This window comes from Lolium rigidum, chromosome 2, assembly GCF_022539505.1.
Source record: "Lolium rigidum isolate FL_2022 chromosome 2, APGP_CSIRO_Lrig_0.1, whole genome shotgun sequence".
In the NCBI taxonomy this organism is placed as follows: Eukaryota; Viridiplantae; Streptophyta; class Magnoliopsida; order Poales; family Poaceae; genus Lolium; species Lolium rigidum.
This window is the reverse complement of record NC_061509.1, coordinates 255,738,003-255,798,950: the sequence shown is the minus strand read 5'-3', so window position 1 is coordinate 255,798,950 and position 60,948 is coordinate 255,738,003. Positions and strand designations below refer to the sequence as shown.

At 44.4% G+C, this 60,948-nt stretch overlaps 1 protein-coding gene, 2 long non-coding RNA genes and 1 pseudogene across 3 annotated transcripts; 2 read left to right on the top strand and 2 right to left on the bottom strand.

The window, feature by feature from the left end:
- The first annotated feature begins 5,881 nt into the window (after nucleotides 1-5,881).
- LOC124693299 lies at nucleotides 5,882-10,697 on the top strand (annotated as a pseudogene).
- A 406-nt stretch (nucleotides 10,698-11,103) lies between these two features.
- Nucleotides 11,104-14,866, bottom strand: LOC124693297. The gene is made up of 7 exons (XM_047226773.1): nucleotides 14,540-14,866; nucleotides 13,861-14,058; nucleotides 13,468-13,740; nucleotides 13,234-13,336; nucleotides 12,585-12,703; nucleotides 12,216-12,392; nucleotides 11,104-12,102 (listed from the first exon to the last, which is right to left on the bottom strand). The coding sequence occupies exons 1-7, from the start codon at nucleotides 14,864-14,866 to the stop codon at nucleotides 11,281-11,283; spliced, it is 2,019 nt and encodes a 672-aa protein (XP_047082729.1). The 3' UTR covers nucleotides 11,104-11,280.
- A 24,553-nt stretch (nucleotides 14,867-39,419) lies between these two features.
- On the bottom strand, nucleotides 39,420-40,907 carry LOC124688601. Its single transcript, XR_006998578.1, has 2 exons — nucleotides 39,858-40,907; nucleotides 39,420-39,770 (listed from the first exon to the last, which is right to left on the bottom strand). It is a non-coding gene; the product is annotated as an uncharacterized LOC124688601 (long non-coding RNA).
- A 2,092-nt stretch (nucleotides 40,908-42,999) lies between these two features.
- On the top strand, nucleotides 43,000-46,568 carry LOC124693296. Its single transcript, XR_006999953.1, has 2 exons — nucleotides 43,000-46,169; nucleotides 46,293-46,568. It is a non-coding gene; the product is annotated as an uncharacterized LOC124693296 (long non-coding RNA).
- The last annotated feature ends 14,380 nt before the right edge of the window (nucleotides 46,569-60,948 follow it).

The following is a 60,948-nucleotide window of genomic DNA, read 5'->3' as shown; positions in this document are numbered from 1 at the left end:
GCGTGCTAGAGATTAGAGAACATACATGTGGCCGTGACGAACACACATACGATGGACTTACACAATTCCATGAAGATGTATAAACTGCTTAAAATCATTTACGAACAATGGAAAGCAAATGGAAACCATACATGAAGGAGCGACATCAGACAGCTAGCAAAGGCCTCCGAATAATGTGATTTGAGTTAAGGACCATAATGCACCGCAAAAGGGGAAAACAGGCATTATCTGATACGGGGCCTGGGGGCCATATCGTTGAGAAAAGACACGAGAGAGAAAAGCCACACTCCTCGTCTTCCTCTTGTTGAAGTGTCAGATGTTAGCTGGCTAGATGACTAGATCGATCACTGCCCTCTCGTGTGCAGATAGAGCCGCCTAATGGTTAGGACATCTGTAGCGGGAGACTTAAAACGGAGATCTAAATAGTTCACTTTGAAATGTTTGGATCAGTCTGCGGATAAATTGTGAATAACGGTCCGGCCAGCTAGGCTAGTGTGCACATCGCGTGATTCATTGTAACCGCGCAGGCCATGGTCAAGCTTAGCCAGTTGGCCATTGCCATTCGAATTTAGTGATCATATATTTTATTTACTTCCTCCGATTCATATTACTTTACGCTAATATAGATGTATGTTGAAATATTGGGCCTACACTTAGTGGCCCATACTAGATTTCAGATTTTCCTATAAATCTCAAAGCCCACATAGTGGAAGCCTTGTGAGTTTGAGCCCAAGTTGGTAGGAGCTCACTAGGGAGTGGCAAGAGGTGGGAAGTTTAGTCTCACATGGAAAGTTGGGAGGAAGTTAGACCACCTTATAAGGTAGGTTGTTCCACCACTAGTAAGTGAGTGAGAATAGGAGTGTTACACGCGCGCGCTCCTCCTCCTCCTCGCTCGTCTCGACGCGTCACGACGCGTCACGACGCGAGCACGTCGCGCTCGTGGTGAGTGGATTGCCTCGAGCCGAGACTTTCCTTACTTTTTGCAGCTCAGGAAAACGAACAGAGTCCTAGACGGACGCGTCGCAGGGCTATCTGTAACCGACTCAAAACGTTCGTGCGACGTGGGCGTGGCCCACGTTGCCTAGGGTTTCCCGAGCCTATATAATCTCTTGCCCGGCTACCGCAGAATCATATTGAATACACGAGTTAGGGTTTCCACCTCTCTCTGCTTGCGCCGCCATCGTAGCCTACTCCATCCCGCTCGCCGACGTGCATCGGCGAACGGGAGAGCGAGTCTCCGGAACCACTCGTCCTTGCGATCCCGTACGGGAGAGGGCGAATTAGGTTTTTGGGAAGCGCTCGCGCGACCGCTCAAGCTCTTCATCACGGGTCGCCTTCCGTCTAAGTCGGGCGGTGCTGCCTACCGTCGTCTTCAACGCCGTCTACTTCGACCCGTCGTCCCCGTCGTCAACAACATTGTCATCAACAACGTTATTGCCGCGACATCATCTGCTACACCTCCACCGCCACCTCCACCAGATCGGTACGTGCGACATATCTCGATCTGTTTAGCGATGGATGTTGTACCGTTTGCGCTGCTGCTACTCATGTTGATTAATGCATCTAGTATGTTTGAGTTTCACATGTTACTAGTTGCTGCCATCATGTTTTATATTCTGGAATTAATCATGGAAATTGTGCCTAATTATCCAACAATGTATATAGATACATTTTAGTTGTAGATACATCTATTTTAACATCAAGTAATATATATCGAAGCGAGTACCATAAAGTGACAGAGATTACTAAATATTGTTCGTAAATATGAATAGTTCATAATCACACAACCACATAGTTTCACAAACAAGAGAACTTAAATCAAATATCAAATGAGACTAGCTAGGTTGGTTTCCTACATGACTCGACATATGCACGACTCGCTCAGAACTGGTGACGGTAACAGCGACCCAGAGTGCAGACGGAGCGCTGCTTGGGGGTGGCGGCGGAGATGGCAGACGAGGGATTTGGGCAGAGGAGTTGCTTTTGTATGTCTTCTATACCACTGGCGGGAAGGTCTAAGGTGATCAAAATGAGGACACGGGAGGACACGTGTAGTTCAACTCGACGCATCAGTTGTCTAAATTTGATGAACAGATGGATCAGTCTGCACAATTCGGCTTACGTTGTTTGTCCGGCTGTCCGGCGAACTGATTCGAACCGCATAGGATAGAACGGATCGCCCCAATGAAGATGTTCTTAGAGCTTGGCTACAAGGTGCATAATATTATGTGTAGGTGTGTGCGTGTCACGATTAGTTGGAGTTGGGACCTGACGTCGCAGCGACTCCTCGACTCGCCGGCCGCTGCGTTTGGTGAGACGTGTGCGTGTGACCCCGTCTTTGTTAGGCGGGTAAAGCTGACGGACACAACGGACACTGCTAGCTAGATACAGTAGATCGAGTACATGGATGGACGCCTCAGCTTTGGGTGATGTGATCATCGATCGAGATGTGCCTGCCTACCTATGCTGCGATCGGTGCATACGTGCGCGCGTGTATGCGTATTTTGGCTCGTTTAGCTAGTGGAAGCGCATTTATAATTGAAGGTGCTTAGCGAGATATTTTAGTGAAATAAATTAGTTTTTGTCTAAACACACTAGTGCTTATTTACACTAGACATACATCTAACTGAGCCTCTCTATTATATAAATAAACGCTAGTGCTTAACAAAAAAAATTATAAGCATCTTATGTTGTACATACTCTTACGGACGTATGGTAAGCTCTGAACTATTGTTTCCTGAACTAGGTTGAGCCTATGTGTTGTTGTTGAGCGCGGTGAAATTAAAGAATTGGAACAAAATGGTACGTAATATCAACCATCACCCTGGTCTTAATTTTCGGCTTAGTAGATGACATAATTTGTGTTACCAACCGAATGGATAAGAATGATTTGGATCGAGTGTCACGGTCAATCAGCTAAGCAGTTAGTTTCAGTGTTATTAGCATTACTTCTTGTGAATTATACCAAATTTGTGTCAACTAAAGATGAGGCTTTTTTGGTGTGCCTGTGTGTGTTAATTAGTTGGCGATATAGCAATCGGACTAGAAATATGTTGAATGGAACGCAAAATTAATTATGAAGGAACTAATTGTGGTTTGCAGCAGCTGCGCTAACGTATACGTAGTATATGGTAACGAAACCAACCTACAGTGGTATTCGGGTGTAATGGGTTTTTTTTCTTTTTTTTGTTGGTTCGTGAGCCGGCGGTAGGAAAATAAGACGAGGGGGTCGGGGCAAGGAGAATTCAATCAATCCATGGAGCCTTATGTCGGGAGGGCCATTGCCCCCCTTCCCCACCCTCCTCAATACAATTCCTTAAAAATATCTGTAATATTTATGCTGAAATTTTAACATTACTAAAAGTTTTAGCTAGGTATCCTTCACGCCTATGAATCTTCATCCGTTCTGTTGCAGGCACCTACAAGATCGAACATCGCATGATTTTTTGAAAGCGAAAGAGCACCTTTTACATATCTCATAATTGCAATGATCTTGAATCATGTTTTAGCTCGTTTGGCGCGCATAGCCTAATCGGTTGTTGATCCAATACATTGATATGTCATTTTCAACCTAGATCCATGTTTGCATATCTCTCTATGTACCGGTTAACCCATCATGCCTAAATCAAAGTTACACGTTAGAATTTGTTGGAGAGAACTCATTTGCCGAGTCAAATGAAGAAATAAGACGCGAAACAAAGTTGGCTATTAAGAGAGAGGATATACGGAGAAAGATTTGATGATTGACCCGACGCGCTCCGATGAAACCCGAGATATGAAGAAAAATATTTGGTGCAAATTACTATGCATGCCACTTGGTGCACAACATTTACAAGTAACAACTCTAGTACTTGTGCTTCAGATTGAGAAAGTGACAAGATAGTCATGGCTAGTCCACACATTTTGGGGGGCGTACAGTGACAAGACACCAAGAGCTTCTTGTTCACAGTAGCGGAGCTTCCTATAGCCAGGAGCCCCCACCACCACCACTCAATAAAATTTGTTAAATATATCTATAATATTTATGCTAAAATTTTAAAATTACTCAGCACGATTTGTGTTATTGGATCCCACAACAATCTCTATCAAACTTCGTCACTTGGTCTGACATAAAAGATTTAAAAAATACTAGTATTTCGTATGAAGAATATTACACCAATGCAATAGAAATTTAATAATCTGTACATTTAACAGACCCATGGTATTCGGAATCTCGATAAAGACATTTAAACTACTTATTTTTATTGAACTTGTGAACTATATACGATGATACTTACTTGTAACAATAGTTCATTTATACAATGATAGTCACTTGTATAAATGAGAGTATCTTAATAATCACATGATAAAACTATGGGAATAATTTATCTGTATGTCCATGCAAAAACTAAGTAGAAGAGTAGATATAATTTCTGCTGAATTAATAAGAGGATATATAGCGCTAGTGAAAAAATATGTGATTTGCATATGGAGATTCACCACAAAGTTGGCAATAATCACTTTTACATGGAAATATAATGTTACAATTCAATTCGGGAAACCTTTTGTTTCTATTTTGCTACTATACGCCATCCACATGAGTATTCGGAATGGCATTCTTCTCTGGAAATGCAATTTTGATGCAATGTGCATATGCTCGCCACCGAAAAATATTTTAAAATGTCAAAAATCTAAACAAAAATTCCACATGTACATATTGATATTCGATGCATGCACACCAATTTCCGTGGAAAATCGATTTTTTGTGTGTCCCGTGTAAAAAAGATAATGAAATATACGGTGAAGAGCTTCTTTTTTGCATCGAATTTTGTCTACATATGACACAAAAAATTAGATTTTGGTAAAACAACTTTGCGAGCACATAGAACAACGATATGTAGGTGCCACATTTTTTCCAGAATTTTTTGATATCTTAAAATCTGTTTATATGTGTTTCAAAAATTAGGAGCATAGCACCTAGTTTCAAAAACACCTTGTCCATTCTTCTCTATCTTACCAACAAAACTCCGTCACGACAAAACTTTTGGGATACTATGAAATTAGTACTTTCTTTGTTTTAAAATATAAGATGCTTTTATAGGCCATTTCAGTCTACGAAAATATTCATCCCATGTCGTCCCTTGCGGCGAATCCCACTGGTTACAAACAATGTTTAATTGTGTGTAACAACATATCCGTGTTTTTTTTGTCACGCAATTAACAAATACCGGTGGTTATCTGCAAAAAAGAATTGTAAACGGTGATATTTTTTTGTTAGAATGTCATGAATTGTGGTAGTTTTTTTTTTTCAATTTTCCCAAACAAACTGGATTTTCAGAGATTCGAATCCAAATCCATTGTTCAAGGTCGTGAACACGTACGGTACGGTCCAGGGAAGTAGTGTGCTCTGCAAGCCGCCCCGCCGCTCTGAAAGGCTCAGGTCAGGCGGGAGCCACGCCGCCGCGCTCGCTCCCCGCCCGTGCCGGCGCCGCTCCGTCGCGTCGCCGCCTCTTCCCCACCGGAGGTACATCTCTCGCCATCTCCGCCTCCATTCCCCGAACCCTAAGACCTCGTTTCCAGCCGCGCTTGGGGAAACCATCCGGGCCGGGCTTTGCTTATCGATTCCTCCCCCATTCATCTCGGTTCCGATTGGGTTGGCAGTGGCGCAACTCGCGCGGATTGATTAGGTAGAAGCTTAGTTTTCACCTTACTTTTGCGCGATTTGTCTTTGTGGATTGGCGAGTGAGCCCTGGGTTGATATATAATAGGTGGCGGTATGGTTGTGATCATCAATCGCGAAAATAAAAATGAAATAGTAGTCATATCGATTCTACCACAATTGCAGTAATCCAGATGGTTATGCCACACTCGTGTACCAGTTCTAATGCTTTGAGTGCTGCAGCCAAAAATGAAGAAGGCACTCCCCCTGAAAGGCGGGTCGGCAGGCTCGAGGCACGGGCCGAAATCTCCAAAGGACCTGGAGAACGTATTGAAGCAATATTTTGGGTATTCAGAGTTTCGTGGAAGGCAACTGGAGGCTATAGAGGCTGTTCTTTCAGGTCCTCTCCCTGTCCCTGTCCCTGTCCCTGATTCTGCTTTTGTGTTTACCACTTGGAATGTCGATAAGTTCGTGGTCTTCATTGTCTGCTGCTGATTCCTTTGTGCCGTTATGAAATCTGTTTAATATGTGCAACAACTAATTTGCAGGGAGGGATTGCTTCTGTTTGATGCCGACTGGAGGTGGCAAGTCCATGTGCTACCAGATCCCTGCTCTAGTGAAGGCAGGCATTGTTCTTGTTATCTCACCCTTAATAGGTAAATTCAGCCAAATTCTGTACTTCCACGAAATCTACTGTACTTGGAATGAATGTATGTACATAATTTTTGAGCTATACTAACAGTTTGTTGATTTGTTGTAAAATATACTGGTCAGCTCTGATGGTATGTTGTATTATCCTGCCTCCTCTTTTTTCTGTTATTATCCCTGAATCTTGTGATGCCTTTGAACATCTGGTGGTCTGCTTATTAAATTTACAGGAGAATCAGGTTACCAGCTTGAAAAGTAAAGGGATTCCAGCTGAATTTCTCTCTTCGACACAAACAACCCAAAATAAAAACAAGGTAACGTAGAGAAATGCTCAGTTCTTTTAAATGTGGCGACTGACGTCTTGACCCTATAAATTCATACTGGCTGAGGTGGTGCACTCGATATTCAGGCCGTATTAATCCCCTAGAAATGGAGTTCATATTTTTAATAATGAACTTGATCTCCATCTCTAGGATCTACAAAATGAACATCGTCTGCATGCTAGCTCTTTGTTTTTTTACTTCGCAATTTGAAATATATGCTGTTTCGTCAGATACATGAAGATCTCGATTCTGGCAATCCTTCTATAAAGTTGCTGTATGTTACTCCTGAGTTAGTTGCAACATATGGGTTCAAGGAAAAGCTAACAAAGCTCTATAACAGAGGCCTTCTTGGCCTTGTTGCTATTGATGAGGTCTAAATTAAACAACACTTCTACTCCTTCAGTAACATCATGTTGTTCCTAGATCTCTTCTAAAAACTTGTGGTGCTTTTTTTCCATTTTTTCTCCCTCTCCACAGGCTCATTGTATTTCAAGTTGGGGCCATGATTTCAGGTGTGCATTGGTTCCTGTGTTTGATCTGACTATTTGCCTTTAGCCTGTTGAACTTTTCATTGTTTTATTGGTAAAATGAATTGCAGCATTCCTCCTTTCTATGTAATATTTAATCTGTTGTTTCTATGAAATGCAGACCTAGCTACCGCAAAATTTCATCATTGAGGAAGCAGTTCCCAGATATCCCTATATTGGCTTTGACTGCAACTGCTGTTCCAAAGTAATACATTACCCTGTTAATGATCAGTACCTGCATTCCTCAGTACAGTTCTGCATAATAAGTGCTCTCCCTTGATCATAATATTTAGTATGGTCTCATTTGTTCAGCTTTTTTTTCTCCAGAGTCCAGAACGATGTGATATCATCATTGTGCTTGCAAAACCCAGTAATTCTTAAAGCCTCTTTTAATCGACCTAATATATTCTATGAAGGTATTATTTTCGACTTCCTTGATCATTTTCAAAGACTGAAATCCTTGTTTTCTTGGCATCCCCACTGTTATTTTCCTTTGCACTTTCAACGTCTTTCTTTTGCCCTTTCCATGAAACTATGATTGCCATTGCTCCAAGACTATGCATTATTCTTCAGTTTATTTGTTTCCTAGTGACTAGAACACATGGCTCTTGTTATTGATTGATCGCTATACCTATTTTACCTGGTTGTCTGCCTCTATGCTCTGTTCGCTGAGGTGTTAACTGTTAATCATGAACCAATTTTGCAGTTCGTTACAAGGATCTTCTTGACAATGTTTATGCTGATATATCAAATTTACTGAAGTCCAGTGGAAATGTTTGCTCAATTATATATTGTCTTGAGCGTGCTGCTTGTGATGATCTAACTATGCATTTGTCAGAGCAGGGTATCTCTTGTGCTGGTAAGTTAATCTTAATGACAAGTCCAAGACCTATTAGGACTGTTGTGCAGAAGCACTCATGAGTTATTTGTTGCTCCTTATCAGCTTATCATGCTGGCTTGAATAGCAAGGTGCGAAGTGCTGTTCTTGATGACTGGCTTTCATCAAGAACTCAAGTTGTTGTTGCAACTGTGGCATTTGGGTATAGCTTCTTTCTGCATCTTTGTAAATGTAAAGGTCATTTCTGGCATATGACATGCTGATTCCATGTCCATGAATTCGAGAGTAGATCTTTATCTTTATCTATGCACCTTCCTGTTTGTAGTATAGTTTATCTTTGCTTACACCAATATTATACTTTAATTTTAACTCTAGATTCATACTTTGTTTTCTGGTGTATTGCCTTTTCGGGTTTGGGGCTTCGTTTGGATTGTTATGTGTATACTGTTCCACAGAATGGTATGTAATACTCTACTTGCATTATGTTTCGCAACTCTTTCTGCAGTGGTGCTTTGCTAATAGATTGCCGCTATTCATCTTTTTTCAGGGTATTGATAGACAAGATGTCCGCATTGTATGCCATTTCAACTTGCCTAAGTCGATGGAATCTTTCTACCAGGAGTCTGGACGAGCTGGCCGTGACCAACAGCCTTCCAAGAGTGTTTTATATTATGGATTAGAGGACCGAAGGAGAATGGTAATTAAGTGTACATGATACAGTATGCCATTCTGGACGTCAAAACTGAGGCTTCTGTGGTTTAACAGGAATTTATTTTGAGAAACAGCAGCAGTAAAAAACAACAGCCGTCTTCCTCTTCGACTGAGCTTTCACAGAAGGCCCTAGCCGACTTTAGTCAGGTTATAACCATACATTGTATTGGTATATTGGACCATGCAGTATATTTCATTCAATTATATTTTGCCTCTCCTTGCACAGATAGTTGAATATTGTGAAAGTCCTAGCTGTCGACGAAAAAGATCATTGAGAGCTTTGGAGAAAAGGTACAACATTAATTCCAAACTGGCTAGTGTTTCTGCTGTGTTATTGCATGTTAATCTTTTAAAATGGAGCAGGTACAGCCAACTTTATGCCAACGCTCATGTGATGCTTGCAAGCACCCAAATCAAGTGTCCTCGTGTTTGGAGGAACTTCGTCGTGTGCCCAATTGCCGCTTTAACAAGATCTCTCCAGTATTCAAAAGGTATGTGGGGGTCACTGTGCATTTATTCTTTTTTTTGTTTTTCTCAACAATTTACTTATGAAGTAAAACTTCTCATCTTCATAACAGCTCATCAGCTAATCCGAAACACTTGGACACAGAATTTTGGAATCGTGAAGATGATGTAAGCGCATCAGCTGAAGAAATATCAGATTCTGATGGTAGAATAATCACTCTCTTTTCCTCTTCGCATCAATAATATTACGCAGTTAGATTTGCATAGAGTGGAGTGCATTATAGCGGCTGGTATTGATGAATCGCAGATGATGATGAGGTAGTGAGCGACATTGCCATGTCAAAGTTTTCATCGGAAAGAGGTTTGGAAGCAAAACTTGATGCCTTGGAGCGTGCTGAAAATGCTTATTTTCAAGCCAAAGGCCCGCCTAAACAGCAGGTGCTTCAGCCGCTACCTTTTTTTATGGTTCTTGCGAATTTGGTAAACCTGTTTTCACGTTGTAAACATACCCCTTGATCAAGCTTTATAAGTAGTGAGAAACTTCAACTGGTGATATAATAGGGTGACAAGCTTAGTGACAAGAAGAGCATATCTCAGGCTCTAAGAGATGCAAGCAGGAAAAGATTGTTGGGTTCCCTTGGACAAGCAAAGCTGCGCCTTGGCAATCTACGGTAGGTCTGTCTGCTCCCAGCTTCCTACAGTTAGAAATATAGTTTCACAATTGGGCATTTCAAAACTTATCCCTTCATAGTTCATACTGTGACAGATATTTTTTTTAAAATTTACTTACTACATTGTGCACACTTTCAGGATCACCGAAGAGGCTTCTGCCACACACCTTGAAGCAGAGTCCTTCAAGAAGTATCAGAAAGTGGGGAAAACGTTCTACAACTCTCAGATAGCCGCCACGGTTCGGTGGCTGGCATCTTCAAGTTCTGACCAGATTCATGATCGCCTCAAAGCCCTAACTGGCCAGACCAGCGATCAGGATGCAGCCTCCAGCTCCCCTTGCGTCGCCCCAGATGGCTTGGGTAAAAATGCAGGAGAACCCCAGCCTTCTAATGAGTCTGCGAAGACTGCAGCTTCGACTGAAAATATGGAGCGCTCCAGGATGTCATCATCTGGACAATTCGTCAGTGAAGCAAGAAGGGATAGTGCAATCGGTCCCATGGAACTTCCCAAGATACCATCATTCAGAGAATTCATGAGCCAAAAAGGAAGGGACCGTGCAACCAGCTCTTCCAGAGAAGAGAGCCAGACTCGCGGCATTCCTAGAAAAGCTAGCTCTGTGATCAGCAAGGATGGAACGACAGCAACATTCAAGAAGATGAAATCATGAGTGATGATTTCTCTGTAGTACATGCTAACTTGCTCTTAATTCACTGTAGGAATGCGAATGCAATTTTGTAATGCAGCAATCAAACACTGCACTTCTGCTTTTCGGTGATTCGTTTCCTCTCAAATGGAGAACATGACACTGTTCTGCAACACGTATCTCTGGGCATTGCAACAGTGTAGAATCTGTTCTCCTCTCTTTGTTCAAGATACACCAACCGACTCAAGCTAACTCTTGGTGGGCCCTGGCCTGCCAGAAGTAGTGGGAATTCTCAAGTTCCCTGGTAAAGAAGAGGGGTTGGTTTGATGCTGAGGTCTACTCCACGATCATCATAACTTCTCTAGTTCTCTTTGCATACCGCTAGGGATGCTTAACGCCATGTAGATCATGAACGCGAGGATTAGGATACCAGACCAAGAAACCTAGGCAAGGAATGCTTAACGCCATGTAGATATCATGAACGCGAGGATTAGGATACCAGGCCAAGAAACCTAGGCAAGTACAGAAGTACTCCCCTAATGTACCGATCACTAGCGCATCCAGGGCCTGCTGCCTGGAAGAGGCGTCACTGATCTGAAAAGTGCCTCTGGTGTGGTTCACATCAGTGGGGTCTCAAGTTGTGATAAAGAATTTTCTTTTCAGAGATTGAAGTTGTGATAAACACTTTGATATTATTCCAGTAATGTTAGATACACATACGGAACTAATACCCTATGTCATCAGCTTTTACAACAGTTGAAACTAAGTGTGAGTATCAGGTTTGGGCTAGCAAGCCGTATTGTCAGGGCTATAACCTACAGAGCCAAGTCCTTCTCAAGCTCGGCAACCAACTGCTCGATGTTTCTTCTATATATCGGCATATAATGATCATTGATCATCATCTTCGAAAGCCTCAGCTTGCCATACAAAGATCTCGGTGTCAAGTAGATCCCTATGCTCGTCTCTGACTCCCCGGTCGTATCATCTGGAAGAATAATAGGCTCTTCATCATGATGAATGGCATTCTCCTCTTCATCTATGACTGCTTCTATCTCCTCATCTACGACTGCTAATTTCCTGGAGGTTACTATGTGCATAATTTTTCCGGGAGGGTAAAATCTGTGCACCTCCTTCTCATTGGTTTCACTGAGGACATCTTGAGCTGTGCCACCCACCTCTTCAGCAATATTATTTTCAGTCATATCTTCAACTATGTTATTCTCCTCTTCCCTTTTTCGGTACAACTCATTTTCAAGTTGTTGCCACAGCTCTACATCGCTGATCCTGTCCTCATCCACATGGTGATCGATGATGTCCTCACCGTCACTATCTACCTTGTCATCCAAGGTGCTAACAGCATCAGATGCTGTAATGGAACTCTGAACCTCTTCTGATGCAGCATACTGTGAAGTTTCAGATGTAACTATCTGTGTGGTTTCCACAGTGGTCTCAGACAAAAGTGAAGTGGCTTCAGAGCGACCACTTGTAGTGGAAGTTGTTATTTCTTCTGACGTCACAATTGAGGTAGATGAAGTAGTATTTCGACGCCTTGGCCCAATACACGCCCATGAGGATAGTTGTAGCCCTGGTCTTGTCCATGCTGCCTGTGCTACACTGCGAGCTCGCCTCATTACAACCTGAGCACATTAATATATTGCCAATATTTTTAGTCATGCATAGTGCTCGTGGATTCATCAAATGACAGATTGAAGTTGTGGGGGCAAACAAAAGATGAAGCTGCAAAGGTAACCTGTGTCCCAGTAGATACAGGTCTTAGGATGGCACCAGCACCAGCTACTCTTGCTTTAGCATTTGCCATAGAAGGAAGCCGTGAACCCAGAGCAGATGCAGACCGATAGAAAGTGCTCAGGATTCTAGTTTGCTCGATTTGGTGTCGGAGATCATTCAGCCAAGCAGATGCTGTCACCTGTTACACAAGGAAGTTGATTTTAATTACAAATCAAGCAAGGAACAAATGTGTTGCTACACTCACATGCATTCATGTTGTTTCCAGAATGGAACTCACTATACTTGTAAAGATCTCGTTCATGTAGATGAGTTGGTGTCCTATTGAATTAGCAGCTATGGCATTACAAAAAAAGAAGTAAAAGTAAGGAACCTCTGAACGAAGATCATCTACTGCTGCAGCTGAAAATGTTGGCACCAGATCAGCTCCATTGATGACTGTAGTGATAAAATGCTCCCCTGACTCAGCCAGCTCCCATGTCATACAAGCAGCTGTAAATAGAGCATCCAACAAGAACTAAATCACTTCCTTATTCAAAGGACAAGAGCCAGGTCTGAAACAGATATCTACTGTATTGGAGAGGTCTAGCTTCATGAAGCAAAGGTTTGTATGGAATCTAGGGTAGAAAGCTCAATTCTCATAGTAAGGTATATCCGAGAGTCTAGTGTAACAGTACCATGTTCAGGATAGCTTAAGCATATGTCTTACTAATCAATGAATTGTTCTGTCACTATCATAATAGGTGGTCAATGAATGGCACCATGGGTAGTACTAAAAAATAGTTCACTGGCTACTTTTGTTGCCCCCCAAAAAATCTGGTATTCATTCAATCCAGGACCCAGCATTGAAAGATAATAAACATAACTGTAGAAAATATGAGAAGTTCACTGTCCTGTAGGGGTAAGGATTAAGGACTAAATTACATATGCAAGTAATGCTTGACAAAGCAGGTGGCCAATGAAGTGGAAAAGGATGCACATGTCTCTAACATTCAGAGAGAAGAACATCATAACATGCACACCTGGAGCAAATGCCACGCAAGTAGCAGAGGCAAACTCCTGCTGCTCCCTGAGGACATAAGTCAAGAGAGCTGCTGTTCCACCTCCAAGTGAATGTCCAACAACCTTGATTTGCCACAAACAACATCAATCATGATGCTTTAAAAACCATGATAGAAGAACCCAACTACTAGCACCGAATACAGGGAAAAGGAGCTGCGAAATAAAGACACTGTAAAGTGTAGTGTGTACAGTACCTTTATATTATAATCTGGATACATATGTAATGCTTCTGTGAGACAAGGAGCTGCAAGCTTTGCAATCCATCTAGCCGCTGCAACCATCCCAAAATGTGCATACCCTAAAACCAAGTCGCTAACACCACCTTCCTGGACTACTGTATGATGGAATGGAACCACAGCACCAGTAGCAGCTGTCAGGGTATCTCTGATACTGTGGGTTCCCCTAATTAGTAGAAGTATGCATTGTCTGTCTCTATCAATTAAAATGGTGAAAGCTGGCTTCAAAATCTGCAAGTAACCCAAGAAAAAATCCTATCAATTGAAGTTTTTCTTGCAAATAACTGCAGGAATAGAAAACTAGCGTAAGAATGGTTACCCCATAAAAAATGAAATATAAATTTCACTTACTCCTGCTTTAGGTTCTTGCATAAGAACATCCTCCGCAGAATAGCCAATTGTCTCCAGAAATAACGGGAATGGCTTTTTGGAGAAGTGCCAACACAGTGTCAACAAACTTAGAAGATACTTCAACTCAGTAACTACTGGAGCTCCTTTGAGCTCCACACTATCATCTCCAGCATATATGCTCGCTATAGATAAGTTTCCCTGAAACACATGCCACAGGTCATGCTGTCAGGAAGTTTGTTCAGGTATTTGTTCTAAGATTTTGGTCTGAGTTAATCTGTTAGGAAATGCGCAGAACTTGTCCAATATTTGCATAGATAGCATTGTGTACAGTTCTAAACGGTGAAATGATACATGTAGGGCCTGTTCAGTTCAACGGATTTTCAGAAGGAATTTTGTAGGAATTTGTAATGGTTTAAGGGAACGATTTCTGTACTAGAAACAAGAAGTATGATTCATGTAACTTGAGCAGATATTATAGGCAATTAAATATCATTCAACTATTATGCAAACGAAAATAAAATCTGAAAGCTGTTAATAAGGTCATGAGATCAACTACATGGATTGCTTCAATTCCGTCATGGCAACTCAATGTTAAATTTAACCAGACAGAAAGTGCTCGAATTATGCATGTTTATGAACAACTATGAACAAACCAGCGACGAGGTTACGATGAACCAACCTGTCTCCTGAGTAGGAAGCTTATCCCGAAAGCAAGGTCCCCGATGGGCCACTTGCCGAGTGTCTCAGAGTAGGTGAAGCGCAGCGTCTCCGAGAGCGTGGAGATGGTCTCGAGCCAGGTGGCGGGGGCGCGCACGTCCCTCCGCGACACGCGGCTCCTGCTAGGGGTCGATGACTCCAGCAGCGCCCCGCTGGCCGCCGTGTCCCTGCCGCTCCCGCCGTCCGAATCGTCCCCGCTGTCGAGCTTCTCGGTCTGCAGCCGGCGGTTCAGCGTGTAGTACAGCAGCGCCGCCGCGCCGGCCGCGGTCGCCATCGTCGCCGTCGCCATCGCACCGGCAAGAGGCTTGTTAAGGTCGGGCCGCCGCTGCTGGCCTCTGCTTGGCTGCTGGTAGGGAGGGCAGTAACAGCCTCCACTGAATGGGATACAGCCCAGGGGTGCCAGAGGGCGACTTGTGCTATTTAATCTGTGTTCCTTGAGCTAGCGATGCGATCTTGGGGCAGTAGAAAGTCAAGACCTGGTAGCACGAACAGAGGAGAAGTTAGTTCAGGTAGGGGGCATTGATCCGGCACGCAGGCAATCAGCGACCGCCGACCAATCGAAAACCCTAAGCTACTCCCAGCCAGCCCTATAAACAACAGCAACATAAGCAGACAGTAGCGCAATCGAGATACTAACTACAGTACCATCCGGAAGGCAGCGTATCAGCCGAACTCTGAGCGGCCGAACTTTGCTCCCCCCCAAAATTAGAACCTATATACAATCTCCGCGGAATCTCGAGGAGGAACAGCGAGCGAGGGCGGGTTCCGGGGAAACGAAGGGAGCTCAATCGGATTACCTGGAACGAGGCGCCGCCGGGCGTGCGACTGGATTGGGAGCCGAATCCGCTAGGGTTCTGGGAGGGGGGAGCAGGAGGCGGCGGGATTCTCTGCGGCGGCGACCGAATCCGTCTGGGGCGGCGGCCGCGGCGACTGGGGAGGGATGGAGGGATTCTTGGTTTTCGCTTTCTCCGGGGGATGAAGCGGTTGCCGTTGGAGTTGGACTAGGTTGGCTTGTCTTTGCGGTGGGGCAGGAAGAAGGAGGGTAGACTAGACTGGTTTGCTTCGCGGCTAAGCGGCCCTCCTATAGTACTACTTGTGGAGTCGGCCAGGGCCAGCCCACCGAGCCGGACCTCCTCCATTCGCACCTGCTTCGGTCTGGCGTGCTACAAAAACGTCATGCACGTTCTCCACCGGCACCCTCAAATCGGAGCTGGCAGGGGCGTCGGCACCTCTGTTTGGGAGGCGCCGGCACTGCATCCTCCATTTAGGGAAGCCGTTTGCACATCGGCGCCTCCCAAACGGCGGCCCCAATTTTTTTTCTTTTTATAATATTTTCAAACAATATATCAATCACATTTTATTCATATAATCACACAAATAGAATTAAATTATTCATACAATCAATCAAACAAACAAATATTTGTACTTAAATTATTCATACAACTCAAGGCCGGCTTCACGGTGCCTGTTGATGTTCCTCCTCTTGCCTGGCTTGGAGCCGCCACGCCGAGGCACGGCGAAGAAAGGCTGGCGAACGCGCATCATGTTCGTCAGAATCAGCTGCCGCCGAACAGCCTGAGCGTTCTGCTCCTCCGTGAACAGCTGCACCATCACCTCGTCGTCGTCGCTGTCCATCGCGGCAATCGGGCGAACACCTTGCGGGCGGGGCGATACTATCGCGGTGGCAGCGAGATCTGTTCCGGGCGAAACAGCGGCCGCCGGTCGAGGGGGTGGCGGCCGTGTCGATGGACGGCGGTTCCTAGACAGTAGGCGGTGTCTATTGCAGGCAGGGTGGGCGCGGCGGCGACGGCGACGGTGGCGATCTAGAGGGGTGGGAGTCGCCTCGGGCGTGTGTAGGAGGTGGGAAAACGGTGTGTCTGCCAGCCAGGCGGAGCCCACACTCATTTTCAGACGTGCCGCGAGGTGCCGACGCGCCCGATTCGCGCCCTTCGCGAAGGGGCCGGCACGGGGTTGCCGACGATTCTATTGGGCTCCAAAATTGGCCGGCGCCGTTTGGGGCGCGCCGGTGCGAGCCCATTTTCGCTGCCGGCCCCCAAAATGCTATCGGGGGCGCCGGTGGTGATGCTCTTACGACCGGACCTGTGACCCTAACCTGTTCCTTATTAGTATAACCGTTCTCTCTATTTTTTCCCCCTTTACTTACATATGTGCATGTAGTACTTCCTCCGTCCATACAAGGATGTCTCAATTTTATCAAAATTTTGATGTATGTATATACTAAATCGGGTGTACATACATCTAAATTTAGTAAAACTTGAGATATCATGGATGGAGCAAATGCAACAACAAACAAAGATCATAGCCTGGAAATGCACCAAGTGATCGAAATGAAGACTTCCACTGCCCATGTGTAGTGGCCACATGTGCTCCAAAATGACGAGCGATGCTGCGGAGTTTTGATGGAGGACGCGTGATGAGCTGCGTGGGAAGGGATGACGCGTTGTCTCGCGCCATCGCCAGGATCGCCAAAGTTTATGCGGATCTTAACCATGAATAATTGCTCGGCGGTGGCGACATATGTAGCATGGACATAAGGTGCTCGCTAAGAGTCTGATAAACTAGATGTGCGCTCTAGTTTCGCCTAGAGGGCGTCTCGAGGTATACAATACAATTCCGGTTCGATCCTAGTTGATGGAGGAATTTCAGTTTTCTAGTCATAAGGTCATGCATGTTGGCATATCTTCACCCATTGTGGGTCTCCAGGCGTTGTGTGGATGATTCAATTTTTTTGATGTACGATCTTTGTCCGTCCTTTGCTGAATTAATAAATAAGGTTGTATGTATCTTTTCGGTGCTACCTACAACCGCGGTGACAGCCATAGCATCGGTTCAACACACTTTCAGTGTGCGATGGTTACTTCTACTGAAATCCCTGCTGCAGCTACGATCAAGGACCCGAAGGAAGCTCCTCCCAGCGGAGTCGCTAGTGGCAAAAAGGGGGCTTGATCCGACCATGTCCTTCCCTCGTCAGCTTGGGAGAGGGCCAAAGAAGCTTTTACTAGCGTAAAACCTATCACATGAGAAGAAAATGAAGATGAGTTACTTGCTTACAATCTGCTCCTCTCTGGTCAACAGAAACTGATGGAAGATTTTTTTTTTTGAACAAAAAACTGATGGAAGATGAGCACAAGAATTTGGTGGCTGCAAAGAAGCGGATGGACGAAAAAGAAAAGCACCCGATGAACGAAGGAAGGTTGCTGATGAGTCTAGTCAAGCTTTCAAGTTACCTCACATTGGAGGAGGTGACTAGCAAGAGATGTCTCAAGACCTTACTTTGGCCTTTACAAAAGATGTGTTAGGTGATTTAGTCGCCAAAGCACCTCAGGGTGGCATGATAGCAGCTGCTACATACTTGCTTTCCTTTGAGCCTCCGAAATATGATCTGCGTGCAAGCGCCTACCGTGCTGCACTTCATGGTTTAAACATGGCAAGAACCGTGTTTCTCTCGAACGCAAAGCACAACAAGGAAAAAATGGTAGCCGATCGCTCTCCAAAGGGCAACCGGTCCCCGTGCCGCCGTCGAAGCTCGTGGCAAGACTCACCACATGAAAAGAGAAGAGGATACGATGCTCTTGACGATATCACACAGAAGAAGGTTAACAGAGCTCGGACATAACGGGCTAGCCTTGAGTCTATTGCGTTTGGCACATCATCAAATATTCTATTGCATTTGGCCCCATCAAAGTTACATTTGAATTAATCCTTCCCAGTCTTAATAATATGCTTCAAATTTTCGTAGATATAGGTTTTGGCCTTAGGAGGCCAAACAAACTCTCCAGTGTACACATCAGAATCTTGGTTTGAGTGGGCAATAGCGTCTACCACATTAAGCCGGTGTGACTCATCTAATACATATCCTTGATTTCATTAGCCTGGTTTTTAACCTGAGCTTTTTCTAGGACCTGGCCGACACTCACAAACTTGAACCCCTCCAGCTTCTCGCTGAGATGAGTTTTTAATCCACTGAAAACTAAGTTGGCCATGTACCACGACGTTATCGCCAAACTATAGCATGTGTTCTTCGTATTCTGAAGCGTTTGACGTAGTCGGATACTGACTCGTCAAGATTTTGTCGAACGATGTAAGATGGGAGAATTCTAGTTCACATTATCACCGGTATAAAAGTATTCATGAATTTTCTTCTCCATTCTTTGGGGTTATCGCGAATGTCTCATAGACCATCTAATCTAAATCTCGTATGTAATTTTTCCACAGGATCTTCTGGGTTGGATACTGGGATGATGAGTGGATGGTACAGGAGAGGACATGGCCATGCGGGTGGCTTGCGCCCAGCATGTCCAACTTTAGTGGCGACGACGACGATGATGGTGGCAATGACGACAGGCCGTCTAATCGTCTATGAAGGTCGTCACGCAGGAGGTCGAGCTCTCCGACCAGCCAACAACCAAGCTGAGTCACGAGGAGGCTCTCGAGTTAGCTATCATGCAAAGCGAGGTGGAGAACCTGGCTCACACTACGGGAGAAACTCCATGTGCCGACGGCCAGCCCATGTGCCGACGGCCAAATGTCGGGGCCGTCGGCACAGCGGTCCTCGTCGACCGGCGACGGAGCTGACCGTCGGCGCACGGTCACCGTCGGCACACTGCTGTCTACACCGACGGTCACCGTCGGCGCAAACCGGACCGTCGGCACAGATAGTTGGCGCCCGAAGGTCACCGTCGGCACAGCCACGGCCGTCGGTACACGCGCAGACAGGCGGGCCCAGCCGTTAGGCTGTCACGGCGCCGTCTACACTGTGCCGACGGTAGCCCACGGCGCAACGGCGGCCGTCGGCACAGGGACTGGAAACTGGGTCCCCCTTCTGCTGTGCCGACGGTCACCCACGGCACAAACCAGGCCGTCGGCACAGCCAATTATGCACATTTTTTTCTTTTTCTATTTTTTTTGCATCAAAGAGATAATTATTACCCATATAATTATTAATCCATATCATTTTTTTTGTTTATTTATTTCTCACTGCTATTTTGGCGAACCCCTTTGCGAGAAACCTATATATATGTGCCTAAAAGCTACTAAAAGCTAAAAGCTGGACACAAATATGTTGCCTTTGACAAACACCGCAAGTTCCTCAGTCCAGGGCATCGGTTCAGATCTGACAAGAAAAACTTCACGAAAGGCGTAGTTGTGCTTGAACATAAAGAAATACCAAAGTTCAATGGTGCAACTGCTGATGCTGAGCTACGTGCTCTCCAGCCTAGTAAGGAACCCGGCCACCAATTTGAGGGATATGGTAAAACGCACAACTGGACTCACATAGCAGGCATAACAGAGCTCGAGTATTACAAGGACCTTGAACTTACCCATAATATCGATATGATGCACACCGAAAAGAATTGTGGGGAGGCATTCCTTAACACCTGCTGCAACATACCAGGCAAGTCAAGGGATAATGTTTCAGCTAGAGTCGATATTGAGGAGATATGTGACAGGGTGGCTCTACACATGCAGCCTCCCGAGGGCAATCGAAAAGGTTGGTTAAAGCCGCATGCCAAGTACTCGTCTTGATAGCGCCGACAAGAAGGAGGCATTTACGTGGCTCAAATATGACGTGATGTTCCCCGATGGTTATTGTTCGAATATGAGTAAGGGAGTCAATCTTGCTACAGGAAAAATAAACGGGCTCAAGAGTCACGACTATCATATATGGATTGAGCGGCCGATGCCGGTGATGCTTCGAGGGTATCTCCCCGATCATGTCCGGCGAGTGCTTGCGGAGGTGAGCCATTTTTTCCGCACGGTCCGTGCTAAGCGGATATGTACCGAGGTGATTGAGAAGCTGCAGCGAGCAAGTGCCGGACATGCTATGCAAGTTAGAGATGATATTCCCCCAGTGCTTCTTCACTCCGATGTTACATCTCATCGTGCATCTCGCCAACGAGGCACTCTTGGGGGACCGGTGCGATATCGTTGGCAGTTTTGTATTGAGAGGGAGTTCAAATATATTCGGTACAAATGTGGAAACAAAAATAAGATTGAAGCATGCATAGCTGAGGCAACTCTCCTCCATGAGATGGCGGACGCCACGACAATGTACTATGCCAATGATGTGCCCACTAAGCATAACCCGGTCGCTCGGTACAATTCCGATGAGCCCAACCGTGACCCAAAGCTCTTGCTCTTCAAATATCCCGGTGGCAAGGCCGGTGCCTCAAAAGTGGAGAACATTTCGCCGTAAGAGAAGGATTGCATAATGCTTTACGTGCTTATGAACATGGAGGAAGTGGTCGATTTCATGAGGTAAAATGATGAACCAATTACTTTGCAACCAGTAACTTGGTTTTGGTCTAATACGTATTTTCTTCTTTCAGCCAATTCCATGATGAAATGTGGTCAGGAAGAAATGGTCCCACTCCCACGCAGTGGTACACTCTTCTGAAAGAGGGTGCCCCGCCCTTAAATAAAAGCTTCGTGAACTGGTTCCATGAAAAAGTAATTTCTCAAATGTTCCTCTTACTTTGCAATCCGTGACTTGTCTTATTACACGTAACTAATGCACAAAATAATCTGAACCGAACTTGTAGGGAGCTGATCCCAACGTTGAGATGACGGATGAGTTGAGATGCGTTTCCCGGGGTTTTAACCGTAGAGTCCATACGCATGAGAAGTATGATGTAAATGGGTATCGCTTCCATACGGAGTTTCACCGAAGAACCGGCCTAATGCAAAAACAATAAATACCGGGGTCTACACCCGCGGAGCCGATGATCTTGATTACTATGGAAGGTTACAAAAGGTATACGAGTTGACGTTCAACAACGCAAACATAGAACTCAAGCTCTTTGTGTTCAAATGCCACTCGGTTTGACCCACACGGTGGAATGAGAAGCACCCCTTCCATTGGTTTAGTTGAAGTTAGGCCTACAACCACCTACAGCGGATCCGACGTCTATGTTGTGGCTCACCAAACCAAGCAAGTTTATTATTTGTCCTACCCATGTCAGAATGAGGAACTCATGGGCTGGGAAGTCGTGTTCCAGGTATCGCCACATGGTAAGCTACCCATCCCCTCCGAGGACGATTACAACAACATTGACCCGGTAACATATGAGGGAATTTTCTATCAAGAGGAAGAGCAGTTCGGGGCTCTTCAAATAGACATAGGTCTTCAGGATCTCCACAACGATGTACAAATGCGTGGTGAGACCGTGGTGGACCCGAAGGACATAGCTATGCTCACCAAGCGCCATGCGAACAAAGACAACATTGTCGAGACTCAACCGGAACCCAATGCCGACCATGAATACTCATATGATACTGATTTTGATAGTGAGGCCGAGAACCCAATGCCTAGAGATGAGAGTGGTGATGAATGGTGAGGGTCTTTTATGCTTAGTACCTACATTATCATTATGCTTAATACATACATTTGTCATTATGCTTAGTACCTACATTATCATTATGCTTAATACATACATTTGTCATTATGCTTAATACCTACATTTTTCATTATGCTTAGTACCTATATTTGTCATTATGCTTATTAATTTTCAACATGCTTATTAATTATTTTCTCTTTTCTTATGCAGGTAATTGCCCAATATGAGCGGACGGAAGGCATCATCGAGCTCCTTGCTTGATCAGATGCATCGGCGGAAGCCGTGGCCGGGTGCTTCCGGACGGAGTGGAAGACCCATTGTTCCCACCCGGCGTTACGAAGACGCGAGACGGAGGACGGGGAGGACGAGGGGGAGGACGAGCCGGAGGACGAGAGGGAGGACGAGCCGGAGGACGAGGGGGAGGACGAGCCGGAGGACGAGGGGGAATGCACAACTCCTTCTAGCCGACATTCCCTCCGCTTCGGCTCGGTGGCTTCCACGGTCTATGGACGAGGAGGAGGACACTAGGGAGGAGGAGGAGGACACTAGGGAGGAGGAGGAGGAGTCTAGGGACGAGGAGGCTTCGACGGAGATGGCTCCGAAGAAGTTGCGGATTCGTGGGGAAGCGCGAGTTCCCGATGAGAGTAAGGAACCCGCTACGGAGGATGAGAAGTGGCTCCTTGTCCCGGGAAAGATAGAGTAAGTAGTAAGGTGATTTCATTTTCGTTATGACACTTAGCATTTTCTAATGTTTGATAATTGTGCAGGAATTTCACATACACGGGGAAGAATGTCCGCGTGCCGGGGAGTCTCGATTGGAGCTGCTATTAGGAAGTACTCGCCGGGGATGTACACTCCGGTCCTTGGGGGCGAGTCCAAGCTAGCCTACACTTGGGAAGACTTTGAGATAGCGCCTTACCCCTGGCTTTACTTCCGCCGCCGACGCCGTGATCAAGAAGTTTTGGGTACGTAATGCATACTCTTTGGGTTTCGTTCATATGTAGTTGATAACCCCACCGTGATAACTTATGCCTCTCACACTTTCTCGTTATGCTTGATTGCAGCGCAATTATAGGGTGGCGACCGAGCATAAGGAGAGGGCGGACGTGGTGCTCCGTAACATGTGTCGGAAGTTGACACGGCAGCGGTGGTACAACCGAGAGGATCACGTGCATCGGCCACTTCTATGCCGAGCGGGCGTAAGGTACACAAAGCCCGAGATTGTGCGAGGACTCGCCCCGGCTATGACGATAGATGACTTCATGTCGGTAAGTAATTGTCAATGCGATTCTATGTACCGCGGCTAACTTGCAACTATATTGTTTGTTCTTCAAATGAGTTTTGATTTTGCAGGTTGTACCACATTGGGCTGATAATAATAAGAGGGCCGCCTTCATGGAGTTGGTCAAGAATTGGGTCGGCGAAAACCCCGATTTCAAGGCCGTGAGTGACCGGAACAAGGCCAACCGTGGGAATCAGGGAACACACACTGCGGGGAGCAGCAACACCGATCGCTACCGGGAGCGTCTGGTACATATAAAAATGGAACAAGCTGCATTTTTTTGATTTTCGATGATATGCATAACATTTGTTTTGTGATGCAGGGGAAGAAGCTCGGGAGGGAACTTGGTGAGATGGAAGCGTGGACGCACATGAAGCGGGTGACGCCCCGTCCGAACGAGCCTCGGCCCGCGCCCGAGATGTACTACGGCAAGGCCAAAGAGAACAAGGAAAGATACCGCGAGGAGTACGCCAAGCTCCATCCGAGAGGTGGAGGACCCTATGACCGAGCCGGTCGACGAGGTGGCGATGATGCTCGGCGGGGTCCGGCCAGCCGCATGGACGTCCCGCCCGCCTTGCTCGGGGGTTTCAAGCCTCGCGAGGAACTTCACGCAGATCAAGGCTACCCTCCCCTCCGGCAGCTACGCTACCTCCTCGCGGACTACATGCCGTTCTCGGGTAGAGGTAGATGTAAGTCATCCACACTTTCATCCTCTCGTTTTGACTCTTGTTCCCGAATGGCTATGTTGATGAGACGCATTATTTCTGAAATTGTAGACTCAGCTCGAGGAGGCCTATGCGATAGCTTACGAGGAGTATCTCGAGAAGATTAAGGAGCATGACCTTGTGAAAGATGCCTATGTCCGAGTGGACGAGCAACCGGATGGCGGTAAGTTTCAATCTCTATGGATGCAAAACATCATAAGTCCCCATGTTTGAATCCGAGCTATCTCTCCCGTTTCTTGCGAGTTTCACTCGGTTCATGATGACCGGAGTGCGAGAGGAACCACTCCCGCAGCCACCTCATCCGGGGCCGACGCCGGTGTTCCCGTCCAAGGAGGAGTTCTATATCATGTACAAGCGTCGCGCGTCAGTTGACCCCGGTAAGTTGCTAACTTGGCTAAGTTTCTAACTTGGTGTGACATGGCTAAGTTGCTAACTCCCTCCAACATGTAGGGATTGGGACAATCCGGGAACGACGCTCCTGATGGTACGCCGATGCACCCCGGTCGCTGTTCTCCTGGTGCTTCGCCGAACCTCGGCATGGTTCCGCTTCCGGTGGCTCTCGTCGTGGTTCTACCTCCCCGAGCACCGTCGAAATACAGCGGCCTCACTTCACCCACTCGGAGCTAGATCGTCTGTAGCTAGATCGTCACTCGGGTGGTGCACCACCATAGTTTCTACATTGTACTAGCACATGATGACACGCTCCATCTTTGTAGTGGATCCGGTGTATGTACCATGGTCTTGTATGCTATATTTGTGCTATTTGTGAGATTTGATGCTATATTTGTGAGATTTGGTGCTATACAGTGATATCTTTGTGCTATATGGTGCTATATATGTTACTGGATATTCAATCTTATAATATGTGCATTTTGTGCGATTTTCTCGAGCAAATGAGGCCAAATTGGCAAAAATCGAAAAAAATCGGGCCTGGCCGTGCCGACGGTGTCACCGTCGGCACGAGCCCGTAGCTGTGCCAAATGGCAGGGACTGTGCCGACGGTGACACCGTCGGCACAGCCAGGCCCAGTTTCGCGCGCTTTTCCAGTTCGAATAGTCACCGTTTTGCCGCCAGTTCTGGAAAAAAAAAAAGGAAAACTATGCCGACGGTTACACCGTCGGCACAGCTGGGGACGTTGACGGCGCCGGCGTGACGGCTGGTTGGCTCTGCCGACGATGGGGCGGCCGACGGCCACCGTCCAGCCGTCGGCGTACGACCGTGCCGACGGTGACTTGCTGTGCCGACGGTGCGCGCGCAGACCCCGACGCCTGCTGTGCCGACGGGGAGACGCCGACGGTGACCGTCGGCAGAGCCTGTGCCGACGGTGAACATTATTGTGCCGACGGTGCGGGGCCGTCGGTGTAGCCGGTCGTCCCCGTAGTGTCACCACGTCACGTACGCGTTGACGCCCCCTAATCGCCTACGTGCGGCCTGGCCCTGGTCCATACTACTTTAACAAACAGCCCTGAGCCCTCGACTCTGGTCTGGCCTTGAAGGGAAAACGCATCGATTCCGTTGATCATCCGTGAGTGCATGATGGCTGCCAATGCCATGCTGTAGAATAAACGCGGCGTCCTCCGGAGTCCGGCTCTGCCGTCCTGGTTGTTGAAATATTGGGCCCACTTTTAGTGGCCCAAATTAGATTTCAGTTTTCCTATAAATCTCAAAGCCCACATAGTGGCAGCCTTGTGAGTTTGAGCCCAAGTTGGTGGCAGCTCACTAGGGAGTGGCAAGAGGTGGGAAGTTTAGTCCCACATGGAAAGTTGGGAGGAAGTTAGACCACCTTATAAGGTGGGTTGTTCCACCACTAGTAAGTGAGTGAGAATAGGAGTGCTACACGAGCGCTCCTCCTCCTCCTCGCTCGACTCGACTCGACACGACACGACACGCGCCACGTTGCCTAGGGTTTCCCGAGCCTATATAATCTCCTGCCCGGCTACCACAGAAACACATCCAATACACGAGTTAGGGTTTCCACCTCTCTCTGCTTGCGCCGCCATCGTAGCCTTCTCCATCCCGCGAGCCGACGTGCATCGGCGAACGGGAGAGCAGGTCTCCGGAACCGCTCGTCCTTGCGATCCTGTACGGGAGAGGGCGAATTAGGTTTTTGGGAAGCGCTCTGCGCGACTGCTCAAGCTCTTCATCACGGGTCGCCTTCCGTCCAAGTCGAGCGGTGCTGCCTACCGTCGTCTTCAGCGCCGTCTACTTCGACCCGTCGTCCCCGTCGTCAACAACGTTGTCATCAACAACGTTACTGCTGCGACATCATCTGCTACACCTCCACCGCCACCTCCACCAGATCGGTACGTGCGACATATCTCGATCCGTTTAGCGATGGATGCTTTACCGTTTGCGCTGCTCGCTACTCATGTTGATTAATGCATCTAGTATGTTTGAGTTTCACATGTTAGTAGTTGCTGCCATCATGTTTTATATTCTGGAATTAATCATGGAAATTGTGCCTAATTATCCAACAATCCAAAAACCTAATTGTAGGCAATTTCCTGAGTTAACAATGGCTGGTTTTGTCGATGCACCGAGGCCGGATAAGTTTACCGGTGTGCACTTTAAGAGGTGGCAAGGTTAAGGCCACGCTCCGGCTTACTCATCCGAAAGTGTTCGAAGTTAGTGATGGTTTACCCGAAGGAACTATATCTCGACCAAGATCTGAACAAGTTCAAGGAAAACAATACTCTCTTCGTCGGATGCGTTCTGAGTATTCTTGCTGATCGTCTGTGTGATGTGTACATGCACATAACAGATGGTAAAGAGCTCTGGGATGCACTGAATGCTAAATTCGGTGCAACCGATGCAGGTGATGACCCACAAGTATAGGGGATCGCGATAGTCTTCGAGGGTAGTATAACCCAAATTTATTGATTCGACACAAGGGGAGGTAAAGAATACTTATAAGCCTTAACAACTGAGTTGTCAATTCAGCTGCACCTGGAAAAGCACTAGCAACAGGGGTGATGTGAAAGTAGCAGTAATATGAGAGCGATAGTAACAGTAACACAGCAGCAGTAATGGCAATATGAGAGCAATGGCACGAGAAGATAGTTGATACTACTTCCAATGACATGTAGAACAAGTATATGATGATGAGAGATGGACCGGGGTTCCCAGCGATCTACACTAGTGGTAACTCTCCAATAACAAGTGTTGGGTGAACAAATTACAGTTGGTTGATAGGAATCAAAGGCATTAAGAAAGAACATCAGGCTTATTAATTATGTAGGCATGTTTTCCGTATATAGTCGTACGTGCTCGCAATGAGAAACTTGTACAACATCTTTTGTCCTACCAGCCGGTGGCAGCCGGGCCTCAAAGGAAACTACTGGATATTAAGGTACTCCTTTTAATAGAGTACCGGAGCAAAGCATTAACACACCGTGAAAACATGTGATCCTCACATCACTACCATCCCCTCCGGTTGTCCCGATTTCGTCACTTCGGGGCCATTGGTTCCGGACGAGTGACATGTGCATACAACTTGTAGATACAATCTAAGCAATAAGTATAGAGCTTAAATCTAAGATCATGGCACTCGGGCCCTAGTGACAAGCATTAAGCATAACAAGATTGCAAGCAACAATAACTTCACAAACTTTATAGATAGACTAATCATAATGTATCATCCATCGGATCCCAACAAACACAACACCGATTACATCAGATGAATCTCAATCATGTAAGGCAGCTCATGAGACCATTGTATTGAAGTACATGGGGGAGAGTATACCGACATAGCTATCTGCTAGAACCCGTAGTCCATGGGGGAACTACTCACGGAGCATGGCGGAGGCGGTGGCGTTGATGGAGATGGCTTCCGGGGGCACTTCCCCGTTCCGGCGAGGTGCCGGAACGCAGTTCCGCCCCCGAATTGGAGTTTCGCGATGGCGGCGGCGCCCCTGGAGTCTTTCTGGAGTTTCGTCAATTGGTACTGCGTTTTTAGGTCGAAAGGGATTTTATAGGCGAAGAGGCGGCGCAGGGGGGCACCTGGGGGCTCCACACCATAGGGTGGCGCGGGCCCAGGCCAGGCCGCGCCGCCCTATGGTCTGGTGGCCCTCTGGCCCCTCTCCGACTCTTCTTCGGTGTTCTGGAGCCTTCCGGGAAAAATAGGAGGTTTGGCGTTGATTTCGTCCAATTCCGAGAATATTGCCCGAACAGCCTTTCTGGAACCAAAAACAGCAGAAAACAGGAACTGGCACTGTGGCATCTTGTTAATAGGTTAGTTCCGGAAAACGCACGAAATCATCATAAAGTGCAAGCAAAACATGTAAGCATTGTCATAAAACAAGCATGGAACAACAGAAATTATGGATACGTCGGGGACGTATCAGCATCCCCAAGCTTAGTTCCTGCTCGTCCCGAGCAGGTAAACGATAAAAAGAATAATTTCTGTAGTGACATGCTACTTACATAACCTTGATCATACTATTACAAAGCATATGAAATGAACGAAGTGACTCAAGGCAATGATCTATAGTTGCTAACAAGTAGATAACATATAGCAAAACTTTTCATAAAGAGTACTTTCAAGACAAGCATCAAAAGATTGCACAAGAGTTAACTCATAAAGCAATAGATTCAAAGTAAAGGCATCGAAGCAACACAAAGGAAGATATAAGTTTCAGCGGTTGCTTTCAACTTTCAACATGCATATCTCATGGATAATTGTCAACACAAAGTAATATGATGAATGCAAATATGCAAGTATGTAAGAATCAATGCACAGTTAACACAAGTGTTTGCTTCTAAGGTGGGAGGAAATGGGTAAACTGACTCAACATAAAGTAAAAGAATGGTCCTTCAAAGAGGAAAGCATCGATTGCTATATTTGTGCTAGAGCTTTGGTTTTGAAAACATATAGAGAGCATAAAAGTAGAGTTTTGAGAGGTGTTTGTTGTTGTCAACGAATGGTAACGGGTACACTAACTACCTCGCCAACCGGACATTCAAGAGCGGCTCCCATTTTATTTTATTTTTGGGTGGCACTCCTTCCAACCTTTCTTTCACAAACCATGGCTAACCGAATCCTCGGGTGCCTGCCAACAATCTCATACCATGAAGGAGTGCCTTTTTATTTTAGTTTTATTATGATGATGACACTCCCCCCAACCTTTGCTTACACAAGCCATGGCTAACCGAATCCTTCGGATGCCTTCCAACAATAACATACCATGGAGGAGTGTCTAATTAGTTTAATTAATTTGGGACTGGGAATCCCATTGCCAGCTCTTTTTGCAAAATTATTGGATAAGCGGATGTGCCACTAGTCCATATGAGAGTCCGTCAAAAGTAAATGACAAGGTTGAAAGCTAAACACCACATACTTCCTCATGAGCTATAAAACATTGACACAAATCAGAGGTGATAAATTTTGAATTGTTTAAAGGTAGCACTCAAGCAATTTACTTTGGAATGGCAGGAAATACCACATAGTAGGTAGGTATGGTGGACACAAATGGCATAGTTTTTGGCTCAAGGATTTTGGATGCATGAGAAGTATTCCCTCTCGATACAAGGCTTAGGCTAGCAAGGTTGTTTGAAGCAAACACAAGTATGAACCGGTACAGACAAAACTTACATAAGAACATATCGCAAGCATTATAATACTCTACACTGTCTTCCTTGTTGCTCAAACACTTTACCAGAAAATATCTAGACCTTAAGAGAGATCAATTATGCAAACCAATTTTAACAAGCTTTACGGTAGTTCTCCACTAATAGGTTTAAACTACATGCAAAAACTTAATGATCCACTTGAGAGCTCAAAACAATTGCCAAGTGTCAAATTATCCACAACATATGAGGCATTTTCTTTTCCCAACCAAATAACCAATAAGTGATGTAGCTTCCAACTTTTATCATTGAACATTAAAAGTAAAACGAAGAACAAGTGTTCATATGAAAAAGCGGAGCGTGTATCTCTCCCAATCAAGGATTGCTAGGATCCGATCTTATTCAAACAAAAAAACAAAAATAAAAGCACACAGATGCTCCAAGTAAAACACATATGATGTGACTGAATAAAAATATAGTTTCAGGGGAGGAACCTGATAAGTTGATGAAGAAGGGGATGCCTTGGGCATCCCCAAGCTTAGACGCTTGAGTCTTCTTGAAATATGCAGGGATGAACCACGGGGGCATCCCCAAGCTTAGACTTTTCACTCTTCTTGATCATATATCATCCTTCTCTCTTGACCCTTGAAAACTTCCTTCACAACAAACTTCTCATAAACTTCATTAGAGGGGTTAGTACTCAAAAAAAATTGAATCCACCTTGGTCCTGTAGTGGCACATTGCAAGAACTCAATAAAACATTAGCTACAGCTCTCTATGTCTAGAAAAGCTCGCTTAAAGTCCACAAGAGACAATGCAAAAAACAGAGACAGAATCTGCCAAAACAGAACAGCCAGCAAAGACGAATTTTAATAAAATACTTCCGTTGCTCAAATCAGAAAACTCAAAACTAATGAAAGTTGCGTACATATCTGAGGAACACGCACGTAAATTGGCATGTTTTTCTGATTTTTCTACAGAGAAAACAGCCCAGATTCGTGACAGATAGAAATCTGTTTCTGCGCAGAAGTCCAAATCTAGTATCAACCTTCGATTAGAGGCTTCACTTGGCACAACAAAACACAAAACTAAGATAAGGAGAGGTTGCTACAGTAGTAAACAACTTCCAAGACACAAATATAAAATAAAGTACTGTAGCAAAATAACACATGGGTTATCTCCCAAGAAGTTGCTTTCTTTATAGCCATTAAGATGGGCTCAGCAGTTTTAATGATGCACTCGCAAGAAATAGTATTTGAAGCAAAAGAGAGCATCAAGAGGCAAATCCAAAACACATTTAAGCCTAACATGCTTCCTATGCATAGGAATCTTGTAAATAAACAAGTTCATGAAAAGCAAAGTAACAAGCATAGGAAGATAGAACAAGTGTAACTTCAACAATTTCAGCATATAGAGAGGTGTATTAGTACCATGAAAATTTCTACTACCATATTTTCCTCTCTCATAATAATTTTCAGTAGCTTCATGAACAAACTCAACAATATAAATATCACATGCAGCATGCTTCTCATGATTTCCAAACATATAATTTTTATCAAGTTCAAGAATAGTGGAATTAAAACTTTCAAACTTACTTTTATTAATAATATAACAAGGTAGTTGATCAATCTCAAGAGATATGGGACACATAGATAAAGTCAATAACTCTCCAATCCCATTTTCATTAGTAGCACAATTAATATTATCAAGTAACATAGGACCATCATCTAGAGCTTTATCATAAACATTTGCCAAGCAAAATTCTTTAGTACCATGCATTTCGACATCAGGCACAAACAAAACATTATCATAAGATTTATCAAAATAGCATGGATTATCATAAATAACAGTAGCATAATCATTCTCACAAGTATTACTCATAGGGAATATTTCAAGAGAATCCACAGGAACATAACATTCAACCTCTTTCGGTAAGCATGGAGGACAATCAAATAATGTAAGAGATAAAGAGTTACTCTCATTAGAAGGTTGGCATGGGTAGCTAATCCATTCTTCCTCCTTTTGTTCGTCGCTCTCCTCTTCTTTTTCATCCAATGAGCTTTCGGTTCATCAATTTCCTCCTCTTTTTCATCCAATGCGCTTTCAGGTTCATCGATTTCTTCTTCCACCGGTTCCCGCAAATTGTGAGTGCATTCTTGTGCATTAATGTGTCTCTCTTTATAATCAATGATATAAGGATTATTACCGAAGCATTCTATGCAACAATTAAGGATAGAAGAGACATAATCTTTAAGGTCCTTACAAACAACACAAGTTTCATAATTCTCAACCATGAAGGATTCGATCTCCGAGGCTCCCATAAACACGACAAATTGTTCTACCTCTTCGAACCCATAATGAATATAGCAATTCCGATTATAGTTCTTAATTAAAAATTCCTCACTAAAGCCACATTGAAATTTAAGATGTTTAGTATCCTGTTGAGAGCAACAGTTTATATCATGGCGTTTAAGCAAGATTTTAGCAATTGTATTCACTTTTTCTATCATAGCACTCATTACTTCACCAGCTCTTGATTTTCTATAATTATTATAACATTCTATAAGCTCCAAGTAGGTTGTTGGTTCTCCCATAACAACAGTTTTTAATTTTTAGGTTTTTCAAATTTTTATGGATTTTTGGGTATATGAGAAAAATAAAACAAAACTGAAATAAACTAGACAAAAGTAAACTAAGCAAAGTAATACTAGACAGAAATAAACTAAGCACAAATAAACTAGGCAAAAGTAAACTAAGCAAAGCAAAATAAAATAAAACAGAGAGAGAGGTAGAGTGTACTCCCTAGGTGAACTTATGAGTAGAGCTATGCCTCCCCGGCAACGGCGCCAGAAAACAGTCTTGATGACCCACAAGTATAGGGGATCGCGATAGTCTTCGAGGGTAGTATAACCCAAATTTATTGATTCGACACAAGGGGAGGTAAAGAATACTTATAAGCCTTAACAACCGAGTTGTCAATTCAGCCGCACCTGGAAAAGCACTAGCAACAGGGGTGATGTGAAAGTAGCAGTAATATGAGAGCGATAGTAACAGTAACACAGCAGCAGTAATGGCAATATGAGAGCAATGGCACGAGAAGATAGTTGATACTACTTCCAATGACATGTAGAACAAGTATATGATGATGAGAGATGGATCGGGGTTCCCAGCGATCTACACTAGTGGTAACTCTCCAATAACAAGTGTTGGGTGAACAAATTACAGTTGGGCAATTGATAGGAATCAAAGGCATTAAGAAAGAACATCAGGCTTATTAATTATGTAGGCATGTTTTCCGTATATAGTCGTACGTGCTCGCAATGAGAAACTTGCACAACATCTTTTGTCCTACCAGCCGGTGGCAGCCGGGCCTCAAGGGAAACTATCTGGATATTAAGGTACTCCTTTTAATAGAGTACCGGAGCAAAGCATTAACACACCGTGAAAACATGTGATCCTCACATCACTACCATCCCCTCCGGTTGTCCCGATTTACGTCACTTCGGGGCCATTGGTTCCGGACGGTGACATGTGCATACAACTTGTAGATACAATCTAAGCAATAAGTATAGAGCTTAAATCTAAGATCATGGCACTCGGGCCCTAGTGACAAGCATTAAGCATAACAAGATTGCAGCAACAATAACTTCACAAACTTTATAGATAGACTAATCATAATGTATCATCCATCGGATCCCAACAAACACAACACCGATTACATCAGATGAATCTCAATCATGTAAGGCAGCTCATGAGACCATTGTATTGAAGTACATGGGGGAGAGTATACCGACATAGCTACTTGCTAGAACCCGTAGTCCATGGGGGAACTACTCACGGAGCATGGCGGAGGCGGTGGCGTTGATGGAGATGGCTTCCGGGGCACTTCCCCGTTCCGGCAGGGTGCCGGAACGAGTTCGTCCCCGAATTGGAGTTTCGCGATGGCGGCGGCGCCCGGAGTCTTTCTCGGAGTTTCGTCAATTGGTACTGCGTTTTTAGGTCGAAAGGGATTTTATAGGCGAAGAGGCGGCGCGAGGGGGCACTCGGGGGCTCCACACCATAGGGTGGCGCGGGCCCGGGCCGGGCCGCGCCGCCCTATGGTCTGGTGGCCCTCGGCCCGTCTCCGACTCTTCTTCGGTGTTCGGAGCCTTCCGGGAAAAATAGGAGGTTTGGCGTTGATTTCGTCCAATTCCGAGAATATTGCCCGAACAGCCTTTTCGGAACCAAAAACAGCAGAAAACGAGAACCGGCACCGTGGCATCTTGTTAATAGGTTAGTTCCGGAAAACGCACGAAATCATCATAAAGTGCAAGCAAAACATGTAAGTATTGTCATAAAACAAGCATGGAACAACAGAAATTATGGATACGTCGGGGACGTATCAGCAGGCAGTGAACTGTACATCATGGAGAGCTTCCATGACATCAGGATGGTAAACAACCGTTCTGTAGTCGAACAAGCTCATGAGATACAGTGCATTGCGAAAGAGCTCGAACTCCTTAAGTGTGCCTTACCTGACAAGTTTGTGGCTGGATGCATTATTGCTAAGTTGCCCCCTTCATGGAGGAACTTTGCCACAACCCTCAAACACAAGAGACAGGAGATATCGGTTGAAAATCCGATAGCGTCTCTTGATGTTGAGGAGAAAGCTCGGGCTAAGGATAATACCGAGAAAGGAGAGGGTCGAGTCTAGCGCCAACATGGTGCGGAAGAAACCCTACAGACAAGAACAAAGGGAATAACAAGCCCTCCTTCAATAAGCCTATGAAGACTACAACCTTCAAGAAGAAGAAGATGATAAACAAAGCAGATCCGAGCTGCTTTACTCGTGGAGAGGCTGGCCACTTTTCTAAGGACTGTCCCGAGAGGGCGGACCGCAAGAAAAAGGGGAGGCAAGTCAACACGGTGACCGCTAGCAATGCTGATGGGTACGGTAATCTCTTTGCTTGTTCTTTCGGTATTTCAATCTCCATGTTGGTGGATTGATACAGGTGCTAATGTTCATGTGTGTGCTGACATATCCATGTTCACTTCTTACCGGGTCGCCGGGATTCTTCCGTCTTGATGGGGAATGGGTCACATGCTTCTGTTCGTGGTATTGGCACGGTAGATCCGAAGTTCACTTCGGGGAAGATCGTGCGAGCTGCGGAACGTGCGGCATGTCCCTACTATGAACAAGAATCTCGTTAGCGGCTCCCTTCTATGCGAGAGATGGGTTTAAGGTTGTTTTAGAGTCGAATAAAGTAGTTGTTTCCAAGTTTGGACAATTTATTGGTAAAGGCTATGAGTGCGGAGGCTTGTTCCGCTTTTCGCTTTCGATTTCAGTAATAAGTCCGTGAACCATATTTGTGGCAATGTTAGTGATGATACCGGTGTTTGGCATTCTCGTTTATGTCACATTAATTTTGGTTTAATGTCTCGGCTATCCGAGTTTAAGTTTAATTCCGAATTTCACCATTGCCAAAGGTTCTAAGTGCCATAGTTGTGTGCAATCAAAGCAACCTCGGAAGCCTCACAAGGCGGCCGAGGAGAGAAACCTGGCACCTCTAGAACTCATACATTCTGATCTATGCGAGATGAATGGTGTGTTGACAAAAGGTGGAAAGAGATATTTCATGACATTGATTGATGATGCGACTAGATTCTGCTATGTTTATTTGTTGCAAACTAAAGATGAAGCTTTAGACTACTTTAAAATTTATAAAGCCGAAGTTGAAAATCAACTAGAGAGAAAGATCAAGCGTCTTAGGTCGGATCGTGGTGGCGAATATTTTCCTAAAATCTTTGATGAATTCTGTGAGGAACATGGCATTATTCATGAGAGGACGCCTCCCTATTCACCCCAATCAAACGGGGTTGCCGAGAGGAAAAACCGCACGCCGACCGACTTGGTGAATTCCATGTTAGCCACTTGCTGGTTTATCAAAGGCATGGTGGGGGAGGCTTTGCTGACTTCATGTCATGTCCTGAATAGAGTTCCTAACAAGAATAAAGATAAAACCCCTTACGAGGAGTGGGCTGGGAGAAAACCATCACTTTCGTATTTGCGCACATGGGGATGTTTGGCGAAAGTCAATATTCCAATTACTAAGAAGCGCAAACTTGGACCAAAGACAAGTGGATTGTATCTTTCTAGGTTATGCTCCGCGGAGTGTAGGATATAGATTTTTAGTAGTTCAATCCGAGGTACCGATATGCATGTTGATACTATTATGGAATCTCGTGATGCAACATTTTTTGAGAATATATTTCCTATGAAAGATATGCATAGCATTGCTAGAATTTCTACTGAGATAATTCCTGAGTCCAGTACATCTAATAAGTATTTTGAACAATCACATGAGAATGTTACTGAGAAGGATGACAATGAAGCTCCTAAACGGAGCAAGAGACGAAGGATTGAAAAATCCTTTGGTGATGATTTTATTGTGTACCTTGTGGATGATACTCCCACGTCCATTGCAGAGGCATATGCATCTCCAGATGTAGATGACTGGAAAGAAGCTGTCCATAATGAGATGGACTCGATTCTTTCTAATGGAACTTGGGAGTTGTCAGAACGACCCCATGGATGCAAGCCAGTAGGCTGCAAATGGGTGTTCAAGAAGAAGCTAAGACTTGATGGTACTATTGAAAAGTACAAGACACGGCTTGTAGCGAAAGACTACACACAGAGAGAAGGCGAAGATTACTTCGACACCTATTCACCTGTCGCTAGACTTACCACCATTCGAGTACTACTATCCATGGCTGCCTCCTATGGTCTTATCGTTCATCAAATGGACGTAAAGACAGCTTTCCTTAATGGAGAGTTGGAAGAGGAAATCTATATGGATCAGCCTGATGGGTTTGTAGTAAAAGGTGAAGAAAGAAAGGTGTGCAAGTTGCTGAAATCTTTATATGGCCTAAAACAAGCACCTAAGCAATGGCATGAGAAGTTTGACAGAACTTTAACTTGTGTAGGCTTTGTTGTCAATGAGGTCGACAAGTGCGTTTACTATCGCCATGGTGGGGGCGAAGGTGTTATACTATGTTTGTATGTGGATGATATTCTGATCTTTGGTACAAACATGAAAGTAATACACGAGGTCAAGTCTTTCTTGTCAAAGAGCTTTGATATGAAAGATCCGGGAGAAGCCGATGTGATTCCGAACATCAAGCTGATTAAGAACGAGAGTGGGATTACTCTAACGCAATCCCATTATGTTGAGAAGATCTTGAGCCGGTTCGGCTATATTGATAGCAAGCCTTCTTCAACACCTTATGATCCCAGTGTGACACTACGCAAGAACCGGAGGATTGCTATATTTCAATTGAGATATTCTCAGATCGTTTGCTCACTCATGTACTTAGCGAGCGCGACTAGACCCGACATCTCTTTTGCTGTTAGCAAGTTGAGTAGGTTCATGTCAAACCCGGGTACTGATCATTGGCATGCACTTGATAGGGTCATGCGCTACCTATGTGGTACAATGAGTTATGGGATTCACTATTTAGGGCACCCAGCTGTGCTTGAAGGATATAGTGATTCGAATTGGATCTCAGATGTAGCTGATCTGTACGCCACAAGTGGGTATGTATTTACCTTTGGAGGTGGCGCGAGTGTCATGGAGATCTTGTAAGCAAACCATATTGACGAGGTCAACTATGGAAGCAGAACTTACTGCTTTAGACACAACCACCGTTGAATCGGAATGGTTGCGTGAGCTCTTGATGGACTTGCCTCGTGGTTGAAAAACCTGTTCCGGCAATCCTTTTGAATTGTGACAATCAAACTGTAATTGTCAAAGTGAACAATTCTAAGGATAACGCGAAGTCATCAAGACACGTCAAGAGACGTTTGAAGTCCGTCGGGAAATTGCGAAACTCCGGAGTAATAACCGTTACATATATTCAAACGAGACAAAAACCTGGCAGATCCCTTTACAAAGGGACTATCACGTAATGTGATAGAAAGTGCATCGAGGAGATGGGTTTGAGACCCGTTGATGTTACGCCATAGTGGTAACCCAACCTTTGTGACCGGAGATCCCGTGAATTAGGACCTGGGAAGAACAAACTAGTGGTTTAATTGAGGAGAGTATTATGTAACCCTCTCTATGTGAAGATGCACAACTCTCGATTGCTGTAAGGCAGGTTGGCAACAAGCCTTAATGTGTTTATGTTGGCTATTTTAGCAAAGATGCTGTCCTACAGAGCATTCCTGAAATAACACACCTATATGAGTCCGATTGTTAAACGTCGCAATCTATGAGATTTGGGTGATCTCTAGTAAACTCATGAAGAGACCATGAAGTATGACGCATATGCTTCACCCGCGGGGTAGGCTACTGGCAGCCATGTACTGGTCATGACTTTGAGTGAAACCTTGTTCACGCAAAACTTGCAATTCAAGGCTTAGTCCATTGTTCAAGTGTGAGTGGATGTAGCTTAAGGTTCTAGGCGGAAGTTCAACTTAACGGTCTCCGCTGAAACACCGGTATATAAACAAGCAGCGAGTATTGGTAAATCTCTAAATGGGGATTTGAGATCTGGTGGGGGATTGTTGAAATATTGGGCCCACTTTTAGTGGCCCAAATTAGATTTCAGTTTTCCTATAAATCTCAAAGCCCACATAGTGGCAGCCTTGTGAGTTTGAGCCCAAGTTGGTGGCAGCTCACTAAGGAGTGGCAAGAGGTGGGAAGTTTAGTCCCACATGGAAAGTTGGGAGGAAGTTAGACCACCTTATAAGGTGGGTTGTTTCACCACTAGTAAGTGAGTGAGAATAGGAGTGCTACACGCGCTCCTCCTCCTCCTCGCTCGCTCGTCTCGTCTCGACTCGACTCGACACGTCACGACGCGCGCCGCGCTCGTGGTGAGTGGTGAGTGGATTGAGCCTCGAGCCGAGACTTTCCTTACTTTTTGCAGCTCAGGAAAACGAACAGAGTCCTAGACGAACGCGTCGCAGTTAGTCGGTTCGGGTCGCTCCCGGATCGTGGGCTATCTGTAACCGACTCGAAACGTTCGTGCGACGTGGGCGTGGCCCATGTTGCCTAGGGTTTCCCGAGCCTATATAATCTCCTGCCCGGCTACCACAGAAACACATCCAATACACGAGTTAGGGTTTCCACCTCTCTCTGCTTGCGCCGCCATCGTAGCCTTCTCCATCCCGCGAGCCGACGTGCATCGGCGAACGGGAGAGCAGGTCTTCGGAACCGTTCGTCTGCGGAAACATGTGGCGATGTCAAGCTATATATTATGTTTGTTCAAAAGCTTTCATCAGTCAGCTTCAGTTTTTTTCCAGAACAATCGACTGATTATCAGGAACTAGGAAGGTCCAGCGCGGCGGCACGCCGCGCCCCTTGAGTGATATTCACACCGTCTTTAGGGTATATATATGTATAGATGTGACGAGACGCGCTATTTGGCTCCCTGGGGGCAGAATATTATTCTGCACCCTGCCCATCCCACACGCGAGACCGACCCAGCCGAACGACCGGCGACTCGTTCAGCCCTGTGCGTGCCATAATAAACTGGCTGCATGCGTTGTAAGATTCTGTTCCTCTCTTCCTCAGCCGTAGAATATAACCACTGTTGTGTTGTAAGAAAGTTATGGGCTCCGTAAGTTTCTGGAAAGTTTGCTTAAGCAGCCAAACGGGCATGCATGTGACATCTATTGTACCATTAGAAGTATAAAAAAATGCATATTATTCATCCTATGGCCAAACGACATAAGTATTTTAGCAATTAGATTACGCTCAAACTAGGAATCAATGTGCACCTAATGTAATTTTTTTACACATTCCATTGTACCATTAGGATCTTAAAAGAATATTAGCAACCATCAAACAGATTCAAATGGCGTGATTAAAGAAAAGTTATCAGCAAGCCACGCTCCGCCTTCTGCTCGCAATACACATAATGTCATGTAAATAATTAAATACATTTCTTCCCATTAAAAATTGGATAAAATGTGACCTAAGAATTCCAGGTGCCAACACAGTATAAGAATCCTGGCATAAATAAAGTGTCATGATGACTGGAGAGCATTGTAACACTGATGCACAATCGCATCCATAAGAACTACTACAAGCGTGGACTCATTTGCCCTACAATAAACAGTGGAAACAATCTATGTAACAAATTACATTGTCCAAATGGCAGAATCATCTATGGAGTGAAATGCTAGTTCCTTTCCATTTGCCATAATTGCCAGGCTTGCTTAGTTGAGAGCAGAAGCTATATGCCATTCCCATTTAATGTTGAGCACTTGATGTTTGATATCTGAAATGGTAGAAAAAACTATAAGGAAATTTCAAAAAGTGTACACAAACATATAGGATAAGAAGCAAATTAAGCTTTGGTTATAACATGTGATTGTATGGCATCGCATTGCCGTCGATCTGGCCATGGAAAACTTGTTCAGTTGCCTTGCCACATTCACATCAGAGCCATGGGCAGTGGTTGTGTGCTGCGTAATTCGTCAGTACATGGGCAGTGGTTGACCTTTGGAGACCTGGCCGCCCATCGAAGCCACAGATTGCTACCTGTCGCTAAAGCTAGCAACAAGCTGCCCATAGTTTCAGAACCAAAGAGTCTCTTATAGCTACTGGCCTAGTGCTGATGTGACAAAATGGAAATGATCAATAACATACTGGATTTTTTAAAGCATGGATATAATCATGTGGATGAATAAATACTAAATGGGGCCAAAGAAAAGCATGTCTATAGCAGTGGTACAACTACTTTATTATTGTTCATTTTCTACAAAATCTGCATGTCCAACAAGCTAAGCAGTATAGTTCATCAAAAAATCATCGTACATCAGCTACGATGAATACATGACAGTGCTGAAGCCGCAGAATAACTAAATAAGTTGTATTAGCATACATAGCTTTATTTGCTAAATCTGTATTTTATTATTCTGTTGAAGAGTCTACCTACAAACCTACACTTGATCACTGATATGTACAAAGTCATGTTGGTTTCGGTGCTGTCACGGTTCAAATTTCTGAACAAACATTTAGGTCGACTCTGGGGGCGGTGACAGGGAATTAGTTTTTTTTTACATACTATTTGCTTACACCATTACATACATTTTTCCTGATGCAAGCAAGTTATAGCATAGTTCCAGTCTTCACTAGGATATTACCTCCTTTGTTCAGTCAACCAATGCAAGGCCACTTCATCTCAATTGTTACCCACAAAAGAAGTGTTTTACCACATCTATGCTTGCAAGAGTAGCACAAATTTAAATCTAGCATGCCCACTAGCACTAGATTGGAGGTACCATTGCAGCAAACAACTAAGAAATTGCATAAGTACTTATCGCAAGCTTTATTTTTAACAGCAACAAACTTATGGCGAGTAAAACTGAACAATTGCTAACCAAAATGATGCACAATGGGCAAGAATAGACCGACACTTACTCATCCAAATTGGTAGCAAATGGGTTGGTACTGAAGATTACCAGTGGGAAATGTAGAAGCAAGCAGCGCCAAATCACAGGTTGCGTACCACCGAAATCAGCAAGGAAGCAAATCGACACAGTTACATCATTAAAAAAATGGAAATTACCTCTCCAAAAGCAGCCTCTCACCTTGGGATGATTTAAATCACAAACAACAATTACGGCGCAGCGACACAATAAGTAAATATACAGAAAATGTGACTGAAAACATAACCATCAGTAATTTAGGAGACCTAACTATTGGGCTACTCACAGGTACCAATTGCAAAAAAAACTCCATAAATGGATTATGCCATAAATTTCAGTATTCGTTTATGTAAAACTGGTGTGAAACTTCGATACTGTGAGACACTGTTAACTTGTTAAGTATGCAGTCCAACCGTGTATACGTATAGTATTAGCTTTTAGTTACATGTCTGTGCTATCTCGCGAGAGTTGCTTCTATGCGACGCACGCTAGCGGCTGACTAGGCTAACTAAGTTACAGAGTAGCTCCTTCCTTGATAGATATGACTCCCACTGATGCTTTTGGTTTGCGGACATAACGCACATACAACGTGGCTTCTAAATCGAATGAATTGATCAAGCGGTGGAGCACATCGCGCACACACATATTAATCGCTTGACGATCAGCAGATTAAGGTAAAAAAATTACATAAAATTTGTATAGATTCAGTAAATTTACGATAATAATTTGGATCAGAGGATTTCTTATTAGTGATTGATTTACAAGGATGTACATACACACATATATATCTAGCGGTTATAGCACCCAAACCTTGCAGGATTTCTTATTAGTGATTGATTTACAAGCATGTACATTCACACATATCTATCTAGATGGAGTACGGAAACTAAAAAAATCTGATGGAATAATTTCGAAACAACAGCGACTCACCTTGGCGTATAATCCCACCAAGTAGCAGATGCGTGGATGAAGTGATGCGGAGCTTGCCGGACGCAAGTAGTAGTAGCTGATGCCTGATGGTGTGGCCGGCTGGCACCAGATGTAGGAGAAGCGGCGCAAGTATTCTTGTTGGCGAGGCGCGCTGGAACCGCCGGGGACGACAGCGGGGAGCGGGCGGCTCGGGCCAGCGGCGCCCGTGTTCGATCGTCCGGCGCCCGGTGAAGTGTGGAAGCCGACGCCCGTCTGGCCGCCTTCCGCTGACGATGTCGCCGGCCGAGTCCAGAAACTTCAAGCCCCAATCGATTCAGGCGGCCGAGGACAGCCGCCGCTCGCCGCGATCCCCAGCTTACGCCGCTCGCCGCGCGCCGTAATCCCAAGACGAAGGTGCTCACCGCCGGCAGCAATCTCGATTGAAGCCGCTCGCCGCCGGCCTCAATACACAGCAGTCGCTCGCCGGCCGCACCACTCCGCCCGGCGATTCTCACAACCGCACGCACGCACTGGATTTGATGAATATGGGTTAGCTCCCAGCACGGCAGCGGACTGAGATCCAGTGACATGCTGTGGGCATGTCACCGGTGAACAGTGCCGTAACATGCGCTGCAGGCCGTTGGATCGAAAATGGATAGACAAGATCAAGCACTGTAGCGTTGCACTGTAGATGACCCTGTAGCAGATGTACTGTAGTGACGCACTGTAGATTTATCCCTGTAGCGATGCACTGTAGATTGTCCCTGTAGCGGCTACTGTTCATGTTCATCTGGCCATCCATTTTCAATCCAACGATCAGAACATTGGTTGCATGTCACAGCACTGTTCATCCGTGACATGCCTCTTGCATGTCACCTAATCTCTGTCACACGGCAGCACCCCACGACCATAAACATTGAGGAACCGTCCATGTAAGAAAAAGGGGAAAAACTACCGGGCGCGGTGGGTCAGATTCGGTGAGCCGAGAGAAACCGGCTCGGTCGATCGAGCTGGGTGCAGAATAATTAATTCTGCACCCAGGGTGTCTAATAGAGTTTGGGAAACTCTATTATACCCCGCAGGTGCAGAATAAGTAATTCTACCCCCGGGTCGGTCGACCTAGCCGGACCATCCTCCACCGAACCCACTTCCGGAGTCAACATTATCTTTTTATATTGACTGTTTTTTTTTTACACTAACGTGTGTGCTAGCTAAGCCCATATTTGCGTTCGTGCGGTTCTGCAATATCGATATAGGAGGCGTCGTGCGGCCGGCGGCGAACGGCGAGCAGCTGCAGTTGGAACTCCGGCGACCGCCTAGGGCTGCAGCTGGGTATTGAGGCGGGCGGCGAGCTGCTGCGTGGTGAGCGGCCTCGCCAAGCGGCGGGAGTCCTCAGCGGCGTTCTCGTGGTCGGATGCGTTGAGAACTGCGGCGGATTGCAGCCAACCTCCAGATCCCGTCGAAGTATGTACTCTGGAGGCGGGCTCGTCGCGGCGGGAGGCAGCCGGCTCGCGTATGTACTCTGGAGTAATTGAACTCTCTTCGTGCTCTTGCTACTAATGTCCCCCCAATTTTATGCATACTTGATTAGTTGATTGCTTCCTGTTTTAATTTTTTCTTGCGCCTGCTGATTATTTGGATCCATAGGAAATTCCGATCTGTACGAGCTGCGTCGGCAAATATACAATATTATCAGTGATCCGTACGCGTGTATTCTTGCTTACTACTCTGCTCGTCAGTGCCTTGTGTGTTGTTTCTTGGAACTGGCCTGCTTTTTCCTTGTACCAGAGCAGAGCTGGGGCAATATCTTGTCTAGCTCCGGTTCTATGCGAAATAGAATTCTGAATTCAATTGTACGAGTGCTCTAGTGCACCTTAGTCCATAGATTGTCTTGGCAATAAATGAATGGAATTACTTGTTGTGTTAATGCGTGTGCAGAAGATGGTATTTTACTGTCCTATTTGTGTTGGCCTTGTGTGGCCGTAGGTCGCAATTGTTTCTTACCTTTTTATTCAGATTTTTTGTTAAAACCATGCTGCTTCAGATAGATTTGTGTAGACTGTTTTCTGCAGACTATGCTTCTCACTTTTAGGATAAATTAGCCGATTTATCATTCGTTTTAGAATGACCTGAGAAACTCGTATTCCATGATGAGGGTTAACTTTCCAATACGTTTAATCAACACAAATACTGAAATTCATGGCATAGTTGCATTATGAAGAATGTTCTTGCTGATCAAACTAATGTTTATAATTGATTTGAGTTTATATATTTTCTACTGATCCATCTGAATGGACTATTTTTGCATTTGGTACCCAGCGAGTAGCTCATCAACTAGTGCTCCTTAATTACTGATGGTTGGGTTTTCAGTCAGAGATACGAACAATTTTTGTGGATAGTCAGTTATTATGCAGCATCAGAACTCCGCCTTAATTATTGTTGCTGATTTAAATCAACTAATTATTGTTGCTGATATAAATCAACTCAACACTGGTGAGAGGCTGCTTGGAGATGTAACTTCTTTTTATCATGTAGCTGCTTTGGTTCCATGTTAAAGGTTCTTCTGCTGCTGCTGGCGCTGCAGCATCGTCTGACGTCTGTTGCTCGTGGTGCTGCGGGTGTATCTGCGGGCGGTTGTAGGAGGCTTCGAGGCGGCGGGATTGTCGCGACGGGAGGCAGCAATTCTCCTTCTTGCTACCGATGTGCTACTCGCGCCATTACAGAGGTTTCAGTCAACATCAGCTAGAACGCCAGTAAGAAACGTCCTATCTCTGGCAAAAAGATCCCCTCGACGCTCTAACCAGCTCGAGATCCATGCTCCGGGCTCTCCCCGATGTATGGAGGTACTGTCGTACTGAGCAGCCCATAAAAAATCTAATTGCTATTTCTATGATTTTTTTGCTGGGTTAGTTCAGCAGGCAAATTGTAGAGACTGTGAACATAGTCTAATGTCATATCTTTGCAGTGCAAATCTTGTTCCTTAATTAGCGATGCAAACTAGCGGTGGCTTCAGTTTCCTTGTCTGCGTTTTCTTTTGCAATAGGCAAATCCTAGTTTGTAAATTGTTTAGGCGATACAAAATGGAAGAACTTGAAGTTTGGGTAGATACTTGTCAATTCATTTGTTGAGGAATAAAAGATTATCAATTAATTAAATGCTGAATTTTGTACTTCAGAAATAGCTAGCTCTCTCCCTGCAAAAGAGAAATTAGCTAGCTCTCATATAAATATTTGTATTTAGAACTTCCGGCAATTCTAGATTATGATAGTGTCTAATTGTGTTTGTGCCTTCTTATGCCCGATATATTCCAATCAACATGATGTAGTTACTTTTTTGTTTGTTCTTATGCCTGAACATACTTTTGTACTTGTTTAGATTTTCAATATTTGCTTCTTGTAATTACAATTATGTATCATTAATTGTCTTATCTTGCGTGCATAGAAGAAACTTGTGAAATTACATCACTTAGCACGTTAGTTATGTTCAGAATAATGTCAACTAAAACATTTGTTTCTTCTTTAGACTCCACATACCAAGAGTGATTACTGCATCAGATGTCAAGATTCTCCTAAAGCTACCATGAAGATCCTCCCATGCCTTCATAAGGTACATGTGACACTGTTGCCTGAATGATGACATTCAATTTCAGGGTCTGCATGATTTATGGTGTGCTCTAAGTGGAGTTACCGATAGGTGGTCATAACATGTAAGTTTTTGCCTGTGCTGGATGCCGTATACCAATACATCGTAATAACATAATAATTATTCAAAATGAAAAGGTCGTTTTGGTGCCTCATTGCTTCTTGCCTAAAAAAGAAAAGAAAAATATTCATTTCCTAGTTTGGACTAGTACTTTAAAAAGAAGTTTCCTTGGGACTGTCTGAAAACCAGTGATGTAGTATCAAGATGGTCATTGCATTGTCGTAAGTGTTTGTTCGAATTTGGTTAGATCACTAAAAAATTCTGGTTAGCAAAATTTTGTTAGAACTACATCCCAAAATGCAGAGCCATGTGACCTGGTTGGTGTGGCTCGTACCATCTTAGCAGTTATGGTAATCGTTTTACCTCGACAATTTTTATTTCGCCAGTTGTGGGATTGGGAGCGTACCCAGCCGCACCCAATTTTCTTCCTGTTGGGTTTCTAATTGTGGCACCGACATGCGCGGTTTGGAAATTGGAAACTGAGGCATGACGACGGCTGCGAGCGGCCGACGGACGACAGGCGGACTTGGTGGCCGGGTGAGTGGCGCGTGGCTCTGCGCTCTCGATGTCCTCGGTGGGGCCCCTGGTCGGCTGGTGGAATAGGCGTCGTCGGCGGCAGTTGTATCGGTGGCGTGGTGAGCAGCATGCGTGGGAACCACATGTTGTAACTAAAGTTTCATTTTTCCTATCTATTTGTTTGTGTACTCTTTTTGATGTTTCTTACATAATTTTTTCTGCTATTTCATGAATCAAACAAGAACTGCTCTCAACTAAGCAAGCCTGGCAATTTTGGCAAATGGAAAGGATTCAGCATCTCGTTCGGTGGCTTTCGCTCCACAGATTACCATGCCATTTGGAGAATGTAATTTGTTACTTAGAATAATTCCAGTATTTATCTTTTCCGTAAATAAGGCAAACAGTTCTCATAGACACGTTTGTGCATCACTGTGTCTTACTACGTATTTACAATGCCCCGGAGTATGGAATGTAATGTATTGGAGTTCTTTATGTATACACAGTTGTAATTTACGTCATCCCTCAGTTTTCATACGTATGGTACCTGAAGTAGAGGAATGTGCTTCCCTGAAAAAAAGTACTGTAGAGGAATGTGTTGGCAGACAAGTTTTTTTACGTTGGTTGCCAAATTTCTTAGTTCTTACAAATAATGCACAAATGGAGCTGAATCGGTGGACATAACTGTCTCTACGTTTTATTACGTTGGATCCCACTATTCTTACATCGGTGGTTCCCAGAAGATCATCGTGGGTTGGATACGTGCTCAATTTCTACCACAGACCGCATCTTACCTCGCATGTAACATAATATTATGTCACAGTGAACTGGCCGGTTGGCTCGGCTGATTTGCAAGTCCGACGCGCGGGGCTGGAAGGTGCGGCTGGTGAGTTCGGCCCGGGTGCAGAATAATATTCTGCTCCTGGGAGTCAAATAGCGCGTCTCTAGATGTGACAATTAAATTTGACTATGTTGTTTGTATGGTTGTCTCAGGTAAGGCAGTGATTAGCTCAATGGGGGCAGATCTATACTTTGTTGTGGAACTGTGGGTCCAAAGATAGTAGATGACCAAACATTGTACACTGAGTTAACCATGAAAACAAATGACAGATCATCCCAAAATTGTGCTACCACAGTAAACTCCAGTATGGAACAGCGGACACAATCTGGAGATGGAACTAAAAGTTTAATCCCACCGGTATAATGCAAATCTTGGAGATAACATAGATTGATTGGGAAGGGACAGCCGTCCACCACGGTAAGGCCCAATATAAGAAAATCGATGTTTCCCGCTTATACGTTTAGAGTGCTCCCTATACTAAGAAGGCACACCACAATGCTTGCACGCATGATAAGAGCTACCATACTACGATTTGCCAGGCCTTGTAGGTAGAAAAATAAAAACCTAGAAGAAGACATTAGAAAGAAGAAGCCAATGAAGCAAGACCAAAAAAAATGTATAAACAAAATTATACTTACATCCTGTAAGATAGTTACAAACTCTGAAGAAAAACACAACTGAACATTTATCAGGTACCTACATACAACACCCACTATGTGAGTAGACCGTACACAGAAAGAGCAAGCAGAAGCTGGCATGCAACAGTTGGAACCTATTGTAATCCTTTCGCATGCAGCTACATAGGTGATTACTATGCTACACTGTTGTTACAGTGGCTGTCATGTATAGTTACCATGCCTATGTCTAAATGAATTGTTTCTATGATACCCTTAGTGGGCATAGCTTCTGTATCTCGCATGGATGGTCTGCTTATATGTTTGTCTTTCGCATCGGTGACGATAAACATGTCAAGTGTACATGTTGATCTCTCCTCTAGCTGCTCTCTAAACTGACCGATGAAAGTGGTTGGCACATAACCTTTCATTGTGTTTCCCTGCAGTACTGACCAAGGCAAAATTTGTATTGTGAAAGCAGATAAGTCTGTCAGCAACGAACAGTATAGCAACCAAGGATTCCTTATTGAATGAATTTTGGTAGCCGCATGGATATTTTAAAGCACGCATACGGGATGCCTGAGAATGTAATGTGTTAACCTTACAAATAAGTCCTTCTAGCAGTGTGGCCTATCTGCCTAAAATGACTCGCTGAGACTGAATATTGTGCAAATGCAGAGAACCAAGTAGTTGTTGGTCTTTCATTTTTTTCCATAATAGTGTACCTCTAAAATTTACGCACTCGTGCTAATATGCACTGTGATGAGCTTGGGAGGGGAAAAATCAACACACTATTTACCGCAATTGGTTCCTCCCTGAGAAGATAAAAGAGGAAACAAATAAGCTAACCAACAGCTAGTGCTCTGGTAATTAATGGACTATATCGATTTTAAAAATCAGAGATACATCTTAGGATACTGCAGAAATATATCAATACCCCATGTTGTGCAACAATAAGTGTGTTAACTAAACATGCATCATGAAAATATGTGTTGGGTATTGCACCTCGTGGTCGACCATGATGAAATCCAATTCATACAGATTTCTGAATTTATATTCCAAGACACACGTTGACCAAAGTTTCTGCATTGCCCTTGTGACCTAGACACAACTATCTACTTTAGTACAGGGATAAATATGTGCATGACAGGCAGTCAAAAAAAATGGCAATCCAAGAGGAACCATTAGAGAGATTTCTAAATATAGGTTATATAGTGTTTTCTATTGAGGACATACTCAATTCATAAGATGCAAAAATGTAGGAATCAGAAAACACAGCAGTATGAAAATTTGTAGAGTTGGAACCTCTTAACCCTATATGAATGGTAGTTATAGCAGCCGGCCCCAAATTAAATAGTATTTCATTCCCCCCACAGAAAAAACAATTGAAACCTGAATTGGTGGATTCAAAGGAATAATATTCAGTGAAGATATTCAGTGCCAACATGCCTAAATCAAAAAACTTTGGAAAGAGCATCCATAAATGAAAGAATGGTTAAACCCTATTTTTAACATGGGAGCTTTGGGAATCTGAACAGCTGTGAAAGAAGAAAAGGCTTGGCTGTAGACTTTTGGGAATTCTGACAGTGGTTGGAAAAGAAAAGGTTTTTAACAATTATATGGTGATTTTAACTAAAAGGAAAATCAAATCTTCTAAATAAAAATAGTTTGCATATACCAAGTGTGTAAATTCAAATTCAAGATATTAAGTATGGTATGATAAATAAATAAATAAAAGCAATAGAGCACTCACACTGGCCCTTAGGAAAATTGCAGGCAGGTCCACAATCATAGAATAATAATCCTCCACCTCGAGTTTCCCAAGGCACGCGGCGAAAAAGCGAAAAAGTTCAAATCTTTTACTCTGGACATAAGGGCGTGAGGCATACATGGTAAGACACTAACCTGCAATTTGCCACAAAAAATATAAGTAATAAAATGATCTGGTTTAATGTGAAGAACATTTAGAAGATATCCATAGCTATGTACAGTACATGCAAGAAGGAAAAAGGTACATCTAACAGGGAACTAACTATAATTCTGCATACACCCAACCAAAAATTAAGGGTCTCAATGTGCGATTCAGATCCAGCACCATCAGAGATTCAGAATGCAGTCCTACAAAATGTAAGAGCAGAGTACTTCCCCTTGGCATACAGGACAGGCGACAGGGGATTGAGCCACTTGCTCTTCCTGTACACTAAGGCTAAATCTGTGCGCTCCTACATAGATTCTCTATTACATGTCAATCTTAAAAATAGGGTCGACATGCACTAAGCCTTCGTAATTCATGTGGTCTTTTGGACAGAGGTCCCTGCTCCAAAAATATTGGCTGCATGAAAACAAAATTCATCCATGTTTTTTTCCCTGGAACCAATTAGATTATGACAATTGCAAAGATAGTTTAAGAAAACTAAGTAGTGGCTAACAAATCTTAGCAACTTGTTAATCTTCCTCATTCTGGGAGAAACATATACGATATCAAGAGTGAAGAAACATTAGTTACTTGAAATAACGATGGAAGAAAGACACAAATCAACTAATACCAACTTGTTGGTATACTACTCTGAATAAAATTAAAGAACAGGTTGTTACACTGCTCTGGATTAAAACAAAACAGGTAGTATACAGCAACAGGTAGAAGACGGTACCAAATTACATTCAGTAGCCATACTGGAGGTTTTGTCTAACACTACCCGCTGTGGCAATTAGCTTAATGGAGCTGTAACATCAACATGTACCACAACTGAAAGCATACAATCTAATGCTTAGTCTATGTCTAGAGCAATCATCATAAGCATATGCTTTCAGTTTGTATGAAGCAATCTGATACTTAGTCCATGTCTAGAGCAATCACCTCTAAAAAGGGTGACGCTCACGAGAGCAACCAATTGGGTCTGGCCGGCCTAGCAACAATCAGGTGCTTTGCTGCTACATGAAGCCAAAGTACTCAAACTCAAGTTTCAGAGAATATTTGAAGAGTAGCGTTGGCATCGCTCACCAATGTATTTTCCTGGTGGTATGTGCGGTCGCAGGTACTCTGTGGTGGCAAGCTCATCTCGGCCGGCTGCGCGGCGCTGGTCAGCGTCGGCAGTGCTAGCCCTGCGCGGCTGCTTCGGCAACAGGCAGACGCGTTCCGTGGGAGGATAGGCACCGCGGCGGTAGCGTGCTTGGCCGCGGCCGTCTCAGTCGCCGCGCTGACCAAGGACGCGTCGAAGTGGGCTCCTCCGCCTGGGCGGTGCGCTGCTGGCCCTGCGCCGCCGGCGATGGTGCGCTGGTGACTCTGCGAAGCGATCCATGGCGGCAGCATCGGATCCCGGCCGTCAGTCGTCGAAAGGCTGCAGCCCGCTTCCGCGTCCAGCGATGACCATGGCGGCTCCCGCGTCCAGCGCCAGCCGCCTCCGTTTTCTCGCCTCGAGCCAAACCAGCGCTGCTCCAACTCCGCCGGTACACCAACGCATCCGGCAGCACACTCTCCGTCGACCCCTTCTTTCGTTCGATAGCGAGGAAGAAGAGGAGAAGATGGAGGCGAGAGATGAGGACGGCGCGGGAGACCGGCGGCCGGCGGGAGACGGGAGAGAGATGAGGGGACGAAGGGGATAAGGACTCTCCCGAGGTGGAGCCCACATGGGGACGTGTGTCCAGGCGCTCGATCTATTCGTGGTGCACCGCTTTGCCGCTTTACCGCACCGCTTTGCACGGTTAAACCCAAGAAATAAATCGGGAAAAAAAGGAAAATCGAGGTACTGTAGATGGCTACAGTAACTCAAATCGCTCTCGTTTAAGCAAACCTGCTCAGCTTTGATATAGTTAGTTATGTGCCGTCCGTCCTACAATTAATACTCCGGTAGTTTACTCTGAGAACACAACCATCTAGAGTCATGATAGTTGGTCGAACGGTTGGTGACATTGTTTGAGTTACTCCACACACGGATATATATGTATACTCCATTCGTGCAGAATATGGTGTAAAATTACATAGTGCCTAGTATCTGACATCGTTCTCAAGATGGAAGGATAATCGTCTGCTAGTCTGAATAAAAACCTCCCTTCCTTTCTAGAACACAGATGGCTAGATAGCAAGATAGGTGCCGATTCACCGTTCACGCCCTGTGATTCAGTTGCTACAGTTGCTATATATGAATAGGATGCACCGGGAGAATGTGGACGGATACATCTGTGATTCTGGCTCCTCTAGCCTGCCAACTTGAACAATCCTCCACACAGAACATCATTCAGTTGTCGGGCTATTTTCCCTTTTTCGGTGCATGGTGGTCTGTTTTGACAGAGATCACGGCTTGACCCCTCTCTCAGCTTGCTGCATCCCTCGTGGAGGAGACCTGCCTTCACAAATGGACTGCTTCGCTTGCATGAAAGGCCATGGAAGTCAATCAGATGGCCCTGATTGTGCTCTGAAGGAACCGCGTTCCTGCAACTGTACAAGGGAAGCTAACAAAAAACCGAACTAAATGCACCTTTAGCACATGAGGAGCAAGAGCTATTTGGACATGGTGCATGTTGGGAAGGTTAAAAAAAGGAGTGGAAATTCTTTCTCTGTGATTTGTTGATGATTCGGAAGATTACTTTTGTTTATTTCCTTTGAGAAAGGTTTAAATCGTGTAAATCCAACATTGTTGATAAATTTAGACTCTGGACTACATTGACCAATTAAATCTTGCATTCAACTTTCGTCACAATAATAGAGCTCTTAAAAAGATTTCCCAACGCGCAAGGTATTCTTCTAGCCACTATGAGTACGATGAACCGGGGGAATTTGGGCAGGACAGACCTATGATTCTCTCGATCTCCACCAGCCTATTAATTTGAACAACCATTGTTAGTTTCTTGCATTGTCTTTCATGCAATTCAGCTTGGAGCAGTTAGATGTCATTGATCGTCTAATAACACCGGAATTTTCACTCTCTCAACTTGCTGGAGTTTTGTGTTCAATACTCATTTGACAAACCTTTGTTAATGTAAATGAAAAATTCATGTTTTCCGAAGCCACCGGTTCTCCAATCCTCATACTTCCACTGGGAACAAATTTGTTCGTGAGGACATACCAACCTTGAGTACAAAATGTGACACACGAGACATCTTTTTCATATGAGGATCAATAATAATAAAACGATGGAAATAATAAATCTTTATAGAAACGCTACTCAAACCTTTTTTTCCTTGTATTGCTCAGCTCCTAGAATCCAAGTTACAGATTACCAGCATGTGCCTTCCTCTAGGCATTAAGAAATGTCATAACTGAAGAGGCTTGTAAGCTCTTAGTTAAAAGTTGCCTATAATAAATACTCAAATCATTTACTCTTGGAGTACAATAGTAAGGTATAATCAAGACAATTGGTCGACCAGTTGGTAAAAAACGAAAGTCTGAGTTAGTCGGGCCTTACACTAAGATCCAAATTGAAAGATATATACCAACCATCGATCTCAACAGAGGAGAAATATTGCTCATCTGCAAGACTAATGAAAGAACTTCCTTTCTAGTGAAGAACATGCTAGATATATGAAGATAGCTTGACGGGTGCTAGACAACAAGAAGTTATTCAGTTGCGGCCATTACTATGAATAGGATGCACCGGGAGAATTTCGGCAGAACCCTTGGATACAAGATGCTTCGCTAGCATGTTAATTTGAACTTCTTATTTTGTTTCGGCTAGGAGAATTGAGTGCAAAGTGGTAAGGCTTGCAAGTGCGCATCCAACCTAGCTGGGTTCGATTCCCAAGGAAAACCGAACTAAACGGGGTATTATCTAGCGTGTATAAATTCGCTGCTGAAGAAGTCTCATCATTTATATAATAACGTATAGTCAAAGAAGGGAATCTTCTCTTGTTGATCAATTTTTTTTTTGCCTAGCTCAATGACAAACAGGACATTCCAAGAAGTGTCCGTCTGCCCACCATCATTGCAGCTGCATCTACATATAGGAGCACTATTAGGAAGAAAATATTATATTTGGAATATAAACATTAACATTGTTAGCATAATACGTGATTAGATCATTGCAGAAAATAGACGAGAGACGATGTTGGTAAATAAGTTCAACTATCAATGCCTATATATATGGTGCATGCTTAACAGGCATTCCTTCCCATATACTATCATTATCATCGACGACAAGCCCGTCACGATGTACAAACACATCAAATCTACAAACGTCACACTACTTCAGCAACCTAGCGACATGCGCCGGAACGGAGGGAGTAGGTTTGATCATGAGACATACCATACAAGAGGAACGTGTCTATTTCATAGTTAATTGTGGAAATTATGAATCTGCATGTCGAAACCCCGATGCGAAGCTACTATATGTTGATTCAAAAAGTCAGCTTCTAAAACTATTCTCCCAAGAATAATCGGCTTCTAGAACTCAGCTTCAAAATAATTACCAGGAATGTGCCGTCCTCTAGGCGTTTAAGCAATGCCACCAAACAAGAGGTTAATTAATACTGGGATAGGGTGTTTCTACACCCAGATGCATATGCACCTTTTATTTAAAATTCATATTTAACTTATTTATAAATGTTAAAAAATACAAATAAAAATTCCTCGTATATACCTTGACATGTTACATACTCATAAAGTTGTTTCAGCAAAAACCGATATGTTTTGTGCCTTGCGCAAAAAAGACAAATTTTTAGTGCTAAAGTTGTCTATTTTGCTAGGTACTATTTGTCTTTCTTACACAGGGTATAAAAATTGTCGGTTTTATGTGAATTTTTACGTGCACACATAGAATATGTCTCTCTACATGCCAATTTTTTTTCTAAATTTCTTACGTTTTTAAAATATGGTTTGTACATATCGGGTGTATATGCACCCAGGATCAGTTTTGATTTTTCGTGTGATAGGTGCTCTCAGAGCACAACCATCTAGAGTCAAGAAAGTTGGTCAATCGGTTGGTGACATTGTTTGAGTTACTCCAGACACACAGACTCCCAAGATATATATGTCTGGGCGATGGACATCGTCTCAAGATGGAAGGATAATCATCTCCTAGTCTAGTGTGAAAAAAGCTCCGTTCCTTTAAACTAGAGAACAGATAACTAGATGTATAGAGATAGTATGATATGTGCCGATTCACACACTGTGAACTCAGTTGCTACGGTTACCGTGAATAGGATGCAACGGGAGAATTCAGACAGGGTACGTGTACGATCTAGGTTCCTCTAGCCAGTTAGCTTGAACAGCCAATGAACCAGGTCCTCCCAAGTCTCGACGACAACACCCTAGCAAGCGCACCATCCTCGTCATCGATCGATCGAGCCAGGGCGTCGACATTAACCAGCAACCAACACCTTGTCCGTACTCTGCGAACAAGCCACGAGCCCCCGACTGCCCGTCTAAATCTGATCTAGTTTGCGAGGGGAAAATGCTCTGTTTCGCGTCGCGTCCATTTCATGGGGTTCGAAGGCAGGCAGCAGCATCCGTGCATGGCAGTAGTATCTGCCAATGCCATGCCCTAGAAGAAAGGTGACGTCCTCTGGACTAAGCGTTTATGCTGTCTTGGGAGGTTTGCCGTACCGGGTTCCGCAATCTAGGAAGTGATGTTAATTTGCATCGTTGCGAGTGATAACTCAATATGTCCTGAGATCTCATTTCGGGGAGCCAACTATACTTTATTTAAGCTAGGTTTAAGAATAAGTTCAGCTTAGACCCCTTCAGTGAAGCTGAAGCTGAAAATAATAACATCTACAACATGAATTAAATATATTGTGAAAATATATTTTACAATGAATCTACTAATATTGATTTTGTATCATAAATGTTGATACTTTTATCTATTATAAAATTTAGAAAATTTTGATTTTTGTATAAATTTACATGCCGTATTCATTAGAATGGAGAGAGTAGTAACGTTGCGTTGAATCCAAACATGATGTTGCGGATGACCGGGAAAATTTGTTGTGTTACGAGTGTCATCGGATGGCTAACAACACCAAAAACGCTGAGAGGGTGTGTAGATAGTGCAATTTACTATTTTTTAATACAATCAACCGTGTAGAAGATGTCCAAGGTAGCAACCTGATGCAATCCTAACCATAATGGCCTATAATCGGCAGCCGTGATATTCGATCGGTTGCCAACACTCTCACTAAGGGAGGTAGACAGACATTAAGTCTAGACCAAAAATTCAGAAACAAAGATGATGAAAAAAACATGTGAAGATGTCAGCCAACTAGCGTGAAGATGGTACATAAAGAACATGTTCTTGACAAAAGACCGATCTGATGGAGGAGGGCTAGGCAATTATATTCAACACATCCCCTCACGTCTAAGCCGGTGGGCCTTTTTTTGTTTGGTCTCGCACGGGCCTTAGACGTGTATCCTTTGATATTTTTTTTAGGGAGGCCGCAAATATTTATTTTAAATACTGCGTTGGCTAGGATTTGAACCCAGGACGTTATGGTCTGATACCATGTGGAATTGCATGCACTAGCCAGTTCAACCAAAAGACCGATCTGATGGAGGAGGGCTAGGCAATTATATTCAACACATATGATGTTCCAATTTCATTGCTATTTGCTCACTGATACATCTCAAATGTATCTATATTTTCAAGCACTTTGCTTAAAGATTTAAGCTGGAATCTCACCCTACTTAGATTACTTAGATAAAACTGCTGAATTTGACGCTATTTTGTCTGTTTTTCGCAGGAAATAAAACCGAGAAAAAATATAACAAAAGTTTTTCACCAAAACATGGGGTCTGAAGCTTAGGATCACACGAAAGGATCCACCAGACCAAATGAGTATGGGTGGGGCGCCCAACCGCCTCAGGCGCGCCACCATGGCCCGTTTGTCCCTCGAGCGTCGTCTCGCCTCCTCCTTTCGCGTACTCCCTTATATACCCTAAAAACTAATCCTGCCAGAAGAACAGAGTTTTTTCGCGAAATAGAGCGCCACCATGACCACGATCTTCTTTTTGGGGGTCAGATTGATAATGCTCTCCACGCCAAAGAGGGGGCTTTCGAGGGCTTCTTCACTACCATCGCCACCAACATCATCACCAACAACCATGTGCTCACTGTACATCATCATGTGTGAGTAGTTCTCTGTAGGCATTTGAGGTAGATGGGGATTGGATGATATTGATCATGTAATCATCTTTATGTATCGTGATTTGAGGTATTTATCTCGAGGATATTCATGTATGAGCGTTGGTACACCTTTGCTATGTTTAATGTTTGTTACATGGGACCGAGTGACATGATCTCAATACGGAACTTCTATTGCCTCATCATATATAGGAGTTTGGTATCTATTTTCGAAGTGTATTGGTTATTACAATGTTGAACCTACGAATCCCTAAAGTGACCATTAGGAAAAAACAATGGGAATATGTGATTGCTCGAGGATATTGTGTGTTCATGAAGTGTTAATGCTTTATTCCGGGCTATTCGAAAGGATAGAACTTAATTGCATGTAGTTCCAATTTGGCCCCGATAAAATGGGCAGGCATGACAAAAGATGTTATGCAAATTCTCTTTGTTACTATGCATGGATATATTTGGATCACACACCTACACACAACTGAAATAGATATGGGTGCTATGTTATTAGGATTACATTATATGATAAATATCATTCATGCAACAACCCGCTATAACCTCATGCCTACGCTTTTAGCTACTAAAAGTTACACATCACTACTTTCTTTGAAAACTGGAAATCTAATGCTATTGTTTACCACTTGTTTTATTTCTTTCAATCAACTACTACAAAATCATCACTTGCCTTGTGACAAGGGTTTAACTCGTCAATGTCTACAGATTCTAGACTTAGGGTTTAGTGGAAATAGAGAGCAAGTAGAACTCGAAGGTTGTCAGACGAACAAGGCGTCTTACTCGAAATAGTACGGTGGCTAGGGTTTCACAAGTATCGACCATTTCTTCGTCCTTAGCTTTTCCCTTATATAGGAGGCGAAGCCGAGGCTTTTCGTGTCATACAAGTATATATACATCGGGATGGATTGGGCCTTTCCATACATTATTACAAGTTTTCCTATATTGACTCTGCTTCCTTAACCTGCACGTCCTCATCTTTATGGGCCTCTAAACCTTCGGGTTCGTGGGCCTTGAACTCCTTGAATACCTAAAAACATAAACCCGAGATATATACATAACATGCTCATTAGGCATACCCATGTCTGTAGCCCCCGATATTTTATTCGAGCCGTAGAATCGAGTAAAATCTCTATCTTTCATCTTTCCTCTTTTACAACTTCTTCGAATCCATGAAAATACTATTTTTATTCGACATCATATTGTACAAGGATATTGATAAATAATGATGGTTCATCTGACATATCAGGTATCAGTTAATTGCTCTTGTGGCAAATCTGCATAAACCTACTTCAAGTTCAAATCCCTGGACTCGAACCTGGGATACTAGCGTAATTCCGGGTACCCAACGCGTCCTTCAAATTTTTTTCACATCTGTTGATGAGGATAAAGTGGGAGAGCGCATTTAGGTGCGATGTCACGCCACGTAGAACAGATTCTGGGGTCTTAGCTTTGTGACCTTTTTACGAAGCACGACATCCAGAGTTTTTGCCACGACAGACGCGTTCTGAGAATATATTGTCGAGTGCCTTTGTTCGGCTGATGGAGTGCTTCATTTATTCGGGTTGCTACATTTGAGTGAAACCTTGATGGTCCCGATGGGAGTACATGACTAGTTTACAAAACTCGAAGATGTCTACCCACCGCTGAAATTTTTCAAGTTCATTTATATTGACCCGCTATATTGCTTTTTCTTTATTGAGAAATTTCATCGGGTGCGCGAGCAGCGCTCCCGATGGGAGTAGCCCCCGAGGCTACAACCCAGTGTTTGCACTTGGGTGTAGGCTCAACTTGCTTTTAATCGACTCCATAGCTTGCGTCTATCTTGGATCTTGTCGGGAGCATGAACAATGCTTTTGATAAGAATAGCCCCCGAGTCTATGATCGGGTGCTTGCAGCTGGACATAGGCTCCAAAATTCATAATACACATTCTATATTGTTTCACCAACTCGAAGATTTTCTTGTCTCTAACTTCAACGCTGATGAAGGTAATGTGTCATTGGCTCGCTGAATTGTGACAGTTGATGGACCGCTGTTTTGTGGGTCCAGTTTAACTGCCCTTTCCCCACGTACATTGCACTTAGTGGGGATCGCACGTTCTCCGAAGAGTCCGGCAAACATGTTGTAATTCTGTTACTTCCAAAATGAGCTGTAAAAATATGTTTACTTCACTGTCATGCGTAGGGTTAAGATTATCCCTTGTCCATTGAACAACCAATCCACTTCATCTTCTAGGTTAAAAGGTTAACCCTGGACCTCATTCACCCCCCTCTCAGTCCGCTGCACAAATCTTCTTTCCGCCATTGCCTGCGCTCTTCGCTCCTTGCTTTCACCTCGCACCCTAGTTGTTGCCTCTCCGCTGCCATGACTAGGACCAAGCGTATCAAGAACAGCTCCGCCGGTGCCGCCGCCGACTAGGCGGAGAAGAAAAAGGTATCTGGATGGGAGAGATCCAAGTTTACCCCAATGGAGCACCGAAAGCTAAAGAAATTGGGGACCGTTGACCAGAAGGCGAAAGCTCCTGGGGATGAGGCGACCCCCAATCCACCCGAAGGATATCGAGTAATCTTTTCTAACTTCCTCGTTCATGGCCTTTCTGTTCTTGTTCATGAGTTCCTTCGGGGACTTCTCTTGATCTACGGGATTTAGCTGTACCAGCTGACTCCCAATTCCATACTCCACATTTCTATTTTTTATCACTCTTTGTGAGTGTTTCCTTGGCATCCATCCCCACTGGGGCTTGTGGAAACGTATCTTCTACCTCCGCCGCAACAACTCGAGGGATGCCATCTACGACGTAGGTGGTGTCTGCATCTTTGTTCGGCTCGAAGCCGGATATTTTGACTTGAAGTTTGCTGGTTCTGTCCAAGGCTGGCACAAGAGATGGCTCTATGTCATGGAGAAACACACCGATAATCAACAATATGGCCTTGCCCCTTTCGACATGTCTCAAGGAATCTTGATGCGTCATTATTGGGATGCTGAAACTACTCCAGAAGAGGTTGTTGCTACAGAGCATCTGATAGAGAAAATCAAGACCTTGCAGACTACCCGAGGAAAGGAACTTTCGGGTGTGCAAATAATAGCACATTTTCTGCGAATCCGGGTTCAACATCTCCAAGTTAGATCAACTCCCATATGGCTTTATTCCGGTGTTGGCGATGCTGCGAGGATATCTGAAGATCTTCGTGTTAAGGACCTGGAGAAATTGGTTCACCGATTTACTTCACTGACGATTGAGAAATCCATCGGCGATTGTCTTTTTCTATGACAATAGGGCATTTTCGCGTCACGGATGGTGATTTGGGCCGCTCGGCCCAAAAAATTAGTGACGGGCGAGGTCTAAACGTCAGCGATTATGTAGAAATGAGCGTCGCGGGTGGTTGGCGGCCCGAACCGCGGAGTGAGCAGGGAGGGGTGCGTCACAACAACTGGGCTTCGGACCGGTGGACGCACCTGACCCACTCTCTGCACGCTCATGTTCACGTACTTTTCTAGTCTGCCCGCACAACAGTCCAAGGCCTGCAACACTGGGACCCATATTTGTAAGGGGAGACAACCACTGTCTGCACACATGTACCTAGCCTGCAACACGTGGGGCCGCCCGTTCCGACAGCCTCCAGGTGACGAGGGATCAACTCGCCAATGCCTATGTATTGTAGAGTTGGGTTCGGGATGGAGCGACGATGGAGATTCCGGGAGCGAGATTGGGCACACGATATACCCAGCTTCGGGTCCCCTCGATGGAGGATCCCTTCGTGCTGCTAGCAATCTAGTATATAATCATAAGTATGTTTACAGGGTGCCGCCGTAGTGGAGCTATGTTGTCTATGTCTTGACCTCTCCCCCTATCGGGTACCCTGGCTGGCTTTATATATGCAACCAGCGTAGGGTTTTACAAGAGTCCTAGTCGACTACTTCTTCGGGTTGCCTTTTTGGGCCTTCTCCATATTGGGCCGAGCCAGGTATACTAATAATGGGTACCCGAAGGGTATGCCCATGACAGTAGCCCCCGAGTGTCTAGGGAAGTCGAAGACTTGCGTAGAGATTCCAATCATAATCATCTCCGAAGTCGAAAAAATACAAGGTGAGGCCATTGATCCGGAAATATATCAGGTCAATACCGTAGATCAGGTGTAGCGTAGATGATGTCGATGATTCTCGAAGTTATTTTTCTATCGGGTGCGCGGCCAGCGCTCCCGATGGGAGTAGCTCCCGAGTCTATGGGCAGGTGTTTGCACCTGGGCATAGACTCAAGTAGTACTACTCGATGAAGAACTTGACTATATTTCTGGGCGCAACTCCTCTTTTTATCGACTCCTGCTGGAGGACTTAATGAAATCCATGTGCTCCCGATGGGAGTAGGCT

What these genes read in the sequence shown, in the direction of transcription:
- LOC124693297 (XM_047226773.1), bottom strand. Translation starts at nt 14,866, where the DNA reads ATGGCGACGGCGACGATGGCGACCGCGGCCGGCGCGGCGGCGCTGCTG. An exon ending in ATCCAGATTATAATATAAAG is followed by an intron (nt 13,337 to 13,467) that starts GTACTGTACACA and finishes TGGCAAATCAAG; the next exon opens with GTTGTTGGACATTCACTTGG. An exon ending in TAGATGATCTTCGTTCAGAG is followed by an intron (nt 12,393 to 12,584) that starts GTTCCTTACTTT and finishes CTTGTGTAACAG; the next exon opens with GTGACAGCATCTGCTTGGCT.